General features: G+C 40.8%; 1 protein-coding gene across 1 annotated transcript; it reads left to right on the top strand.

Annotated features, from left to right (window-relative positions):
• The first annotated feature begins 36135 nt into the window (after positions 1–36135).
• Positions 36136–64411, top strand: Bend4 (BEN domain containing 4). The gene is made up of 5 exons (XM_027936122.2): positions 36136–36622; positions 44022–44588; positions 56080–56171; positions 60980–61220; positions 63700–64411. Exons 1-5 carry the CDS (start codon positions 36136–36138, stop codon positions 63915–63917), a joined length of 1605 nt encoding a protein of 534 aa, XP_027791923.1. The 3' UTR covers positions 63918–64411.
• The last annotated feature ends 7678 nt before the right edge of the window (positions 64412–72089 follow it).

The following is a 72089-nucleotide window of genomic DNA, read 5'->3' as shown; positions in this document are numbered from 1 at the left end:
TAGATAGATAGATAGATAGATAGATAATAGAGAATTTTGCAAACATTTCATAACTGGGGTATCTATAAAACCTCCACTTAAGCTGTTAGATCAAAAGCTTCAAAGAGGAGTTGAGGCTGGAATCATTATCACATGGATGGTATTTAAGAATATGGGATTGAAGAATATAACTAGGAGAGTATGAAGAAAAATCAGGGCAGATGACCCATCCATGAGAAAATCCAATACTCAGAGGTAAAATACAGGAGAGGGATCTAGGGAGCTCAGTGTAAAATTGAGAGGGCAGTGTCCCCAGAAGCCCAAAGAAGAAAGTGCTTTAAAGAGGAGGAGGTTGACTTTGCTGACTGCGGCTACCCAGCTAAATAAAACAGGACAGAAGAGGGTCCATTATGTTAGGCTATCCATGAAAATGACAGCAGTGTTTTGGGTGGAGTTGAAGAGACAAAAGCCACACAGCAATTTTCCGGAGGTTTGACAATGATAAGAAGCAGAGACGTGACACAATTACAAAGAATGGTTGGGTTAAGGGAGAAATTCGAGGATGCTCATGGGGTCCCATGGAAAGAGGAGACAGTAACGTGGAGAAGGCACAGAGGTACCACATGGATGGAGGTGACAGAAGAGTGAGCCTGTGAATGAAGACACAGGAAGGTGTGTAGATATGGCGATGGGGAGATAAAGGTGCTTCTATATGATGGCTTCTGTTTTCTCCAGGAAGATAAATTCTTCAGTCGAAAATTAGTTGGGAGAACTGGAGAAAGGTTTGAGGAATCCAGCAAGTCATAAAATAGTTGTAGGAACAGTGAGAAAGCAAGCTTATCTGAAGTCGGAGATAGAACTGCCATCCACAGTCCACGGTGGCAAAGCCCAGGTTCTCGGGGATTGCTTGGGATCATGCAAGGTGGGATTTTGCCAAGTAGGTGTCACAAAAAACGAAAGAATCAACAGGATGCAGCGATGCCTGCTTCTAATCCCAACCACTTGGGAGACTGAGGCAATAGAATCACGAGTTTGAGGCCAGCCGGGGGAATTTAGTGAGACCCTTTAAAAAGGGCTGGGATGTGGTTCAGTGCAGAGCACTTGCCTAGCATGTGTAAGGCCTTGGTTCAATCACCAGTGCGGCAAAGGAAAAAAAAAAGATGAAAAACTCAAAGGAATTCTAGATATCTAAGATACTGATTATAATGATGTGTCATGCACTGAGTTAGGAGTTGGATAATGAGGGAAGGAGAAGGCAAGAGGGGGCTGTAAGATACAATAAAAAAGGAGGAGATCAGTGGCAGAGATCTCCATTATGTCAAACGAATATGACAGCAGTAATTTAAGCAAGAGAAGCCCAAGTATCAAAGGTCTCAACAGAAGAGTGGAAGGAACAGAGCAGTGATTTTGGAACATGTTGCAACATGTGGTGACAACGAGTGTGGTGCCTGCAACAGGATAGCCATGGTCAAAGTCACCACGCTGGGTGCTGGATGGGTCCACTCCTAGACACTGAAGTCACCAAGTATGATGACATGTGCTGGGGTGACTAGGGAGACTGTTGGCCAAGGCAAATGTCTCCATGCACTGAGTGGGGACAGTGGCACTGTAGCTCCTTAGCACCTGGTCCAGCACCCACTCCTCTTCACTAGACCATCTCCCCCTGAGCTACTCCAGCTCCGCCTTCACCTGCGTTTTTTTCTGCTGAGAGCTCCTTTTGATTTCCTCAAGTTGTACACTCAAAAGCTGGCCTGAGGAGATGGGGAGAGGGTGGGATCAAGAGAAGCATAACTTGAGTATGTCATCCCTGACTCAGAGTTCAGGGTGGAGGCCAGAAGAGCTAACTTATTGATGGGGAATGGTCTTGACCATTTGTTTCCCACGGAGGCTCCTAATGAGGGTTTTGGCAACTCCATGCAAGATGTAAACTGCCCAGGTAAGGCTTTAAGATTTACCAGTAGAGTGCCCCGCCTGGAAGAAAGAAAGGAAAACTAGGTGAATAAGGAAGAGAAGAAGATACATGCGCTAAATCATCACCTACTGTGTGCCATACTTTTGGGCAGTTCACCATGGAAGGCTGCATACTACACAAAGGAATCACATTCAAAGTGCATACACCACAGATTTCTATATTTATTTGGGCCATCGTCTGCAGATGGCACTTGAGTGTTTTGCTCTGATTATCAGTGTATTAGGATAATTTTCTAACACGCGGAAGTGAAGTTGTTTGGGATAAGTGTGGGTGTTTGTAATTCACGTCAAGATGTCACACAGGCTAGCAGTGGCCTCCATAGTCATGGTGCCCAGAAGCTTTCCTTTATATTGTCTCATCAGTATACAACCCTACAAAATAAGAATTTTAAGATGAAGAAGAAAAGTTTAGAGAAGTTTATTAACTTGATAAGAGTCAAACTACACACTGGCATGAAGCTGAGCTGAAGTTTGTATCCAGATCAGCCAATTCCCAAATCCACACGTTTCCCACCTACCTCTCTGCCTCTCACTGTCCATCCTAATTTAAAAGATGCCACTAACACCGAGTGAGCTCTTATTCTGCCTCATACATACTTCTAAATGCTCTTACACATGATAGATCTTATTAATTCTAAGAAACAGGCCCACAGAGTTTGAGTCCCATACCAAGGCCATGCAACGTAGCATGGTCTATTTATTACCCTCTTCCTCACCCCACCCTTCACCATTGAATGTTCCTGCTTTTCATACCCACTCTACCTGGGCAACCCATAAGCACAAAATATCCTTTCTCCTGTTTATTGTATTGTTGATATCCCTTTAGAACCATCACCATCATCAAAAATCATTTCCAAAATAAATAAGGTAGCAATTATGTGATAATGCACTGACTCTCCAAACAATAAATAGATGAAGATCAAGTTAAGAGTTAACCAACAGCTTCATTTCATTGAATACATTTTGAGCTCTTTTTCTCCATGCATATGGTTTTTATTTGGTTGACTATGAATTTCACCCTGAAGATTAATTTGGCCCTCCACATACAGCCTAAGAATTAATATTCAGCCAAGATATGAACCTTTTTTCATTTTCATTTTAGTGGAAATCAATTTGTTAAACTACTGTTGAGTGCAATTTGTTACTGATTCACTCCTACTTTTCTGCTCAAGTCGAGGTATTTGGAAATATCTGTATAAACACTTTCTGTCAATACCACCAAGATTTATATTACCAAGTTACGGTAACTGTTATCTCCGAGAACACTATGGATTATGCCTCGCAATGTTAGACCTTATTGAACTTATGTAACAAAGAAGTGATCAATTAAAAAAAAATAATAACCTCGCAATGAGTTTTGTCTCTTGCAGGGAGTATATAGAAAGGACTTCAAGATGGAAAATAAACAACCCCCAAAAATGGATGTGGCCCTCTTGGTGTTACCTAGTCTGGTCTGTAGGCATTTCCATTTTGTCTTTAAATCAACTTGCCCTCGGTGTTCGTGAGGCGGGAGGCAGCATTAACACCACCATGTAGCCAGAGCCTGAGAATTGGGACTTACTCAGAAGTTGCCTGTTATTTTCTCTCTCTTTCTCTCCTTCTCTCTCCCTGCACCCTTCTCTATGTCTCTCAGTTTGTAAGTAATGCTATGTAAAAGTATCTTAAACAAAAGGAACTCACTGCCCCACAGTTCTGGAGGCCATAAATTAGAAATCAGGGTGTCAATGAAGCCCTGCTCTCTCTGAATATGCTAGGAAAAAATGTCTGTTCAGACCCGCTTCCTTGGTGGTTTTCTGGTAATCTGATGTCACTTGGCTTGTAGATACATCATCCCAAACTTTGTCTTAACATTCATCCATAGGGCGTTCTCCCTGTTTGCAGGTCCATGTTCAAATTTCCCTTTATTAATAGAACACAAGTTCCATTAGTCCTTTTTCTGTTACTATAACAAAACACATGAGAGAGGTTTGTTTAGCCTGCATTTCTGGAGGTTCAAAGATCTAATCAGATCAGCTCTGGTGAGGATCTCTTGGCTGCATCACCTCATGAATGATGGCAATGGCAGAAGCACATATGCAGGAGAGATCACATTGCAAAACTAGAAGCCAGAAAGGACTCAAGGGTCAGGCTCACTCTGAAAACATCTCACTTTCAAGAGAGCTCAGGGGTCCCCTGAGAGCTATGTTAATCCCTTCCAATGCAGCTCTCACACTAGGCCCCATCTCTTATATTTTCCATTATCTTCCACATTGCCACACTAGACACCAAGCTTATAACATTTTGGAGGTCACATCCAAACTATGTTGGATTTGGGGACCTGTCCTATTCCAGAATGACCTCATCTTAGTTAATTACATCTGCAAAGGCTCTATTTTCAAATAAGGTCACATTCCGAGGCACTGCGGGTTAAGACTTCAATATATGAATCTGGGTGACATAATTCAATCCTAACACTCTCATAATCCAACCTACAAATACGTTCTCCCCTCTCCCTTCTTATAAATAAAATAATAACACCCACTTTCACCTTCCTTTTTTTGTATTTTTTTTATTTGTTCGACTTTGATTTGTTCTTCTCTTTCACAGCTTCTCAAAGAGTCATTTACTTCCTATCCTTGTATTCCTCAATTCACTCTAATTTAGGCTGACACCATCAAGATCACCAATAACCACCTATCTTTTAAATCATCCTACTTTTTTTCTCCTAATTTTGCTAAACTTCTCCAAAGCTGTTGAAACTGGGAATCACGTCCTCCTTTAGAAACTGCATCCTTCTCAATATCAACAGCACTACCTAGAAATCTTCCTCTTCCCTTTGAAAGCATTCCGGGAATTCTGTCCCTTGCCACCTCTCTGCATTCACCCATGCTCATGTCATCAACCGGCTCCTGCCCACTGATGTCTCAAGTCTAGCACAAGTCTCCCCTCTGAGCTCTAGTATATGACCAAGGGCTTTACTTCCCACCTTCTGTGTGCCCCAAGTCACCTAAAATGCAAGATTTCTAAACAGAAATCTTTCTCCTTCTGTGACTTTCACACTGGAGAATGGTCCACCACCAACCCAGTTGCTCTAGTCAGAAATCTGGTTGTCACCCTGCCTCTTGTTTACTCCTTGCCCCCCCCCCCACACACACACACACAATCAGTCACATGGGCTGCTAACAATATGAGGCCGTGGAAGGGTTTCAGGACAGGGCTTGGAGAGGACTCTGAAGTAACCTGAAATGTGAGTGGTTGTCATAAGGACAAACAATAAATTATAGGTGCTCAAGGCCACTGGAGGAAGTAGACTGCATTGTTCCATCCTGCCATTTAGAATCATAGCCTCCTGTGACACTTCTCTATCCCTGGGCCTGTATCCCTGAGCCTCCCACCTGGGCCCAGAGCCAGCTCGTCCATTAGACGTGTTGGCAAAGTGCTTAAGGACAGAGTCCTTTGGGGAGTTTAAAAAAAAAAAAAAAGTTCTAATATTTTCCTTACAATTTGAAGAAAAAACAATATAAGCCAGCCTGGATTATATAGATTTACATAAGAAACCAATAGTAAAATACTAGTAAATACTAGTAAAAAAAAAAATTTTTTTTATTTTATTCCTTTTTTTTTTTTGAGGAAGAAGCTAACAATTCTTTATTTTTTTATTTGTTCTCTTTAGATATACATGACAGTAGATTGTATTTTGACATATTATACATACATGAAGTAGAATTCACTCTAATTAGGACCCCATCCTTGTGGTTGTACATGATGCTGAATTTCATGTATAAGGACAGGAAAGTTAAGTCCGATTCATTCCACTTCCAATTCCCATTCCCCCTTCCTTCCCTTCATTCCCTTTTGTCTAATCCAATGAACTTCTACCCCCCTCCTTACTGTGTGTTAGCATCCACATATTGGCCTTTGGGTTTGGGGGATTGGCTTATTTTACTTAGCATGGTAGTCTCCAGTTCCATCTGTTGAAAAGCACCAAGCAGTCCTTGGAGAGAACTTTATTTTATGCTGGTGGGCCCTAAGGAAAACAAACTTCAAATTCTGAGCCCTGATCCACAGTTTCTCACAACATTTTTAGGTTATTTGGGGTCATCTTAGATCCATCCCATCACTGGGCTTTTTTCCTCCTTAAAAAAAAAAAAAAAAAAATCCTAATCTACATGGCTGAAGGTTTTGTGCAGGATCTCTAACATAAAGCATGCTTACAGAAACAGATAAGAAGAAATGGCTCTTTTCACTGGCATCAGTTAAATCTCTAGCCTTGAAAGTCTGGCACAGGGATGCTTACATATCATCATCAGACTCCTAGAGCAGTTATTTATAATCCAGAAGGTAGGGACCCATGGTTAACAGGCTTCCTAAAGAAATGCTGAGAATAGGGAGGGGAACTGACTCTTTCCTCAGGCATTGGTTTCTTACCATAACATTTTTATAATTTCAATTCACAGCCAGGTCTGGTTTTGCCATCACATGACCACTTATTGGCATATACCATAATTTCATTCTTTATGACTGAGTAATAGTTCATGGTGTATATATACCACATTTTCTTTATCCATTCATCTGTTGAAGAGTTCCATTTCTTTGCTATTGTGAATTGAGCTGCTATAAACACTGGTGTGGCTGCATCACTGAAGTATGCTGATCTTAAGGCCTTTTGAGGCCTTTTGGTATGTGCTGAGGAATGGGACAACTGGGTCAAATGGTGGTTCCATTCCAAGTTTTTGAGGAATCTCCATACTGCTTTCCAGAGTGGTTGCACCAATTTGCAGTCCCACCAGAAATGTATGAGTGTGCCTTTTCTCCACATCCTGGCCAACATTTATTGTTACTTGTATTCTTTATAATTGCCATTTTGACTGGAGTGAAATGGAATCTCAGTATAGTGTTAATTTGCATTTCTCTAATTGCTAGAGATGTTGGACATTTTTTCATATATTTGTTGACCATTTCTTCTTCTGTGAAGTTTTGACTGTTCAGTGCTTTCGCCCATTTATTGATTAGGTTTTTTTTTTTTTTTTTTTGCTATTGTTTTTTGAGTTAGAAGCCACAATTCTTAAGGCACAACGCAGCCTGCCTAAACCTATCTTCTCTCAAAGACTACCCTGTCAACGGCCCTTCTGTTAGCACAAAGATTATCTATACAAATTAATTCATACTGCAGCACCAAAGACTGATAATTTAACTGGGTAACCGTCCAAGGAAGATTTGCTTCAAACCTGTCTAAACCCCCCCCCCCAAAAAAAGCCCTGTTTAATTAATTTTATTACATCTTCCCCTTTATTTTAGAGTATGAAAAAATACATAAACATTATAGAAACTTCAAAGAACTCACAAAAGTTACAAGATAGAAATTAAAATCAACTATAGTGTGGTGTAGTGTGGTGGCACGCACCACAGAGATTCAAGAGGCTGAGCCTGGATCCAGAGATTCAAGAGGCTGAGCCTGGAGGATTGCAAGTTTGAGATCAGCCTCAGCAACTTAGTAAGATCTTGACTCAAAATAATATAAAAAGGTCTGAGGATGTAGCTCAGTGGTAGAGTGCATCTGGGTTCAATCCCTGTAAGATCAGGCGAGGCGGACAGCGACCAAAGCAGACAGATTTTAAAAGGCCACCTAAAGAACGAGGCTTATTTGAGATATCACCTCCAGGCAGAACTCGATCAGTCTGACAGAGTGCACAGGAGAAACCGCGTGGAAGCTCAACTGGACTGGGATTTTATGGGGCTTAGGCAGGAAGTGAAGGGTTTAGGACAGGAAAAGGTGTTTTTTAAAGTCCCTTGTCCCACTGGAGTTGGTTGGAGGAGCTGGCTGAACTCCAGGATTGGTCTGGGTGTTCTGATGATTGACAGGTGTTAGTCAGGAGATCTCACTGATTGATAGGTGTTTCTGTGGGTGCCTCTTTCCGGCAAGGGCTGCTTTGTTCTAAGTCACCGCCACCGACCTGACAATCCCCAGTACTGGAAGAAATAAAATCACTTGTAATGCCAGAGATAAATAGTATTAATAATTTGAGAGTATGTACACACACACATTCACATGTTCTTTTTAAAATCACTTTATAGATGTATAATTGATACATATTTTCTTAATGAACTTGATCTTTGTTTACTTATAATATTATGAGTAAATTCCTATAGCACTAAGTATCTGTGATTATTAATGCCACAACTAATATTTTATATGAAGATTTTTGTCCATGTTTCCAATTATTTCCTTGGGATAAACACTTTACGTGAAACTGGAACTGAACACAGTTCACTTCTTGGTGAGTGCGAAGCCTATAGGCACAACCAGGAGATAAAAAAAGAGCCAGGACAAGTTTCTTAATTGCAGCAGTTAGAAGCACACTGGGGATCATTCTCCAAGCAGCGTCTCCCCAAGCAAACAAAAGCAAGCGGCTTTTAGCAGGGGAAAGCCATGCATACTCATGCAGGAAACAGTCCTGCTCACAGGTAGAGGCAGGGACCTTGGAGAGCATGCTCAGCTCAACACCATGCTTCTTCATATATCACAGGTTCCCAAAATGGTGGACCAGAAAGTCTCAGGGCGGAGAAGTTAGTATGATAATGAGCAAAATTCACTTCCTGTCATCCAAAAGGGCTGGGTCAGAATGACTCAGGGATTTTGGCTGGCTCCTTAACAGTTCCTCTGGGGGACTTACCTGAAACAAAAAAGCAACTTTGTAGGCATAATGACAGTCATTTAAAGGGGCAGCAGCTGCTTCTTGAAAGCATAGCTGACATTCCTGAAAGTCCTTGCCAAGCAGCTAACAATACTACTGGGTCAAAAGTTAAAAACATAACTAGTTTTGGATACACATTGCCAAGTTTTTCACCAGAAATGTTGAATAACCTTCTCCTCCATGATATCTACTTCCCTGTATCCTCCAGGACTAGACATTTTACTTTGTCTGAGAGTCTATTGTGCAAAATACAAAATTCATTTCAATAGCATATATATTTCATTACTCACGACATTAAAGGTGTTTTTAAAATAATTACTAAACAGTTATGTGTCTTCAGTGAACTTTCTGTTCATGGACTTAAATGATGATATTAGGGGGATGATTTATTCTATCTATAAGGCCTCTCTAAATAACAGCGATGTTAACTACATAATGGCACATTTTTAATCCAAGCTTATAAACTTTTCAATTGGGTATTATATTTTTTATCATATGGAAGTTCTTATAAAGTTCAGTAAAGTCAAACATCCCTTCTTATTCTGCTTTAGAATTATGCCTTAAAAGCCTTTTACCATCCTAAAATATTTACTTTGATTCTAACATTTTATGGAGGTATTTTTTAACATTAAAATCTTAATCCACATAGAAATGATTTTGAAAAAAATAAAAGCAGTAAAGAAATATTCTTGAGATTCATTTTCCTAAAGAATTAGAAAATTATACAAAAACTATTTTTTGAAGAATCCATCCAGTCACTCATTAATTGATCGTTTTCCTTTTCAAAATTGAAAGTGAGTCTGCTTCTTGACCTTCTAGTCTGACTCATCATCTGCTGCCTGATTCCTGGCCAAGCACTATTTTAATTTTTGTAACCTTACAATATGTTTTAAAATCTGCTGGGCTCAGACTCTACTTTTTTTTTTTTTCCACTGATTTTTCAAAATTTTGTTGCATACCCTATTGCCTCTATTCTCAGATGAAGGAAAAGCAGCAGACAGAGAAAGAGACAGACAGACAGACAGAGATAGAGACAAAGAGAGAAGGCAGGGAGAGGACATGGAAGACAAACTAATTCCAAGATTATTTTAGTCCTTCCTCAAACTGATTTTTTTTGCTGCTGAAGAACTTCAGATTGCATTAACTGACTGTACTGTGGCCTCGGTACACAGATGTAAATTATGTCAGTTCTGTCCCCGTTAGTGTCAACATCTAACTTTTAATCAGTTACAAATGATTTATACTTTAAGGTCCAAAGCTTTCATGTTTTCAGAAATATAAGATAAAATTATTAGAGCAGTGATCATCCCCAGGACCAATATTTCTAGATTTCTCCATTTCTTGAGAAGGAAAAAGACTGTGAACAAATATATCTTAATATTAGTTTATGGCTAAGTTCCAAAATTTTACTATGTCATTTAAAAAAAAAAAATTCCAAAGAACACAAAAATGCTGGTAAATTGAATTTCATAATCTTGAACATTTGACTAGCTTCTTTGTGGTCACCCAATGATGGGCTAGAGTAGATGTATTTCCACAGAAGAGGCAGGGCATGGGACATTTCCCTCGGTACCTAGATCTAGACTTCTACTTAGATCCTTCTGGATAAACCACCTTTCCCATCCTGAGAGACGCCTTTCCACAGCAGCCAAAGAGCAGGCCTTGAAGCCCAGGATCACAGCCTAGGTTCCACTCCACCACTTCTTTGTTTGATGATTCTGGGTTTCCTTGCTCATACAATGGATAAAGCAATGCCAAATTTGGGGTTGTTGTGGTGATTAAAAGGGTGAATTGGGGCTGGGATGTAAGTCCATGGTAGAGCACTTGCATAGCATATGTGAGGCTCTGGGTTCAATCCCCAGCACTGCAAAAACAGAAACCAAAAAAGGTGAATGCATGCAAAACATTCAACATAGAACTGGGCGGTGAGTGGGGTTCCTGTAAATGAACACATACTTTTACTAAGGTTTTGGGAAAAAAAATTTTTTTTATTTTAAAGGAGTTATGGCTTTTTAAAGAAATCATATTTAAAACAAGGAACCTAGCACATTGTTGTCACTCAAGAAATGTCAGGTAATAACAAGGCAGTGCTTCTTCAGGATAAGGAGATTCTAAATTCCTGAAAATTTCATAGATTGTCAAATTTCCAAAATTCAAACATTATTTTTTTCCCCATTCACCAATGTAATACAAAGAGAAAGGAGCAAAAATGACAAGTTCCATTTAAAATGTACTGTGTTTTTAAACCTCCACTCTGCATTGTAATCATTCCTCCTCTTGATTATGAAACATGTTCCTAAAGATGGGTGTGAATGATACATCCCTTTTGAACAGACTTTTATTCCCATACAACTCAAAAGTGTTACAAATTCTCTATGTAAGTCTCAGCTTTCATTTTGTCCTTTTCCTTTGTAGTTAATACAAAGGAACAATACAACTAGCTTAAATGCAGATGGTCCAAGTGAAGTTAAGACTCACCAAAGATAATGGTTTCTACCTTTGTCTCAGTGGAGTAAAATTTATGAGATATTAATTCCCTATCACTTTAATTTTCTTACTTTACACTCATTTTGATAAATATCACAAGCAATATGAAGCATTGACTTTTAGAAAAAATTTAAAGCAATGGAAAAATTTTTAAAAACTATCCAGAATCCTGATATGTAAAAATAGGTCAAAGTATAGCTTCCTAGATTGAAGGGAGATGGGAAACCTGGACCTCTGCTAGCAACAACCACCCACAGCCCAAGAACCACGATCTCTGCCACTCCTGAGATTTGTTGAATCAAACATAAATCAGATCCCCTCACACCATGCTTAGATCTTCCAACAGTTTCCCATCATACAATGAGATTAAAGCCCAAATCCATCGTACATGGTGGCACAGACCTATAATCCCAGTGACTTGGGAGACTGAGACAGGAGGGTCCAAGTTCAAGGCCAGACTCAGCAACTTAGGGAGACCCTGTCTCAAACAAAAATATAAAAACCCAAGACCATATCTTGTCCAATTTACTCCAGCCTCTGACTACCTATAGTCCTTTATGTCATAACAGAGTTTCCTTCCCACCCTCTGCCATCCCATTCCACTATCCGGACAACCCACTTCACTGCTGCTACTATCCTTCCTATTCCTTGACCAAGACAAATTACCCTTGCTCCTTGGTTCCTCTGCATTTACTTTGCCCTCTACCTAAAATGTTCTTCCCCCACAAACCCCATGTGTTCCCCCTTATTTCCTTCAGGCTTACTACAAAGTCATCTCCTCAAAGATTCTTCCTGGCTGCCCTATACAGACAGTACACTCCCATCCCCATCATTCTTGAGCCTCTATCAACTAAAGAATAAATGCTCCTTAGCATTTACTGTTAATAACACCTTCCCCTACCCCTCTGTGTGTGTGTGTGTGTGTGTGTACACATACTTATTTATTGCCTGTGTCTCCCAATTCAACATGAACTTATTAGGATAGTGTTGTAGAGGCAAGACACCAAAGATAGAAGGAAACAGTTTTATTTGCTGCAGCCAGGTTCAGAGGGCACAGCTTTTGCTGTAATCAATTAATCCCCTGAACCCCGAGTTCAGTTAGTTTCAAAGTTTTATACCCAGCATGTAAGGGGAGGGACTCAGAAGTTTACAGTCTGCAGAAGTTCACATAAAAGCAGCTTTTTCTTTTACTGTTCTGGGCAAGTTAACCATTCAAGGACAACACCTGAGAAGGAGAGAGCTTCTTCTCCCCTTTCTTTCCTCCCCCTGCCAGCTGTTATCACAGAGCCCAATTGGTAACTTCTCTTAGAAATGTAGACATCTCTGTGAAACCCCCACTCAAGACCAGAGGCCTTGTTTACACATTTCTACAAACTACTATACTGGATACATGTTTGTGAAAAACTAGTAAGGGGGTGTCCAGCACCTGGAGTGGTGATTTCTTCCTGGCCAGTGGCCAAGGAAGACAGGGCAACACAAAAATAGGAACTTTATCACATTGAACTCTTTTGCAGAGACTCTTTTGCTGACAGTCCTAAAATCAGCCATGGTGAAGATTTCTGGAGAAGCCCAGTTAAGCCTTTTCTGTGGAGAAAGGGGGTGCCACTTCAATAGGACGTTTGTTCCGTTTATAACCTGACATGTAGTAAGTGCTCAATAAATATGTGCTGGTATATGGATGATTCAATAGGCAATTTTAAACCTCTTAGATGAGGCTGGGGGTATAGCTCAGCGGGAGAGAGCATACTTAGGTTGTGCAAGGCCCTGAGTTCAAACCCCAGCACCAAAATAAAACAAACTCAATTTAAAAACAACAAAATTCAAATAATAAAAATTGTAATAAAAATTCAAATACTTGTGTTAGTCAATACTCTTCTATAGACAAGCCTGGGAACATTGTCAAAACTGGCATTAGAAGAAGGACACTGAGTTTGTCACATTAGATAATGCCTCAAAGCGCAAGTTGTTTCAACATCCAAATTTTGTGATTCAGAAGATGCAGGGAAAGCAAGGATGGGCTTGTGAATGGTGGGAAAGAATCTCATGAATGCGAATTATTTTTGTCACAAGTTTCATGGGACACCAAAAATGGACATGAGAATGACAGACACAGGCTAGTGCTGGGTGTGTCCTCCAGCATCCATCAGTACGTGGTCCATGAAGTGTAAAAAACCCACCAGGTCCAAAGATCCACACTCACAGGGTCCCTGGCTTCTTGCTTCTACCCACACTGTACCAGGAGGGTCACCATGCTGTGGTTTGAATGGGTGTTTCCTCCCCAAATTCCCATCTTGAATTCTGATCACCATAGTGACAGTAACTGGAGGTGGGGCTCTTGGGAAGTTACTGGCTCAGGAGGGTGAAGTCCTCATTAGTCTGCTAATGGGATTCATGTCTCATGAAAGAGATTTCAGAGAGCTATCTAGCTCCTTCCATCATATAAGGACATCACAAGAAGGCATCATTGTGATCCAGAAAGTGGGCCCTCACCAGACACAGACCTGCTAGTGCCTTGATCCTGAATTTATCAACCTGTGAAAAATAAAAGTCACTGTTTATAAGCCACCTAGTTTATGGCATTTGTTATAGCCGCCCAAATGAACTATGGCATGCCAGCTCTTCACGCCCACATACAGGATTGATCATACCTGTCCTCAAGCTGTGGCCCCCAGGCCTGACACACAGGGTATTTACCCTGAAAGTCCTGCAGTGCCATTCTTATGCAATATCTTTTTCCTTCACCTGTGCCAGGGATTTCTCCTACATGTATGTCTCCTTAGGGACTTTCCATGTGATCAAGCACAGAGAGCTGAGGCCCACTTTGAAAACATACCTAGAAATCATGAGATGCTGTTGCTTAAGCAAGTGATTAAATGAAACAAACTCTACCTCAAAAATCACTTCTCCTAGAGTCCTGGCATTCTCAACAATAGTCACTTAATACAAGTTTTACCAGAGTTGGAGGCAGGTCCAGAGAAATATGCCCTGAGTCTCTGGAAATAAGATGGATTATTCAGGATGTTATTTGGACATTAACTAAGCTCATGTTTAAATTGAAGCTATCATGCTGGAGTATACTGTTCTGCTACCAATAAATTAAGGTTTGACATGAGAACCCATGGTCTTAAGATATTTTGAGTTGTTTCCTCTTTCTTTTCTTTACTCCTGGGTGGCTCCTATTCATCTTGAGGTCTCAGCTTCTCTGTCAGTCCTTCAGGGAGTCTGTCTCTGCTCCTCTCTCACAGCCGAGGAACCTGTCTCACTGCTCTGCTCCCAGGCTCAGAGAGCCTGGACTTCGCCTTCAATGTTCTCAACTCATCCATACTCACCTGAATTTACCTGTTTAATATCTGACTCCCCTACTAAACTACAGGTGAGCTCTAAGTGGGCAGGAGCCATGCTCTATTGCTCACTAGTTTTCCCATCATCTGACAGGAAGTGCTCAACCTGGTGAATAAAGAAATGAATAAAATACAACCTGAACCATGCGTTGACACTACCATGGAGCCTGGTAAAAGCTCAGCTTTATTAGGGTGTCGGCTTCCCTTACACAAGAGAAAAGCAGTGGTTCCCAGAGCAGGATGTGGATCATTTTCTCAAGGCTGTCATTCCCAGTCTTCCTCACGGGATAATTCAGATCCTTGCAGGAGCACCTACTGAGTCAGGAAGCCCATGGAATCTTGGCCTTGAGTTTTAGGAAAATCAACCTTAAGGCTTTTGAAATATTGATAGGAATGGTGAGGGAGACGTAGAAGGGTTTAGGCAGCCAGGGCAAGATGGCAAGTGAGGAGGTTGGGGGCAGGGCATGGAGAGGGTCTTCTGGTGAGGTCAACATCCTGCTTCTCCCAAATACGCATGGACGTTGATTGATTGGCAGGGACCCAATCAGCCAGACACTTCCATACTTATGCCCCTAAGCAGGGGACCCAATAGAAAAACTAAAACAGATGCGTGGACAGAGGGGGCACCAATCAATAATAGTGAGGAGAGCATGGACAGGGGAGAAGAAAAGGAAAAAAGAAAATTCCAAAGACCATAAAAAGAAAAAAAACACTGTAGTCCCAGCTCCAGAGCCCCTTCTCTTCAGAGAAGTCGATCTCTATATCTCCGTCGATTTTGCAATAAACCTGCTGCTTGCTTGCTATCTCTGTGTCCTGTTCTCCAATTCTTTGCTGAACGGAGACAACGCACCTAGCACCCCTCAATGGTAACAATAGTAGAAATCAGGTCAACTGTTTTTCAAAGCTTCGAACAGATGATAAACAAACAAGAGGAAAAATCCATAGAGTGTTTTTCAATACCCGGAGGACCAAAGAGAGCAATACTCTTGGCACTGGGTCATTCCTCGACTTATCACTTCTTCCTGGGCACCCAGAGAACTGGTGGCCTTGGGAGCGTAAGGAGACAACTGTTTTGGCATATAAACTATGGCAAGCTTCCCTTGGAAGGACACAGTGATGATGGTGTGAACCTCTAAGTAGTATTTTTGGCACAGGCTGTTAGCTAAGATGAGCCGAGGCAGGAGACAAAATTGTAGACAGTAAATGGCATCTACTCCTGGCATCCAAGTTGTGGGGTTCACCTTTGAGCACTCAAAGATAAATATTTGCGAGGTGTTTTCAGGGCAAGAGACGCTGTAGGCCAAATGAGGACACGAACATTAAATCTTAGTTTCTAACATTGTGACTTCATCTGTGTCTGTAAGGTAATGTGTTTGGTAAACTTTGGGTAATACCATCACACATTAGGTGCAAGAAGAAGGAAAAGAGAGGAAAGTTTAGAACACTGTGGATATGGAGTAAGAGGATTCTGACAGTTAGGGAGGAAAAAAGCTCCCCTTAGAGACAGAAACAGCATTAGAAATGCCATCATGGATTGCAAGTAGCACAGAGGAGCAAGAACTGATAGGTAAATGCCAAGGCAGCCAGCAACCACAGCCTGACAATGATGCCTGAAATGTTACAAGCTTGGAAGTTTTCCTAATCCTTGTTTAATCTCCGGGGAAATTTTTCCCCATTAAAAAATGAGTATTTAATTCCATAATGGAAACCAAGAGGCAAATAGATTTTATTTTATAGCCAACTTACAAAAAGAGATCTGTTTCATTAGTGAGGGGACATCTGTATTTATAAAGGGAAGAGGTGCTTGGTGATGACCATTTAGTCTCTGAGAAAATGGCCTCTGATTCATTTATTTGACAAATGTTCACTGAGCCAGGCACTGTCCTAGGAGCCTGGGATGCTGTAGGGAGTGAGTAATGCTCCGCCTCCAGGAGCTCACATTCTAGTGGGAGAGAGATGACACACGGAGAAGACAAACAAAAAGGTTTTTGGTAGGCGAGGAAGGCTATAGAGTGAGGAGGGAGGAGGTCAGCAGGTGTGGGGGCGGGGCAGGAAGGACTCACTGAGCAGGTGACACTTAGATTTCTCATGCTTCACTGAGAATTTGACCAAGGATTTAAAGGAGTTGAAGGAGCCAGTCACGTGGCTCTGAAGGGAAGAGAGTTCCAGGCAGAGGGAACGGCAAGCGCAAAGACCCTGACATGGGGCTGCTCCTCTAGTGCCAAGCAAGACTAGTGTGGGTGGAGTAGGGCAAAACAGAGGGTAAGATGGGAGTGCACAGAGCAAAAGGACAGGTAACAAAGGCATATGCTGACATTGTGCAGGCTGTGGCTGAGTGAGAGGGGAAACTGCTGTGGGATTAGAGCAGAGACATGACCCAAGTCACCTTGAACATGCTCTGGTGGCACTGTTACAGGTGTTGGGTATATTTAACCTGAAGCTACAGGGGGAGTGGAAAAAAGAAAGATTAAGACTTAAACCTCCCAAGTGTTCCCACTCCTCCACCAACTCACCTTCAACATTCCCACGGAGATTTTCAAAACTAGGCTGAGAGGTCATTTTGCAAAAATGCATAGAAAAGCATTTCTGTCATTTTGTATATACTATGGAGATGCTCGAGATAGTGCAGGATAGAACAAAGAGGTGTCTGTCCAAAATAAGTAAAACATGACTTTGAGTCTTCAGCTTCTGGAACATATTCAGAATTCAGTTTTGGTCCAGTCAGCAGTTTGAGCACATAGTGGCCAAGAGGGACATGAACAGAGAGGAAAGAAATAAACAAAAGGACTAGGCCTGACTGGAATCCTAAAATTCAGTCTTCCTGTAAGAACCAGAGAACACTCCCCCAGTCTGAAGTGTCGCTCTTTGCTAAGACATAGTGATCACTTTGATGCTTGATGGTGACCATTGTTCCTAGAGATTCGGGGACAGACATCATCTCATATATTGTATTCCATTTGTACCAGAAGTCATCAAAATGCCCAGGAGGAACTTCACAAAGCTGCAAACAGAGAACATCAAGGGACTCTGTCACAGAGGAAAAAAAGAAGTCTCAAGGAGAGAGTTTCCATCGATAGCGATAGCGATAGACCCTTAGGAGTGAAGAAGAGAGAGACAAAAGCAAGGGGCTGAGTCCCGGGCTGGGACACTGTTCCTTTGTTCCTGGTTGGTAATCTTGATTAAACAAGAGAATATGTGTATAATGCTCCACAAGAAGGCAAATTCCCTTCTTTCACCCCTCAGCCATCCATTATCATCTTTTAGGAAGGCAGGAAGAAAGCAAGCAGGCTTCAGACAAGCTGTAGGATAGAATTCCATTTTTGTTAAACATCCCCACACATGCGCACATGCTACCACAGAGCATCAAGAAGAACCTAAGTCCAAGTGCTGACAGTCACCATCAGTGGATGGTGTGGACAGCGGTACTGTAGGTAATGTTTTTGCTGTTGTTATCTGTACTTTCTTCCTTTTCCATAGTAAACATGGATTACTCAAATTTCCTTAAAGACTGGGAAATCTGTATTATATTGTTAAAAGGTTTCCAAGACAAATGGCTCACACAGAAAGGAAAGTTCTTGAGGGCTGGGTTGTGGCTCAGTGGTAGAGTGCTCGCCTAGCATGCGTGAGGCCCTGGGTTTGATCCCCAGAACCTCATAAAAATAAATAAATAAATAAAGGTATTGTGTCCAACTACAACTAAAAATAAATATCTTTTTTAAAAACGGAAAGCCTCTGAGAAACTAATATTTTAACATCTAAACTACATATTCCTGGCCATGCCTGAGAACAGTTCTTGGGTTTTGGAATATATGGCCAGCACATCACCCAACCCTAATCAGACTGGTTTAAGCACATAAGGGATTGGAGTATGTCTTCCACATCTTTTTAAAGAAAGTGTGGCATAGGTTTGGCACAGTGGTACATACCTATAACCCCAGCAATTTGGGAAGCTGAGGCAGGACCATCACAAGTTTGAGGCCAGCCTCAGCAATTTAGCAAGACACTGTCTTAAAATAAAAAATGTAAAGGGCTGGGGTGTAGATAAGTAGTATAGTGCCCTTGGGTTCAATCCCCAATACCAAAAACCAAACCAAAATAAAAAAATAAGAACAACAAAATGTGCTATACCTTCCCTGCTGTTTTGCTGTAAGCTTGCCAATAAAACCATGCAAACCAAGTGACTGAATTCTTTAACTGGATTTGCTAGGGCAAGAGCTCACTGCTGCCGATGTATATATAGCAAGACACAGAAAAGGTTAGGGACAGGATTGCGATTGCTTTTCATTTTCTCTTTTCAATATCTGGGAGTTTTTATTGCATGTACCCTCTTTTACCTCCATTATTGTATAATGAATGTTTTGGAGATGATTACTCATAGGTTGGCAGACCATAGTCACATTTGAACTTGACCAAGAGGAAAAGGCATTGCCCAGAAATGCTACCCCTGGAGCAAGATGCAGTAACTGAATGTGACACTGGGTTGTTTCTCTCATAGGGAGTGTGTGTGTTTTGGTTGAATAAGGGACAATTGAGAAAAATGAATACATTTGTGCATTTGTATGTCAGGTGGCCAAGGGATGGACTGATGACAACTATCACATTCTTTTTCTTCTGAGAATACACTGGCTACAGAGGTAAGCATTGAACACAAACCAACCTAACAATATCCATCCTTTGGCAAAAGAGAAGTTGGTCAAAAACAAACAAACAGGAAAAAAAAAAAACAGCACAGGGCTGGGGTTATGGCTCAGAGGTAGAGCGCTCACTTAGCATGCGTGAGGCACTGGATTCAGTTCCTCAGCACCAAATAAAAATAAAATAAAGATATTTTGTCCATTTATAACTTAAAAAATGAATTTAAAAAAAATTTTTAAAGTAGAGCAAAGTACAGTAGTAAATCAGTGTCCTTCCATGAGATCTATGTACAAGCCCTGAATAAAAGAACTCTTTTTTTGCTCACATGCCAAGCTGAGGTTGAGGGTGACCAAATGTCCTGACATAGGGACAATCTACAGTAGGGGAGGAGGATAAGGAGTGGGTGGGGAGGGAAGGAGACTTGTCAGCACCAAGCCTTTGGATCCAGTGGCTAGAGCGTTAATTGCTATAGTGATTCTGTTATCCCTCTGTCTTTTCCAGCTATGTGAGTCAATATATTCCAAATATTTGATTAAGGATTATTCTAGATGTGTCTATGATGGTATTTCTGGATACGATTGGCATCCATAAGACCGAGTAAGGTAGATTGTTCTACCCAACATGGGTGGGCCTCATTTAATCCACTAGGATCCAGAGCAGAACAGATCAAAAAGGAAGAGAAAGAAAAAAATGAGCTCTCTCTCTGTTTCAAGCAGACCATCAGTTGTTTCCTGTACTTGAACTGGCACTTACACCAGCAGTCCTTCTGGTCAGGCCCTCAGACTTGGACTGGAACTTACACGATTGGGTCTCCTGGTCCTCAGGTCTGTGCACTCAATTTGGAACTACACCACCAGCCCCCTCCTGGTTCTGTCTCCAGCTTGCAGACAGCAGATTGTAAGATTTCTGCATTCCCATATCATGTGAGCTGATTCTATACTGTAACCCACATCTATCCATCTACCCACCTACTTACCTACCTTCTTACCTATTCGTGTTCTGGAGAACTCTTGCCTAGTTGGGTTGATTGAGGAAACTTACATCTGAGGATTCAGCTGCAGTCACCATTATCAAAGAGGCAACGATTCCAAATTCAGGTTCTTTTGTCATAAAAGAAGCAAGCCTAACTAGTTTATTTTTCATTCAACTCCATGATGATCTTCCTGTGCTTCATTTGCCTTCAACTGGTGTTGAAAGGCCTCAGGATTATACTGAGGCCTCAAATAAGGAATGTAAACCTCTTGTCTTTGGGGCCCCCACTTACACATCATTTCACAGAGCAACAATTGCTGAGATAGACTCATGCTTCCCCTGTGGAATTCCCTGGCAACTGAACATAAATAAAGAAATCAGCCCAGGGAAGGGGGCTCTGGGCATCCACTGGGGTGGGGAGGAACGGAGCGCAAGGCTTGGAGAACAGCATTTCCTGCGCTACCTCAAAGTCCCTGGCACCTGACAGAAGTGCAACCGTGACAAATATGCAGAGTGTAGTCTCTCACCATAGGAATTACCCAAGAAGCTAAAAACAGAAACATGCACTGCATAATCTCTAACCTCGGGGGACAACAAAAACAGAGGATTGCTGTGTCAATCTCATTTCCTCGTTAGGCGCATTATCATAAGTGGGGCCTTTCGTTCTGAACGCCACACTTCACTAACATTTACCCGGCTTCAGCTTCTGAAATATTGGATTCCATAGTAATTTTATTTTTTGCTTTTGATCTTTACTGTTTTGCTCATTTTATCCATAAACATGAGCTACCGAATCAACTTAAAATTAAATAGCTAAGGTTCAAACCTGAGGCCATCCAGATTGGACTAAGACAGTAGCCCAAGGAGGACCTTGCTGTTGACATAAGTAATAATAATAAGTGTTAAATGTCACTCTTTGGGGGGTACCTCCATGTAAGATTACTTGATGGTGATCTATGTCTTGATTTATATTGCTCGCCTGGTTTAAGAAGGGAGGGGATTGATACAACATCTGGATTTTCCTCCTTATGGATGGTAAAGAGTTCTTCTAATGTGGATTCTGTAAATATTCCTCTGTGTCAAAACACTGGCTTACAGAATGGTTCTGTGAAGGGGAATTGTTAGAGCCACTCCGCAAAGCAGTACTTCGTATCACTTGACTAATTTTAAAAGTAGCTCGTTCAACCAATTTTGGCAACTGAACTATTTTCTGAAATCCAGAATAGCAAAAACTTGAGAGCAAGACGAGGACAAAACAGGAGACTTCAGAACAAGTCACAGTGCTGTGTAGGGTGTCATCCGTTTACTGGAACATCATCAGGGAAGGAAGAGAGGCAGGGTGGACCCTGAATAGCTTCACCCACACCTCCTGTCACCTACCATGCCAAGCCTCAGGCCAGGGGACAGCTGGTAGATGTGGATTGCTTAACCTTAATGTCCGCACAGCAGAGAACTGAGATCTGTGATTATGTTTCCACAATTGAGGAGAATGGGAGCCAGAGGTGTGCCTGACCTGTCCAGAGTTATTCAACATGCCGAGAATCTAACACATAACAGCAGAATGAGAATTTGGGTCCAGGAATGCTGGTTCCGAGGTCTGTGACTTTGTGTGTGGTTTCACACAGAGGCCAGCAAAAAAATCTAAGATCCCTCTTACAGACAGATGTTCATATTTATTAAGATACGTGCAGAGGACTTAATTTGACTCTAATGATGAAGAAAATGAGGGAAGCCAATCTTTACCAGGTAAACCAGGCACTGTTCTGTGCTGTATGTTAATTCCTTCAGTCCTCAGAACAGTGCTGTCACGAGGACTAATTATTGTCCCCATTTTATAGATGGGGAAACCAACTCACTGATGAGGACATACATCTCGTAAGTGAAAGGATCATCATAAAAACCCAAGTGACTGGCTCCAGAGCCCCATGCTCCTAACTTCTTTGTGGTGCTGCTTCTCAGACACATGCATATGCACTGGTTAACCCAGCCCACAATCTTGTAATTCTACACTATATCACCTACAATTAATTTAAAAAAAAACAATCATGTTACCCTCCTACTGGCAAAAATGAGACACTTGGGACATGCAGTAGCTGACAAGTTTCTAAGAAAAAGAGGATCTCTTTCAACTCGACTCCATTAGAAAACAAATCTATATTTGAAACCAGATCTGTGTTCTTGGTAATCTAGAATACCTACAGTAGTTTCAAGACTGAAAACACACACGTCCCCCACAGGTTTAAAGGATGGGCTCCCAAGGCAGGGTTCATCACCAAGGGGCCTATCCTTCTCTTAGGAATTCATGGATGACCTTCCTGGAGTCAAGTCTGGAGACCCACTTGAACATTTAAAAAAATAAGTGAAAACTAGGTTTTTCTCATTAAAAGTAAAGTAATCTTAGAAAAGCTATTGTCATGCATATTAGAGAAAAGACATGGCCTGCTTCACAGAGAGCAGTGCTCAGAGAGCAGTCAGGTCTATTTGTGCAGGTGGATCCGTCTGTGAACAAACAGGTCCGGATCAATCCTCCTAAATTTCACCGTCTAGAACAGAGAGATAGCAAAGCATAAAAATCATCTGAGTCTCACTTCTGACATTCATGATTGTCTGCCTTTGTCCTTTCATTTTCCCCTTACAATTTCACAGAAGGTTTTGGACTTGATTTAGGGAATATTTTTTATCCCACAGAAATGGCTTTTATTAAATGTTGAAAGAGGAGCTATTAGTTCACTTGGTCTCAAAGATGCAGGAGCGAGCAGACGCTTTTGTCTACCCAGCATCCCTTGCTTAGGGAGCCACTTCTCCTAAATATGTAGTTCTGGGGTACCCTGTGGTCCAGGCCATCCATAAAAGGACCCTCTTGCCTAGGCAATAATGACTGGTTCAAGGATGGCCTGTGACAGCTCTTTCTAAGATGGATTTTAATCTGGAAAGATAAGTGGCTACTGGAAGCCATCATACCTACAAATAAAAAGATGAAATTCAGATGGAAATAGAAATATTCTGGAATCAGTGAGATTCCAATCATTTCCAATCCTGAGGACTAATTTCTACAGTTTTTTTTTCCTTCCTGTGAGATAGCTTAACATACTTCAGAGTTGGCCAATAAATTTCCTTTTTGCTTAATCTGGTTTGCATTAGATTCTGCCTCTCACAACCAAAAGAGTCATAATAGGAAAGACTAAAAGTTTGAATCACTGCCTTGGCCTCTAAACAGAAGGCACCTGCCTAAGCTAAGTGTATTTCTTCCTCTTAAAGAAGACTTGAGTTTCTTTTATACCCAATAAATGTGTCATCTTGCAAGCCTCAGTTCTTTTTTGCATTAAATTCATTTCTTCCTTTTTTGGCTTTGCACTTGGCCCAGACTTCAGGAAAACATGACTGCTCTCTAAGTGTAGTAACTGTCTTTGGGGAGACCGAGAAATACCCTATTATGCTAAAAAAAAAAAAAAAAAGACAAAATGCTCAGGCATCTCTATAATGTTCTGGTCATCTAAGTGGTCATCTTGACACCAGGATGTGTTTGTACTAGGGACACTGCTGTCATTTCAAGCAGAGATTCTCGAGATAGCTGCATATTAAAATCACCTGAAGAGATTTTTAAAATACCCATGTCAAGGTCTCATCTGAGAGATTCTGTTTTAATTGGTCTTGAGAAGGGCTCAAGTATAAGATTTTTCAAAATTCTCCCTGTCAAGGTTAAGACAAACCAGGTTAAGATAAAAAGACATGATAAAAAAAAACATGCTCATACGTGTCTTTAGAAATTCTTCCGAGTGACTCAACTAGAATAGCTTATACTCTGTCCATGTTTTTGGTGGTGAGGCTGGAAGAAGCATGGAGGTGTCAGCCCTAAGTTGCTGCCCTTCACCATTTGCTGGGTTGTTCATAAAGCATACTGAATGCTTCTAGAGGCCTGACAGGAATGAACAAAGGTCTCTGTTCTTAATAGTCACTTGTACAACTGTCTGTGTTCTGTGGCCTCCAGAAAACCCATAGTTTGTGCCCAATATGCATCTATTGTGCATTTTAAATTTTTTTGTCTATATATATTAAGTCAAACAAGTTCTGGAAGACCTGCTAAAGAGATCAAACGCTTGACTTTTTTTTTTTTTTTTTTTTTTTTTTTGGTGGTGGTGGTGGTGTTGGTACTGGGATTGAATCCAGGGACACTGTACCACTGAGCCATATCCCCAATCCTTTTTTAAAATTCTTTTTTATTTTGAGGCACAGTGTCACTAAGTTGCTTAGGGCCTCATTAAGTTGCTGAGGTTGGCTTCAAACTCGGGATCCTCCTGCTTCAGCCTCTCCAGTCACTGGAATTATAGCATGTGCCACTGTGCTCAGCAACTTGACCTTTTTAAAACAATTCTTTCCGGCTAACAAATGATCATACAAGCTATATAGTATATGATGCATGTATTAGTTTTCTAGGGCTGCAATAAGAAAGTACTAACAACTGGAGGGCTTCACAGAAATTTGGAGACAGAAACAGGCACACAGGGAGAATGACATGTGAAGGTGAAGGCACAGACTAAGATAATACTTCTAAAACCAAGGAACATCAGAGATTGGCAGCAAACCAAACAGCAGAAGGTAGGGAATAAGCATGGAACCGATTCTTTTTCACTGTCCTCAGAAGGAATCAACACCTTTTGGTTAGATCTTGGATTTTTTTTTTTTTTTTTTTTTTTTTGAGATGGCACATGTTGCTACGTTACTCAGGCAGGCCTTCCTGTTTGCAGAGATCTTCCTGTTTCAGCCTCCCAAATAACCAGGACTACAGGCGTACACCACCACACCCAGCTTGGATCTTGAACTTTTAACCCCCAGAACCCCAAGACAATAAATCTCTGCTTAAGCCACTCCATTTGTGGCATTTCATTACAGAAGCCTTAGGAAACTAACATAGTCCTTCACAGAAAACAAGGGTCTAAGACTTTATAATCAGTTACCTTTGATACCATACTGGTGGAGGAAAATCTGAGAAGTTTGAAACAGTAAGTTAAAGGGTCATTGTTGATCTTTGTGCAATTCCTGAAGTTTATTACCAGCTACTTTTTAGAGACAAAACTTTTTCCTGTCCCAGAAGACAGATCCAAAAAGCTCAACAGTCTGCATACCACAAAAGTCAAATTATCACAACTCTTGCAGCAAAAAACGTATTGTTGTGAATTAAAAAAAAAAATGGTGCTTACAATAGCTTTGTTAGTGCTAGATACAGTGGCACACACTTATAATCCCACCTATTTGGAAGTCTAAGGCAGAAGGATCAAAAGTTCGAGGCCAGCCTCAGCAACTTAGCAAGACCCTGTCTCAAAATAAAATTTTACAAAGGGCCGCAAAAGTAGCTCAGTGATACAATGCTTGCCTAGCATGTGTGAGGCCCTTGGTTCAATCCCTGGTATCACAAAAGCAAACAAAAAAACCAGAAGTTTCATTAGCATACCATGAAGTACTCTAGACAGCTAGAATACCAGCCAAATCTAGTTGCTTTCTACTCAGGGACTAATGGCATGGATTCATTTATAAAAATTCCAGTAAAGCATATAATGTGTGCTATAAAACCTCACATTGCCAATTTAAAAAAATTTTTTTTATTATTATTTTTAAATATTTTTAATTTTTTTTTAGTTTTCGGTGGACACAACATCTTTGTTTGTATGTGGTGCTGAGGATCGAACCCGGGCCACACGCACGCCAGGCGAGCACGCTACCGCTTGAGCCACATCCCCAGCCCTAAAATTTTATTTTTTAAAAAATTTTTAAACAACCTTATTTATATGTATTTATTTTTTAGTTGTAGCTGGACACAATACTTTTATTTATTTGTATGTGGTGCTGAGGATTGAACCCAGGGCCTCACATGTGCTAGGTGAGTGCTCTACCACTGAGCCACAACCCCAGCCCCATATTGCCAATTTTTAAGACTATTCCCCTGGCTTATTTCAGACACATCTCCATGGAAATTAGTCATCCTGTGGAATTATAGAAAAAAACTGGTTTAAACACTAATATTAAGAACTGATCATTCCCTATCATGCTACAATATTTACAGACAGAAAGTTAAGAAAAGGCAGAATAGACATCAATCTCACTGGTAGAAACTGCAAACTTTTTAAAGACTAAATTACCAAGAGTCTGACTACTTGTTAACTGAATCTTCTCAATTTTCTCTTATTGACTGTTTTCTTTTTTTCTTTCTGGCTTTAATATCCAATTTTATTCTCTTAGACATCTCAAGGTTATACTTCGGTCCACAGTGCTTTCAGCAGTTTGGGAAGAATATATTCCTTTAGGAATTGGAGGAAAGTAAAGAATAAGGGATAAAAGATTAACTTTATAAAACCCAACAAAGTATATTTGCTACTTGAGTTAAACAGAAAAAAAAATTGAGTTAAATTCTTTCATGATTTGCTTTGTGACTGTAGGGAAATTTCTTCAATTCTTTGTTCTTCGGTTCTCTTCACTTTAAGGGAAAGAGCCCCAACATCAAAATATTGGAAGCGTCAGTGGACAAATAAACTAATTCATTATCAAGACCCCAATTAGAAACTGATGGTTAATCCTGGTACATCTGCTGGAGCCAATGGGAAAGAGATACTTTCTTTCCACATAGATAACAACTGCTGGTGAGCACAACAAAAGAACAGATTGGAAGAGAATGAACCAACACACAGAAAATAGAAAGTGAGAATGAGGAGGTAGATAACTGATAATATGATATGAACATCCACGCCTGCTTAGCACCAGATACACCTGTAGTCTTCATGATGATATGAGGCATAAGCACCTTTTATGCTTAAATCCTTTGAGTTGGTGTCTGTCATTTACTTCTAAAAAGAGTCTTAATGAGGCTAGGCACAGTGGCACCCGCCTGTAATCCCAGCAACATGGGAGGATGAGGCAGAAGGATTGCAAGTTTGAGACTAGCTGAGAAACTCAACAATCCTGTCTCCAAATAACAAACAAAAACAGTTGGGAATGTAGCTCAGTGGTAAAGCAGGCCTGGGTTCAATCTCCAGTATGGGGGAGGGGAAGCCCTATTGAATCTAGGATTCTATTAGTGAAAATAATAATAATAATAATAATATCAAAGATGAGTGTCCCTTTCTATTCTTTAAAAGATGTATCCACTCTGAAAATGTTCTAGAAACCTTTATGAGAAAGAAAGAAAACTATTATAGATTTCACTTCCAAAGAGAGGATGGGAGGGGGTTAGGTTTTCCTCTTAGCCCCAAGGGTCCACAGTTGTGTTAGCATATTTGCAGCCATCTTCCTTCCCCCACCCCCACTTTATGAACACTGTTCTTATTCCCAAGAAATAGAAACTAGCCTGAGATAAAAACCAACTGGTCTGGAGACTGCCTGTCTCTTCCTGTTCTCTCATTGAGAGATAAGAGACAACTTACTGGCCCCTGAGATGCGGATGTACTGGTTTCCCAGTTCTCTCCTTGAGAAGATAAAGGGAGATCAGGGGATGTTCAGTCAGTCAAGACTAAACCTGCCCTTGGCGCCTGATCATGATTCTAGCCTATAAAAGGTAACATTCAAGGTAGAGTTGCTGCTGCTGTCCCTCTCTTTGTGTAGAGAAGCCTTGTCAGGCTCCTGACATTAAACCCACTTCTTACCCCAGGTGTGTATGTGTGATCAGTTCTGCACCACTTTTCTCTCAAGTTGGAGGAAGCAAATAATTAAATTTGGGTTCAAAACAAAGACAGACTTTTCAGTATTCAGGGTTATATGATGGAACAGAGTATATTCCACCGAAGTTCACTTCCTTCTATCATGATTCCTGCTACACTGGTCTCAGCTCCCATCAGGATTGCTGCCAGAGCCCCCTAAAGTCACACTGAATCAATGTTCATTGATCCTCTACAATATGCTAGGTACTATTCTAGATGCTGTGAGCTCAGTAGAGGACAAACAGACAAAACTCCCTGACCTTGGGGAGATCACACTCTTATCAGGGGAAGCAATTCATAAACAAATAAAGGGCAGAACCTGACAGCCCCAGGATAGTGCTAGGTGGGAAAGGAGATAGGGAATGTGGGTGTAGGAGGAGGGACAGGGTTACACCTGTACACGGGGTGATCAGCAAAGGCCTAACTAAGAAAAGGATACTGGAGCAGACCAGGAGATGAGGGAAAGAGATTTGCAGGTATCTGGGGACAATATTTCAAACAGAAGGACTACTGACAGCAAAGTATTTTGGGCCTGTTCTAGGAGAACATGGAGGCTAGCTTCAGCCTTACTGGTCTCACTGGTGTAAAAGCTGGAGGGAGTGGGTAGAAAGATGGAGTTCTGAGAGGCAAGGGGTGGCTGCAGAGCATGAGGGTCAAGTTACAACTGTGACTCTGTATTTTGCTCTAAGGGGGAAGAAGACAATGAAAGGTGAAGTGGAAACATGATTATATTTTAAAAGGTTCTTTTGGCAGCTGTTTTTAAAATAAATTGTCTCCTAGTTGTCAATCTGATCTGATCCTCTAGAGCTCATTGTCCACAAGGCAAAGAATCTTTTGAAACACATGGAATGACCCAGCAATACATTCTTAGATATTTAATCCCAGAAAAATAAACCTTACCACACACACACACAAAATCCTGCACATGATTTATTATTCAGAGTAGCTATATTTATAATAGCCCCAAACTGGAAACAACCAGAATGTCCTTCCTACAAATTTAGTTGTCAACCTGTGGTATATCCACACTACTAAGTAGTAGAAATGAACAAACTATTGATACTTGACAAACAAGGATGGCTCTCAAGGGCACTAAACTAAGAGAAAAATCTCAAAAGATCACTTATTGCATGATTCCACTTACTTTACTAGTCACATAAGACATACCCAGAGGAAGAAGTGGACGAAGGGGCCAGGTGGAGATGGACACACCTCTAATCCCAGTGACCTGGGAGCTGATGCAGGATCATCACAAATTCAAGGCCAGACAGGGTAATTTAGTGAGACTCCATGTCAAAATTAATAACAAAAAGGGCTGGGATATAGCTCAGTGGTAGCATACTCTTGGGTTCAATCCCCAGCATGTAAGAAAAAAAAAAAAAAATGGGTGGAGGTTACCTGGGACCTCTCAGTGCTATCTTTGCAAACTCTTGCGAATCTATTTCAAAATAAAGAGTTCTTTTTAGAAAAGCACTGCAGAAAAGAAATGGTGTTTCAACGAAACTCTGCACAGTCTACATGTCACCTGCTTCTACTCTTTCATTCTTTGAACTATTTTGATAACTTTCAATGTTTAAAAAACTGATAGACATGCAAATTGTTGTGTCTGGTAGAGGGTTCCTTGCCCCCTGTGCCCCCTCCTCCTGGAAAACCCATTAACACATTCAAGTCAACATTCCATTACACCAAAGAGTGATTTCCTTTGAACACTACCAGGGCACTGAGTAAGCTAAGTAAAATCTTCAACATGTGCTCATTTTTATGTTTGACTGGGAGTCATGATTTTACCTTTCTGAAAATTATCTTTTAAGAACGTGAATCTGGTTATGTTACTCCCCAGCTTAACCACCTCCATGGTTAGGATGAATTCCAAACATTTCCTGGTTTGATACAGAGGGTGGGCCCAGCCTGCCCCTCAGGCCTCCCTCCCCTGCTCCCACCTTATGGCTCTTGTTTACTGGTGGTCCCTTGGCCTGGACTGCTCTTCTCACAGATGATTTTTTCTCACCCATGAACTCTCAGTTCAACTGACCCACCTCAGACAGGTCTTCTCAGCCACTCTATTAAAAGGATCATCCCCACCCTAATTTTTAGATAATATTTGTATCTATCCAAAATAATAATGTTAAGTTCGTTATTAGCCTATTTGTTTATTATCTGCTCCCACCTCACCCCCAATCCTGTAATAGTAGGACCTTGGAATCTGGTTCACCATTGTAAAATCCCTCATTGCTTAGAAAGGCACCTAGCTCATAGAAGACACTCAATTAATGTTGAGTGTCTGGATATAAACTGGGGGGGGGGGAATGATGCTTCTGGAGCAAGTGAGATCCCTATCACTGGACGTACTCAAGTATGACTTGTATAACCATTGGACAGGGTCATTGAAAAGCTATGGTTATAGGCTTGGTTACAAGATTTAAAAACTGGTAAATTCCTTTCTAGTCCTGTGTTTATGATTCTATGGCCACCATACCTTTTTGCTATGCAATAGGAAAAGCAAAGGAGTATTCCTTAGTCATTTTCCGCTGATAGTATGCATACTCCTGTTCCTCCTGCAATATCATCTCAGCATTAAAATGTTGAAGCTAATCAGACATTTAATTTCAAAGTGGAAGGTCATTATCTTGTCACAAAATTTTATTCCAATTACTTTTTTTCTATTATATGAAATGAATTAAAAGTAGCACAAAACATTGGGAGATCAAACAGTCAATCAGAAGCTCATTAAATATCATTGAAATTGGTGCAATAAAAAGCATTTCCCATGGCTGAGTTATTATTTAAAGGCTATATTCTGGATGGCTTAAGGAGTTGACATGCTGCCAATCAAAAAATCACCCTGTCCATAAATAGCCCCTTGGCTTTTAAAAGTTCACAATCTTTTTTTTTTTTTGAGATAAGAGTAAAATATCTAAAAAGACTTAAAGCATGAGTATAATTACCATCCTATCAGCCCCTGTGAGACCCCCCCAAAAGAAGGTATTGGCAAAGTCACCAACTGATAATTTAGACTACAATTTAGAGCAAGATTGTTTACAGAGTGCTACCAGTAATTTTATAAATGCTTTAATACATTACATTCGCACCAAAGTGTTGTAAAATAACAACTCTGCTTTAAAGTAAATCAGAAAATAGTTTATTCTGAGCCAGATATGAGTGATGATGGCCAAAGAACACAGATTTAAGTTACCCTGAATGACATGTTCCATCCTGGAAGAGGTTACGTGAACTTTCGTCGCCACGGTACAAAAATGTGTTTACCAAACACATTTATGGGGGTGTCAGGCAGGCAGACTACAGCAAAGCAGGGAAAGCTCTTCTATAGTTTTTGGATGTTATAACTTATCTTAGGGTTGGTGGAGAGCAGGGTTCTACTAAGCTTAGGGACACTTTCATAGAGTTTTACCTGGTAACACAGGTCAGACACAAGAGTTCAAGCAAATGGACATTAAGAAGACTAAGACAGCCCAAGATAATTTTGGCTCTTGACCTGCAACATTCCATCTCTCCACAATCATGATGTTCTACTAAGCCAAGATCAAATGGTCTGCAGGATCTTTAATATAGATGTGGCTTCTTCAGAGAACTTCAGCCCCACACATTTATATACTCAGTTATGTCCAATCTCAGGCAGGAAGGAGTGGTCAGTTACAATTTCAAATTGTGTACAACTCTACATTTGGAATAAATGCCATTTTATTTTCTAAAGAGTGATTACTCTCTGCTTCGTTTCTCTATGGACTCAGACAGGTAACTGTCCACAGAAGGATCTGAAAGCTTTCCAGTTCTGGGGGTCTCTGAGGAGGCCTGTTCCCATGGCTCCATTAGGCATTGCCCTAGTAGGGGCTCTCTGACAAGTCTCTGTCTGGGCCCTCAGGCTGCCTAATACATCTTTTGAAATCCAGGGAGAAGCCATGATGGCCACATGGCTGTGTTCTCTGCATATCTGCAGAGCCAGCACAATATGGATGCCCCTGAAGCCTACTGCTGTGTCCTCCAGGGCTGAAGCTGCACATGAGCTGCACCTGGACCCACCAGAGCCATGTCTGGGGTGGCTGAGGTGTGCTTCATCTGGATGTGGAAACAGTGGCCCAACATGGATGGCTCTGGACAGCTGAGGTCATACAGACACCCCTCTGGAAAACTTGCCCTCAAAGTCCCAGCTAGCCTCCAAGATCTCTGAAATGCCTTCAGGGTCACTGTCCCAGTGTCTTGATCAATAGAACCTGGCTGCCTTCAGATTCATATTAATCTCTTTAGCAAAGGGTCATTTGGCCACAACCTTAGTATTTTCTCCTGTACATGCCTTTTCATTCTATACAGGGACAGACTGCACATTTCCAAAAGTTTCTGCTCTGCTTCTTTTTTAATTACAAATTCTGTCTTTAAATTATTTCTCTCCTTTCGGTTTACTGCAAGCACCACAAGAAGCCATGCAGCACCTTGAATGCTTTGCTGTTTAGATAATTCTTCTGTCAGATATCCTAGCTCACTGCTTTTCAACTATGCATTCCATAACCCCTGAGGACACAATTCCACTGAATTCTCTGCACCAGCATAACAAGAATAGCCTTTACACCAGTTGCTAACACCGTGCTCCTTGCTTTCCTCTGAGACCTCATCAGAATGACCTTTACCATCCATATTTCTACCAGCATTTTCATCAAAACTACTTAAAGTTATCTCTACGAAATTCTACGGGTTAGGGATGTGGCTCAACCGGTAGCACGCTCGCCGGGCATGTGCGGGGCGCTGGGTTCAATCCTCAACACCACATAAAAATAAAGATATTGTGTCCACCTAAAACATTAAAAATAAGTATTTAAAAAAAAAAAAAGAAGTTGTGGGCTGGGGATATGGCTCAAGTAGTAGCGCGCTTGCCTGGCATGCGTGAGGCACTGGGTTCAATCCTCAGCACCGCATAAAAATTAAATAAAGATACTGTGTCCACCTAAAGCTAAAAAATAAATATTTTTTTTTAAAAAAGAGATTAAAAAAAAAAAGAAGTTCTATACTTTCCCTATAAGTCTTTTCTTCTGAGCTCACTGGAATCATCCTTAATACTCCATTCACTGCAACCTTGGCTTTTTCTAGCCTTTTCTTCCAAATTCTACCAGCCTATGCCAATTACCCAGTTCCAAAGCAATTTCCACACTTTCAGGTAATTGTTATAGTAACAGTCCCACTTCTCATTATTTATTTTTTTGTCTTAGTCTGTTTGGTGCTGCTATAAAAGAATACCACAGATTGGACAATTTATAAAGAAATGATATTTATTTCATACAGTTCTAGAGGCTAAGAAGTCCAAGATTGATGGGCCACATCTGGTTAGCACCTTCTTATTGCATTAAAACATGGCGGAAGGCATCGCCTGGCCAGCAAAAATGAGAGATCAAACTCACAGCCTCAAGTTCTTTTATAATTGACCTTAACTCATTCATAAGAGTGGAGCCCTCACCACCTACCTATATGTCTCCCCCACTTTTCAACACTGTCACATTAAGGATTAAGCTTCCAACACATGCTTTTGGGGAGGCACCCAAACCAGAACAACCACTTATTTGAGCATTTAGTTTTATATAATTGACCACTTTTTTCCCCCTAGTACTAGGAGTTGAACCCAAGGGCACTCTACCACTAAGCTGCATTCCCAGACCCTTTAATATTTTTTTAATATTTATTTTTTTGTTCTAGGTGGACCCAATACCTTTACTTTATTTTTATGTGGTGCTGAGGATGGAACCCAGTGCCTCGCGGGTGCTAGGCAAGCGCTCTCCCACTGAGCCACAACCCTACTCCCTCCCCTTTACTATTTATTTTGAGACAGGGAGGGTCTTTCTAAGTTGCTGAAGCTGGCCTTGAACTAGCGATCCTCCTTCTTTAGCCTCCTGAGTCACTGGGATTATAAACCTAATGAAATGACCACTTTCTGATGTCAAGGATGGCTGGTTCCTTTAGTTGGTAAAATATAACAGTATTCCCAACTGTCTTATCTAAGTGGTGAGGAAGGCATTAAATAAAAATACCTAAGAAGAAGAGAAAGACCCCAGGTATAGAAAATCATTTCTTCAGTAGAAATACTGAAGAATTTCTCCCCTCCACACCTCCCCACCTCAATTTCTTTTAAAAAGTCAGGACTTACCAGCAAATTATCTGGGAGTAAAGAGGGAGGGAGACATTTCAATGTAAAATTCAGAACTGCTGTATAGAAAGGCAAGTATGGGGAGGCTTGTTATCATTTATTTCCTCCAGTATATCATTCAATTTCAGCTGTCTCATGTCTCAGAAACAGCTCCCCATTTCTCACTTATGTACCTAAGAAACATCTCTCTGGCATCTCATTCTCTCTCTCGGTCTTTCAACAGCATTTCATTATTTCTTAACTGTCCCTCTTATGCTCATCTCCCTTTTTCCTAGTGATCCACGTGTCCTCATTTAGCAGTTTTCAGAAGCTAGGGAGAAACGTTGCAAATAATGTTAAATATGATTAATATCTTGAATTCCTTGAAATATGACATGCATGAGTTACAATGAAACCTCTTTTATTTCCCCATGAAATGCTTTTGCATAATGAGAAAGAAAATGTCCTCTATGCCCTAATCAGCCCTGACAGTTCCTGGACTCCCAAATACTTTTATTTATGGCATTATTTATTTCATCTCTAATAAATGGGGGGGGGGCAGCACCATCTGAGGAGCCTGCAGCAGAGAAGGAAACACTCTAGGGTGGAGGAATAAAAAAAACTGAACTGGCAAAGAGGAGAGAGGCTTCAAAAGGAAGGCAGTTCTGGAAAATAGGAAGCCAAAATAGTTAGGGGTCCCCGCCCTAACTACTGGACCCCAGAAGAAGAAAATGGGTCACTTCCCCAAGATTATAAAGACAGCTCTGAAAAGGAAACTAACTTCAGAGTGGAGAGATGGGGGTCATACATTAAGGTGCATGAGGAACTCTGCCCAGGATAATGAAGACTAAAGGCTGGAAACCATACTTGGGGTGGGGGTTCTGATGCTGTCCATGAAAAAAACAATGAACTGAGATAGGAAAGTAGTCTGCTCCAAAGAGTGCCTTGGAGAAACCAAGTCCATTCTCAATATTTAAGACATCTGTTGTCCATGGGGATTCCTCTTCAAATTATCGAGATCTCCTGTCATTCTAACAACTACTGAAATTGGGTGATCTCCAGAACCCTGGCTCTATGGCACCAGTTGCTGTGACCAGTCAACTAACTGGACAATTCTGGGAGTGAGATTCCTCAGGCCACCTTGGTCCTGTAAATATAAATATAAATAAAAATATATGTATACACACATATATGTACATACAACGTTGTTAAAAATACTCATGGTCCCAAAAGGAATTGTCAGCCACTCTCCCCCCCTTTTAACTGCACAATTTACTTGCTGTAATAGTTAAGGGCTGGAATTAAAATGACTTGTATACATCCCTGCAACTAAGTCATACACTCCTCAGTTGAGTTTCTGACTGGGGTGTTCCTTTCAACCTCAGTATTCTCATCTGTAGAATGGGAGTAAATTGTGGCGTTAGGTACTCTTCTTGGGCTCCACAGGGTACAAATGAAATAATGTGAAAGCACCTCGCCCTGTGGACTTCTATGATCAACTGAAGTTCAGAGGCCAACAGCCTGGTGCAAGCAGGACCCTGTGGCCGCACAAACCGCGACCTGAGCCAAGACTATCAAGATGTTCTTTTCGGAAGGTTGGGGGAGGAATTTCAGTTCGTAGGAACTCGATGTACTCTACACACGCACTCTGGCGACCCCGCCCTAACTACTAGGTACCACCCCCTCAGTGCAACTCCGAGAGTTGGAGGTCACGCAGGGGGGCGCCAGGAGCTCATTACGGAAGCGAGACCCGGGCCGGCAGCAGCAGACGCCACGGGTCCACATCTGGAGCTCCAAAGTCTCACCCTGGCCAGGACCCGGGTCCCCACCTTTTTCACCTGCGACCGGGACACTCCCCAGGTCTTCGCTCCCCCCTTCCCTTCCCCCTCCCCCCTTTCCCCGGTCTTAGGCGCCGACCGCGCGGGCAGACCCGCGGCGGCGGCGGCGCCAGGCCCCGCCCCCGCCCCCATTATCATTAGCAGATATTACCCTAAACACTTGCTCTTTACCTCCTTTCTCCCTCCAGGCATTGGCGAGGCGGCCTGTCAATCAGCGCTCGGGCGGCAGCCCCCCGCGCGGGGGCTCGGAGATGCCAGCCTCAGCGACAGGCGGCGGCGGCGGCGGCGGCGGCGGCCACGGCACAGACACACACCCTCCCACACGCGCGCACAGGGGCAGAGCCGGCTGGCTGGCGGCGGAGGCACCCTCGGAGCCCGGCGCCGGGCAGGGAGGGGACGTGCGACGGGAGACCGGCCCTGAGGCGCGGAATGGAGGAGGAGATGCAGCCGGCGGAGGAGGGGCCCAGCGTCCCCAAAATCTACAAGCAGCGCAGCCCCTACAGCGTCCTCAAGACGTTCCCCAGCAAGAGACCGGCGCTGGCCAAGCGCTACGACAGACCCACCCTGGTGGAGCTGCCGCACGTGCGGCCGCCCCCGCCGCCCCCGCCGCCCTTCGCGCCGCACGCCGCCGTCTCCATCAGCAGCAGCGAGCCGCCGCCGCAGCAGCAGTTCCAGGCGCAGAGTTCCTACCCCCCCGGGCCCGGCCGGGCCGCCGCCGCCGCCGCCTCGTCGTCGTCGCCGTCCTGCACGCCCGCCGCGTCCCAGGGCCACCTGAGGACTCCGGCCCCGCCCGCGGCCCCCGCCGCCTCGTCGTCGTCGTCCTTCGCCGCCGTCGTCAGGTACGGCCCCGGCCCGGCAGCGGCCGCGGGCAGCAGCAGCGCGGGTAGCGACGGCGCCAGCCTGGAGCTCAGCGCAGGTACCAACTCTTGGGCGCAACTTTCCTTCCCGCCACGGTCGTGGGAGGGGAGGCACCCGGGCAGGAGAAGCTGGGGACCGCCGACACTGTCCCGCGCGCCCCAGTGTGTGTGACTGGGGAGGCCGGGGAGCGTCCGAACGCTCCCTGGAGGCCTCCCTTGCGCCCCACTCTTGGGCAGCAACTTCTGGAAGATTCTCCGGCGCCGCCGCGTCCCGGGTTTACGACGGCGCGCGCACTTAACAGGTGGCTTGGCGGCTCCGTTGCTCGGTCGGGGACGGGGGTGGGAGCCAGATGTCGTAGGGTAACAGGAGCAACTGCTTGGGGACAGCCTGGGGCTGCTCGGGTGGCTCCGCTGAGGCTCCCTTTCTTTACCCTCCGCTTCTTCACTTTATTCTTCCACTTCTTCCCTTTTCACTTCCTCCCGCCTCCATTTGTTTTTTCTAATTTTTTTTTTTCCCTCGCCTTTTCTCCCTCTCTTTGGTGCAGTCTGCCCCTGTCGCGGTCCCCTTCGGCTATTTCTCGTGCTCGGTGTTTCTTTTTTTCTTCTTCTTTTTTTTTCCCCTGTGCGCTTGTGCTTCTGCGCGCGCTGTCTCTGCGAGCCCTTCCCTGTCCACCCCATCGTCCCAGCCGTGGCTGTGAGACACCTGATTCCTCCGCTCCAGCCTCGCGGTGGTCCTGGAGTTCGACCTTCCAGTGGATTCAGGTGTTTGGGCGCCCGGGGGGTGTTCTCGCTCTTCTCCCCAGCTCCGGGCACGCCGGTCCAAGCTGCTCACGTCGTTGTTCCCTACCTTGTCGCTTGTTATCCCCCCTCCCCCACCATGGGACTGTCAGCACTGATTTCCTCTGGAGCATCTCCGCTCCAGCCCTGCAGAAATTCCTCTGCACCCCTCCCAGAGCCGGAGTCTACAGGCTCCCCCCACACCCAGAGCTAGCTCGTGCTGCCCCGTTGTTGGGAGGGACGCGCTGTTGGGAGGCCACGGCCTGGGGCCTGCACCCAAGGGTGCTCTGTGCTCCCTGAAGACGCAGCCACGTTTATGGACTCCTGAGAACTTAAAAGTTCCTGCTCAGGCCTTTTATGGCACTTTAGAACCCCTCCTCCCATTCTACATTTCAGTAAATTTGTCTTTTTTTTTATTTCCTAATGAAAATAGGAGAGTATTGTCTCTAAATGAGTTATAGATGCCTGTGCTAAGTGTTCTGCTGTTTGTCAATATTTTGACACATGAAGGATTGGTTTTGAGAAAGAAAATCTAATTATAGGTTACCGTGAAGACTAGTTCTGTCACAACCCTCACTGATGTGGAGATGTTTGACGGCGTTGAGTGGGGTTCTTATGTGGGCTTCCTTGTTTGTGAGGTTTTTTTGTTTTTGTTTTTAGTTGCTGTTGGCCCAGTATTTTATTGTGGTATTATAATTCATGTTAGGCTGCTTGTGGGCGTCCTTTTTCCCCATTTCTTTTGTGTTTTCTCCCTTATTAGGTTAATGTTCTTTTTTTTTGAGTTTGGAGTCTTACTCTTAAATTCTACCTCTTGTTGGTGTCCTCATTTATACTCCAGCTCAGCATTCTTTTTACTTTATGTTTTCCAGCAATTTGGGTCCTTTACCCATTTTCTATATTTTGCATACTCCTTTGCATAACCTTGGTTTCACCATGTCCACTGAGGTTTCCCTCTCTTTTATCTGCCTGGTTCAGTCTTTTATCTTCCCTTGCTTTCTCCTTTCAGGCTTTGCTATCTTCCAATCTTTTAATTCCCTTAATACACTATAAATCTACACCTTCTCATTCCCATTTTCATCCATTGTGTAAATTTGTTTTTTCCTGCCATGGTTCCTGTATTGTTTCTTCTTCTTCTTCTTCTTCTTTTTTTTTTCCATTCAGCAGTCACTTGTGGTCCTTTCAATGAAACCTCCCTGCTCTGGAAGTTTTTCTTGCTTTCTTTTCTTCATGTGAGGGTTTCTGGGGGGGGGGGGGGTTGTTTGTTTGTTTGTGTTTTTTTTGTAGTTCCCACCTTCTCATCTTTAAGTGTTTGCTTTCAGTGTTTCTTCTAGTGTCCATTTAGTTTATTGTGTCTGTCCCCAGGTAGAAATCAACATCACTGAATCTAAAGGTGTGAGAGGTTATTTATATATATATATATATAAATAACTTCCCATACTACCTTTTATTCTCAAGGCTATTAAAAAAAAAGAAAAGAAAGGAAGAAAAACAAGAACAAGTTTTTAAACAGAGAGGTAAGGTTGATACCATGGAGGACTAGATGCATAGTGCTTGTTGGAAGGATAGGAAGTGAATGGTAGATTTTTTTCTGTGCAGTATGGAGATGGTCTGAGTGGAAAAGGAAAAGGAAAAAAAAAAGCCATTGGACTAGACACCATGGATTATGGTCATAGTATTAATCATTGATGGACAAAGCCATCTCTCAACAGCACAGTGATGCAAGTGACCATCAGAGGGACAGCCAGCAGAAGAGCTGATTGGTTCTTTGAGGAACTAATGGTTCCACTTTGAACCAATGAGCTCATATGCACGCCACAGCCATTTAAATACATGGGGTGGGGGTGGTGCTTTGCCTGTTGCACCCTCACTAAAGTGTATTTGCAGTGTCTTAGGCCACCTAGCAAACTGAAAATGGTCAAAACATCCACGGGATAAAGCAAGTCTAGTAGAAAAGAGGCACAAGGGACCATCCAGGGCAAATGCAGTGAAAAGATGAAAGGGTTGAAGTGAATCTTATTTCCCATTAAGAGCCACAAGTCATTAAAAAGAAAAATATGTGATTAAAAATAGAATTTTTCAATATTGTTATAAAATCATGTGAAGAGTATAATTTTCCTTAAAAGGGGCAATACACTATGGTTTTAAAAGCACATTTTTCCTCTGTGGGAGGCTTAGAGTTAAAATCCACGTAGATCTTGATATGCAGCCTAAATTTGGCATCAGGAAATGGGAAATTGCATCTTTAAGCAGAGTACAATCAAAAATGAATTACAATAAATCCTATATAATTGCATAGGTCATTCTCTTTAATGAGATTTTATTAACCTGACTGTCAAGCTTTTGAGTCAGGCAGATATTTTATCTTCTTCAACTGATAAAAGTGTCAGCTATAAACCACCATATAAATATTCATAAATCTACACATCTGTGGCAGCCTATCAGCATCATTCTTTTGGACATTAAAAGCATTCTAATTACTTTCTGTCTAGCAGAGCTGAAATGCTGCCTGTTATAGTATGTGCTTGGCAGGCATGATTGCTTTTGTTTGCCATCACAAATAGCAGCATCCTATTTTATATACCGATGGTCCAGAAAATATTCAGGGATTGACTGAGCAGGATGAATATTAGGAAGCACCATCTGGTTTTGATAGCACCGGGTATATTAACTCATCTGTTAATTTTTGACACATCATTGATTTATTTATTTAGAAAAATGCATCCTGTTTTGCTGTGTTGATGTTTGCCATTATGAAAAAAAATTGGATGGCATTTTTTTTAAAAGACATCATTCATTGATTTAAGACAAGGATGATGCTTCCAAAGCTTTCGTTTCTGCTATTTTCTATGCCATGATGTCCTCTCTTAAAAAGAAGTTAAATTAACGTTTTTATGGAAATCAACTATTAGAAATCCTTTTGGTAGATATGTGGATACATGGTAGTAGGTCACAAAAAAATTCTGCTTCTGCATTTTAATATTAATATGTTTCACCCTTCGCTGGGCTAAAATCAAAAGGTTACCACTAATCTTGAGTACTGTGATCTCCTTCATAGAAACAGAATTCTCTTGGGAACCTGCCGTGATGGGCACATTCCATTCAAGGCTTTCCTTACAAAGAAGGACATTAGTAAAGTAGGGAGTCTGTGTTTGATTGCCTACTTCCCATCCCTCCTCTTAGTCATTTATCAGATTTAGGATGGATTAAACCACTTAAATGCAGAAGAATTTCAAGAAATGAATTTTTTAATTAAAAAAATAATAAGGGGTTTAGATTTTGGAATCAGACTAGGCACAATTTGCAACATGATATTATCTCCCAACAGGCTGCAAAATAAATTAGAAGTGGTCATTTTACAGTGCTTTGTGATTGTGATTTATTAACATTTCATGCTGCTTTATTTAGGGAAGTTTGGGATAAAGTAGACAATTTTAAAGCCTCCTTCTAAACTGTTGAATTTGTACTTCACTGCTATCCCTGTGTGTGGAGCATTCTGCGACCAGGGGGGAAAAAGTTAAAACACATGTTAACACTTAACTCAATTAAGAATCATGGATCAGTAGCCATTCAATTGTGTTCAAATGAAAACAAAACTTTTCTCCATTTCTTAGTGATAATGTGCTATGCCTAGTACTTGGATTTCTAATTATATTCTGTCTAGAAAGCTAAAATATTGCTGACTGCAATATGTATTAAGTGGAAAGAGTTGCTATTTTCCCTCACCAAGTGTAATGCAATATATTTCATCATGGCTTTCATGTATCAATGTTAAAATAGAAAATAGTATTCAAATATTTCAAGGTACTAAAGAGGGAAAAATTCAACTTTAAGGGTGTATGATTGCTATTTTTGTATATTTCAATTCTAAGAACAAATTCAGAATGAAGCATTTTAAGAACTGCAGGCAAGAACTATTTTATGATTGTAGCTATTCTCTGATATTCTGAGTGCACTTTAATAGATTATCTTCATAATGTAGTATATTACATAATGATTTTTTCTCAGCATGTTATGAGTTTATCCTTCAATTAAGAAAACAAATCACGCTTGTCCCTAAGTCAGATTTTTTTCCCCTTAAAATCTATGCTGTAATGTGATTCATCGATATGATTAAAACTACTGAGTGTTCTCTAGGACACTGAACAAATATAATCGAGCAGCTCTTTCTAGGCAGTTCTATTTTAGCCTTTCCTTGCGTATTTGTCCCTTTCATCAAGGTTATGTTAAAGGTGTATAGGCTGTAAATCAATTGGGACTATGCTGATTAAAATGCAAACAGTAAATACAACTTCAAGTCTAGAATGGGATTATAGGATTAAAATGAATGAAAACTGCTCTTGTGCTAGAATTGAACATTCCCAATCAATATCATCCTTTGATTTTACTAATAAAAGAATAAAAATTAGGAAGTGAAAAAATGAGAAAAAAACATCTTAAACCTCCCCACTTGTGTGGTTCAGCTGTTTATTTTCATGTTTTTTTTTTTGTTGTTGTTGTTGTTTAGGTCATTGTAATGAAATGGCATCAAAGTATTTGTGTGACTCAGGACCAAAGTTTAAAGCAGGCCTTATATCATGTATTGAAAAATTAAAAATCTTGAATCGGATGTTAAGTAAAATACATTCTCTTCACCTGTCTTGACAAATACACCTTTATAATGACCAGGTTTGACTTTGGGATTTTTAGCCAACCATGACCACCTCTTCTGACTCCCAGCTTCATCTTGCACTCAGAAGTACATCATATACACACGTAGGTGCCCCAGTCCATGCTTCCAAGCTCTAGCTGCTATCCCTCTGTAGGTAGATGGCTGAGGGCACAGGCTCCCCAAGCAGTTAGAGTAGGGAATTCTTAATCTTGTACCTTACAACAGGGAGAAGACTGGTTGGAGGAGGAGGGTCAGGGCAGAGATTCATAGTACTGTTCCTAAGAGTAAGGAAGTGTTGTCCCAAGAAGTAAACAGCCCTGTGGGCTGCCAAAGGTGATCTTGCCACCCCCACCTCAGCCAAGTAAATCTGAAAATGCTATAAACTGAGGTCCTCTACATGTTTACAAGAGTCCTACCATGTATTTTATCAGTATTTCTTGAGACACTGAGTTGATCCTCCCATCCCAGTACAGCCTGTAATTGCTTCCTGAACAGAAAAGATCTGGGCTCTGGTTTCTGACTTGATATTTTTCTAAAGGATTCTGGAATGGTAGCATTGTGTAGATGTGGGGTACATGAGGAATGCTTCCTGTGTGCCAGTCAACCGTGTTGTGGGATTTTTATACACATTCTTATTACATAGTTAGAACCAGGTTACTTGGACTCCTCTGTCTCCCCAATACCATGGTTACTTCACAAAAGAATGCTAAGGAAAAAAACCCGGGAGGAGGCACTGCACAGGGGTCTCTTGAAATGCAATTTCATTGGTCACATATCCTGGGTTTTCTAGAGGTTTTCTTACTGCAACTCTTCTGTCTTGTTGCCTGTAGAAGCACACAAGTATCTCAATATTTTTAATTTTGAAGGTCCCCTATCCTGGGAAAGAAAAAGGAATAGTCACCATTCTCAGAAGCAGCAAGTGGCTGTTTTACAAACAAGTATTACTGGCAGCTAAATTCTCTAGTGCTTTCCTTGTTGCCATTTTTCTGGGTAAGGAGAAGCTGAAGCATCCTCATACCACTGTATAAACTCTGGAAAGTGTCCCTGTCTGTGTTTATAATCACTTGTCTAGGTAGTAATGGGAAGAGAACCTTTCCAGTGACATTTTCCTATAGGGTGAATACTCAAGAACTTTAGGCTGATGTTAAATAACACTATCATGATTTGGGGAGTTTTTTGTGTGTTTTGCAGGGAGTCGATTGGTTTCAGTTTACTTTTTGCTTTTCACTGCTTGACAGTTAATATGCTTTAGAATTCATGTATGTGGGCTACCTAGCACCCACGCCTTATGCCATTTGGGGAGATGTGACAATCAAATGAAAATGGCTCTGAGAAGAGGCACTCCTGATTTTCAGATATATGGATCTTGGTCAGCCTAAACATTGGCCTTGACAAGAAATCCAAATTAGCAGGTAAATTTAGAGAAGGAATACTAAATAGAGAAGTTGAATGACACATGCGGTATTGTTTTGTGCTCATTCTTTGCCTATAGACCCACTCTTTGTTTTATCTTAGATTTCTAGTGAGCTCTTCAAAAAGACTTATCTTTCTTCTCCAGTTTGCATCTGGGAGCTACATACTCTCGGCAGGGATTGTATCAGCTGATTAATAGCAAGGGCATAAGGGCACTCCAGAAATAGAAGTAATGATTGCTCTAAGCCCTCCTATCAATGAGGAATTGAGTCTGCAGTGGCCAGCTCCATTCATTAGAGTAAGGATATTAATGAAGCTGAAGGTGTGAGTGCAGACCTGTGCAGGCCAGTTAATGTCAGAGAGAGAGAAATCTCTGTACGGTGCCCAGAATCATAGGCCAGCCATTGCTTAGAGTAAGAGACTGGAGGTGACTCATTAGGAACCTGCCAATCATAGAACAACAGGAATTTATCCTGTTAACAGTGGATTCACTGTGTCATCTGGTTTATGGCAGAGTAAAAATACTTATTTTAATGTGTTTAAGTATTAAAATTGAGGACTTTTGTTTATTTGTCGTCTTAAGCTGTTGGTCACTGACATGTCTTTTTATTTCATTTCAGAGAGTCGTATGATTTTGGATGCCTTTGCCCAGCAGTGCAGTCGAGTTCTTAGCCTCTTAAATTGTGGAGGAAAACTTCTGGACTCAAACCATTCTCAATCTATGATTTCTTGCGTAAAGCAGGAAGGCTCTAGTTATAATGAAAGACAGGAACAGTGTCACATTGGGAAAGGGGTCCACAGTCAGACTTCAGACAATGTAGACATAGAGATGCAATATATGCAAAGGAAACAACAAACTTCTGCTTTTTTAAGAGTTTTCACTGACTCCCTCCAAAATTACCTGCTCTCGGGGAGCTTTCCAACTCCAAACACCTCAACGATTAGTGAGTATGGCCACCTGGCCGATGTGGATCCTCTCTCCACCTCTCCCGTGCATACACTAGGTGGCTGGACCTCCCCAGCAACCTCTGAGTCCCATGGTCACCCATCATCTTCTACACTCCCGGAGGAGGAAGAGGAGGAGGAAGAAGAAGGCTACTGTCCCCGATGCCAAGAGCTAGAGCAGGAGGTTATTTCACTGCAACAAGAAAATGAAGAGCTCAGAAGGAAATTAGAAAGCATCCCAGGTATGCTTCCATATTACTTGCAGGACAACTGCAAATCTTACTCCTTTCCGTTATTTCCACTCTCTGTATGCATAATGTGTATGTGTGTAATTTTTTTAATTTAAAATTTTTTTTTGGCCAGCAACAGAAGAATTGGGAAAATAGGCATGATAAGGAGGTCTTTAGCCTACCCAGTGCCAAAGAAGTTTGGGGATGAGTCACTAGACTATTTTGTCTTTGTTTCAGCTACAGTGTTCTTGGGTATAGACTTAAAGACCATATTCCTCATGAAAGGCATCTTTATCAGTCTGAAAATAATTCCTGGATTGATTCCTTGACATTGAAGTAGGTCAAGTGCTGTGAGCCTGAGTTCCTTTCAAAAAAGTGGTCCTGTTGCTGTGGTTTTAAAGGCTTTGCCATTGCTAGAAATTACAGTGAAAATATCCGTTCAGAGGTGGACTGGAGTAGTACTGAACAAATCTCTTCTGTTCCATTAATTTCCCTTGCTTTTCTTATTAAGTTTCAGCAGGCATAGTCTCTTTTAGAATACAGACTGCCCCTTAAAGTTAATAAGAAACAGTAAACTAATAGGTCAAAGATAGAGCAGTAATTAAGCTGGCCCTAAACTATTTGTGTCCTGGTTAAACACTAGGCATCTACTGTCTTTTTTTTAAAAAAAGACTAAATTTTCAGAGTAGTAGAATCGTCTATATGCAGAGGCCTTTTCCAAGTTGCTAAGTTGTTTTCAATGTTTGGAAAAGCACTGATTTTACATTGATCTTTGAATTCTACTGTGTGTCTGGGACTTAGAAAAGACATTAAGATCATCAGTAGCACAGTCTCTTCAAACTTTTAATCATGCAGCCCATGGATGGTAAATTTTGGAGTATGTACTTAACCAATCTACGCAGTCTGGCTAATTACATACATGAACTACTATACTATTATGTTATGGTCAAATAAAGCATACGTAATAAATTTTTAAAATTTGAAGGCTGACACATGCATGTAAACATAAGTTATGTTTTTCACTTAACTCGGTATTTTTGTATCACCTATTTGGTATGTGATCCTGAAATAAAGACATTAATAAAGTTCACACTTGTTTATTAGAACATCTAGAAGGCAAAAACAGAAATGAATGTTTAGAACTGCTAAATTAGAAATTCATCTTTCCACTCTTTTCATTTAAAAGAATTTCCCAAATAGAGCTGAGATTTTGTTCAGAACATTTTGGAGTTAGATTAAGTGAAGCAGTCTTGGGGAGGAGAAGCTCTAGTGAAGTTAATTCATTTTCTTTTTGCATTTGAGCTGTGGATTAGATGCAGAGAGGTGCCATTTTCCCAAGCCAGGAGGGTACTGGCTGCAGGAGATCGCTGGGTAGAACCAGAAGCAGAGCACTGCTCATTTCCCCAAATCAGGGAGATAGGGTTGCAGCTAACACACTGGGGATTCTACAACTCTAAGCCCTGGGAATTGTGGTCCACTCACTAAGGGTTTACCTCAGAGGATGTTTTCACATCTACTCCCACTCCTCTTTCACTCGAGGAGAAAAATAGCATCCTGGGGATCATCCTGCTATAGAAACTGACCAGCCATTCAGAACCACAAGCAATGGAGCCCAGCTTCTGAAGAACTCTTCTGTCTATTGGCTCTGCATTTTTAGGGGGGAAAAAAATCTTTTATTTTTAGGGACCCATTTGAAGAAAAGTGCAGTAAGAGGCTGGTTTTGCACATGCTAAGAGTGTTTTGTCAAGCAGTAACACCCCTGTATAACTTGGAGGGGTTTTCCCTAGGCAGTGTCTCTGCTTCTCAGTGGACATAGTAGGCCCCTATTGTCCTAGAGGCCAGTACGTTTCCATGGATGGACTTGTAACTTTCCTCAAGAATCTACCTACAGGGCAATCAACTTTTATATAGCCAGACTGGATGGATGTATATAAAAGAAGGCAGCACTCAGTGATTAGCAGAGGGAATCGGTTGGGAGTGAAGTGAGAGCACATGCTGCAGGTAGAGTCCAGGGAGCTTCCTTGATCTCATCTCTGCTTCTCCAGAGGAGTGCTGTTGAGCAACTACAATAGCCCTCCAAAAGAAAGAGTTCCCTGTCTCCCCACCTCTCACCTCCCGAAATAATAAAGCCTTCATACCTGGAGCAGTTCTTGAAGTAAATTAAGAGAAATGAGCTTATCATCTAAGAAATTATTTCACTTAAGTAGCTATAAAATGGGAAAAGGAAGGTCTTGAGACCTTACCAAAAACAGGCTGGCGAGAGGTGTATTTTTGGCACTACCCAAGAGGCCAGTGTTAAGTATTATTTGTGAATTTTCAGTATAGTCTTACTGATGATCAGTTCCATGAAAACCAGAGGCTTCTAGGAGGTGCTGTCTTAGTTTTCAGAGTTAGTTTCACTCTGTTACTCCAAGGAAAAGGCAGTGGTGCTTTTCCCTTATATTAATTAATTAGATCACCATGATAGAAATTACAAAGTCAGTTAAAACGTGAAATTTTTTGAAAATAGGTTGAAAGAAAAACGTCAGTAATCCCAACTACCCAGAAGGATGAGGCAGGAAAGTTTGAGGCCAGACTGGGCAACTTAGTAAATCCCTGACCGAAAGTCAAGTAGAAAGAGCTGGGTTGTAGCTAGAGGTAGAGTTGTGCCTAGAATGTGCAAGGCTCTGGGTTAATTTCCTAGTACTGCAAAAAAAGAAGCTTTAAAAGGAAAAAGTATTTGGATCAGAATATGAAGTGCTAAGAGATTTTTTTAGAAGAAAATGATGGGTGTAATTTTTCAATGGATAGAGTTTCAGGTTAGGGTAGCCTAAAGATGTTACGAGTTCATATAAAGGAGAATGGCTATAAAATACTATATTTCATCAATCTAAGACACCACTGAGTATAAGACACCAGTGTTTATGTTCTACTAAGAAAGAAGGAAAACACTGCAAATCATAATTGTACATTATAATAATTTAAGATAAATTTATTTATTTATAAAATTTATTGTATATATTTAAGCTATATCACATGAGGTTATGGAATTTATGTAGATAATTAAAACCTTACTATAGTGAAGTTAATATCCACCATCTCACACAGTTAACCATTTTTTTTTGTTTTTATGGCAAAAACAATAAAGATCTTCTCATTTAGCTTGAATCCAAAATACAGTATAATTTTAATTACTTTCACCCTCATATTGTACATTAAATCTCTAGACTTGTTCATCCTATGTATCTGCTACTTTGTAACATTTGATCTATTTCTCCCCCCTCCCCAGATCCCCAGTAACTACTTTCCTCTCTATCAGTACATCTGTGTGGTTTTTTATATTCTATATACGAAATCACAGAACGTTTTTCTCTGCCTGGCTTCTTTCACTTAGCATAATGTCTTCCAGGCTCATCCATATTGTAGAAAACGGCAAGACCTCATTCTCTTTTAGGGCTGAACAGTATTTCATTTTGTATATATGCCACCATTTCTCTACCCATTGTCTGCTGCAGAAATGTGTTGTTCCTCTGTCTTGGCTACTATAAATGATGCTGCAGTGAACACAGAGAGTGCAGATGCTTTTATGATGTGGTAGTTTCATTGACTTTGGATATGCCTAGAAGAGGAATTGTTGGGAAATATGATAGTTCTGTTTAATTTCTTTGGAAACCTCCCTAGTGTTTTCCATAATGTCTGACTAGTCTATAGTCCCACCAAGAGTATATGAGGGTTCCCTTTTCTCCACATCCTTGTTAACATGTTATCTTTGACTTTATGATAATAGTCATTTTGATCAGTTTGAAGTGGCATGTCATAGTAGTTTTGATTTTCATTTCCCTGATGATTAGTGGTGTTGGGCACCTTTTTATTTAGCTGTTGGCCATGTTTATGTATTTGTAGAAATATGTATTCAAGTCTTGTCCATTTTTTAAATCGGGTTATTTGATTTTTCTACTATTAAGTTGTATGGAATCTTCATAAATTTGGGGTACTAAACTTTGATCATATACATGGTTTACAAATATTTTTCCTAGTCTGTAGGCTTGTGTTTCATTTTGTTGGTTGTTTTCTTTGCTGTGCTGAAGCTTTTTAGTTTGAGATCCTGTCTGTTTAATTTTGGTTTTGTGGCTGGGCTTTCAGTGTGATATCCAAAAAGTCAGTGTCAAGGCCAGTGTCCAGGAGCTTTTCCTGTGTGTTCTTTTCTAGGAGTTTTATAGCTTCTAGTCTGATATTTAGGTCTTTTATGTGTTTTTAGTTGATTTTTACATATGGTATAAGATATGGGTCTAATATCACTCTTTGCATGTGACAGTTGTTTTTCCAGCACCCTTTATTAAAGAATGTTGTTGTTTTTTACATAAGAACTTCTTTTTTTTTTTAGTTGTAGATGGACACAATATTTTTATTTTACTTATTTTATTAATGTGGTGCTGAGGATCGAACCCAGTGCCTCACGCATGCAAGGCAAGTGCTCAACCACTGAGCTACAACCACAGTCCTACTTTGTTCAAAAAAAAAAAAAAATGCTTATAATCATTTCAGTTTATTCTCATAACTCCATGAGTCTATAGCAAATATTATCATCGCCATTCTGCAGACAACGTTGTTGAGACCCAGACAGATGAGATCAGTTGCAGACCTAGGATTATTATCCAAGGTTTCTGACTCCATATCTTCCATTGTATGGGCCCTTGTGTTCTATAAAAGTTTGTGAACAGTGAATTAGCATTATTCCTAGGGGAAGTACAAAGTATGTTACAGAGAGCCCCTGCTCACAGTGTTTTCCACTAATCATTACATACCTTGTTTATGGGTGTGTGTGTTCAAAGAGACCTTATTTGCTGTTTGTATTTGGTTGGTTGACATTGAACTCCACTGGCCTGTAGAATCCCACACCACTATAACCCAGGCCTGAGTGCAGCTTGTCCAACACACCTGCCTCCATAAGGCACTAGACACCTGCTTGTGCTTAGGAACACTTGACACCACTTGAGAACTAAGTTAAAGGCCACTTAGGCAGTAAAATCACTAATGAAAACCCAGCACAAAAACAGACCACAGCAAGGACACTTGTCTACAGATGAGAACTGAAACAAGAAGACAGAGACCATCACAGTGGTCAGTCTCAGCTGGACCTGTGCATGTCAGGTGACTTAAACTTCCCTGTGCTTTGCCCATGTCTGTGAGTGACTGCAGAAGCACCAGGGATATTGATGTGGATATTAACAAGTAAGCACATTTGCAGACACAGAGTCCATGATTTGGCAAATAATGTAACCATTCTGAGACTCACATTCTCCCTCCATGAAACAGGTTAACAATACTACAGAGATGTTGAAAAAAACAGATTAAATAAGTAGCAAGTGAGTGCCTGCTAGGTATTCCAGTGAACACTCGATAAATTTCAGCTCTAAGAAAAAAGAGAGAAGGCGTCTGTTCCTTGCTTGGCAATACAGAGAACTTAAGTACTCTTCCTAAATTAATGAACAGTGTTCTTAACTTGTAAAATGTCACCCTTCAGTTCATTACCCAGGTTAGGAGCCCCAGATCCACCATGACTCATCTCTCTCTCCCACTTTTTGTCATTCCCCAAGCCTCTGAATTCCACTGTCACATACTCACCAGTTTGAACCCTCCTGCCTCTTCCCACTGCCTTTATCTGAGCAAATCTCATAATTCAGAGGGCTGTAAGGGTCACTCAACTTCTCTCCCAGACTCCAGTCACTCCCCTCAAATTGCCCCAGGTCATCAATTGCCAAAAAGCCCCTAGTCTGTGGAGTAAAATCCAGCCCCATCATTGTGGCACACAAGGCCCTTGACTACCTTGCTGTCTTCCTGTCCTGAATTGAAAACTCCACCCTCACCTCAGTGCCCACTATCCACCAGTGTTCTGATCCCACTGGACAGTTTGTGATTCTCTGAGAAGTCAGACAGTTGTATGCCTCTGGTCTTCCTTTTACTCCTGCTATCCCTTCCAACCCAGGAACATATTGCCGTCTTCCCCCTTGAGAAACTCCTGCACATCCTTCAATACAGGTGACACTTCTTCTCCATAACAGACCTTTCCCCAGATCCCAAGCACAACTAACCAATTTCCATAGTACATCATGCATTTTTCTGTTAAAACCATTTTCAAGGAAAGTGTTTACTCTATATGTCTGTTGCCTAATGAGATAGGAAGAGAGGTCCTTTAAGGCCCTGAAGACAGAACAAAGTCAGAATTGTCTTTGTGTCCCCAATTCCTGGCCCACTGTCAGGCATGTTGTGGCAGCTACACAATTAATTGAATTAAGTGGAAATAAGGCATTGTCATTATCAAAAATATAACCATTCATCTGTAGACTAATACCTAGAGCTGATTATTTATTTCTAAATAGTTCCATTTAGGAGCTTAGCTTTATAGAGACTGTGAATAGAACACTTAAAAAATGATTAAGCACACAGGTGGCCATGGTTGTCAAAGGACAGTAAGAAATTTCAATCTCCCTATAAAATTGTGTGTGGTACATTTTAAAAAGTTTTTAAATCTCTAAAAACAATTGTCTGGCAAGGTAGACTAAATAATGCTTGAGGAATAATAAACTGATCAAGATTTTAATGTAGTCACCTGCAATGAGAATTAGAACTAGAGCCCTGCACACCCTTAATATGGGCAAAACCGCCCGGGCACAGTGGTGTACACCTGTAATCCTAGTGGCTCAGGATGCTCAGGCAGGAGGAATACGTGTTCAGAAGCCAGCCTCAGCAACTTAGCAAGGTACTAAGCAACTCAGTGACCCTGTCTCTAAATAAAATGCAAAAAAGGGCTCTTCCACTTCTCATCATTCCCCAAGTTGGGTTAAATGCCCCAAGTTCAAATTCCAGTACCAAAAAAAACAACAAAAGGCAAAACCAGAATTAGAGTGGTTTCCCTTAGAAGAACCTTACTGCACAGCTGCTTAGATAGCCCAGCAGCCAAGACGGCATGGTCAACAGCTAAGTGGCTTCTGTGAAGAATTCACTAGACTCCTACTCTTAAAATCATCATAGCTTATAGTAGGCAGTACTTCCTGGGTACTGCTTTGCATGTATTATTTCAACTAATTGGCAGTAGCTATTCCAGTTTTACAAATGAGATGACAGACTTAGATCAAGCAACTGTCCCAGGATCACGTAGTTTGTAAGTGTCAGCATTAGTACATTTAAAAAACAGGACCCAACAGTTACTTGAGGAGTAATTCTCAAGACTTTTTGCCAGGTATCTATCATATTATCTTAGGATGTCTTAAAAACCTCCATTCTTTATGGGATTTAACTCCCCTTTCCTAACCATGATAAGCATCCACATAGACTAGGGAGTCTTCCTTTTTGTTGTTGATGCAAAGGAGCTTCCTATTTTCTCTGATACGCATTTTAAAGTGTTGTTGCATGGAGGGGAAAAACTTAAAAACATTCATGTCAGGAGAGGTGCATTTTGGGTTCCTTTACAACATTTTTTCCTTTTAATACGTATTTTTGGTTTGGGTTTCTCATTTACTTTCTAGTAGGTTGCAGAATGAAAAAGTGAATGGGTGAAATCTGCCCAATGGATCTGAAGTCGTGTTTGCATGAAAGGCAGTTAGAAGTGACTGTCTCTGGGGGCATAATCTGCTCCTTGAGGACCCTGTTGATGATCTTTTCAAGCTGTAAGCCCTGACCTGGCTCTCTTCCATTGGAGACCAGGGGTATTACGTGGTGGTCTGAACTGCAAGGAACCATGCATGACACCCTGTATCCTTATTCCCTGTGAGCCCCGAATATACACTTAGAAATTCCACTGCAGTCCACAAACTGTAGGTGAATAAGACAAAGGGACAAGAGAACAGGAGATTTTCCACAACTCCCTTTCAGTGTCCTGTGCCTCTTCTAGGCAGGCAGCATGGTGAAGCTGTGGGTCAGGGTATGTTTTACCTCTAATAAACAGAATTCATTTATGTTTCAAATGCAGTTTATACTCACTCACCTCTGTTTTCCAAATTGATTGATTTTGAGGTATCCCCCTCAATCCCACAGAAAACATTGCACTTGATTCTATGGCCTTCCTGTTAAAATCTAGGCAATTATCCAGAGTCCTCAGCCAAGAATAATACTCCCCTTTCTTAATGGGAGTGCACTCTGGCCCTGGACTGGAGGGGCCGAGGTGCATCTGCCTTGCAGGATCACTGATGGGGAGGACATCAGGGGAAAGCCTGGAAGAAGGGAATCAGTCAGCATGCCCAAAGCAGTGGCTGTTTCAGTTGGTTAAACAGTCCACTAGTAGGAGTTTTGTCCTGTCTTCCTGCCCTAAATCAGGCCCCCTATAGCTAGCCAGCAGATGCACATACAATTCCATTTTCTTCTAGCATGGATAAATCAGCTGGCCTTGGTGATGGCTAGCTTAGCACTGCTGCCTAAATGCTGGGTGTGTGAAAAGCAGGGAGAGTTGGCCTCTTAGCTCTACCAGGGCTTTGTATTCCCCATGGAAGGTAATAGATGCAAGGGAGGAGACATGACAGTCATAGAGGTGTTTTCCAGACTTCTAAATTAATTCTTTACGATACAGGTTGAGTATCTCTTATTTGAAATGCTTAGGATTACAACTTCCCACATTCTGGAGTTCTGCTAATTTTGGGATATTTGCATATACATAATAAGATATCCTTAGACCAAAGTCTAAGCACAACGTCAATTAATGTTTCATATACACTTCATACAGGTAGCATGAAGGTAATTTTATACAAACTTTTCAGTGTGCCTGCATTTTTACTGCAGCCCATCACACAAAATCAGGTGTGAAATTTTCTCCTTGTAATGTCATGTTGGCCCTCAAAAAGTTTCAGATTTGGGGGCATTTTTGGATTTTCAAATTAGATATGCTCAACCTGTACTGGTACTGGTTTTTATAAGGATGACAAAGGAGAAAGGAGTAACAACTACCATAATCCCACAACTAAAATATAAATCATTGCTAATTATTTTTTTAAATAATTTTTTTTTTAGTTGTAGGTGGACACACAACACCTTTATTTTATTTATTTATATGTGGTATTGAGGATCGAACCCGGTACTTCACATACGCTAGGTGAGCACTCTACCACTGAGCCACAACCCCAGCCCCTCATTGTAAATTATTATTATTATTAGCACTTTGGCTTATTTCTTTCCTATCTCTCATATAATTATTTTTAACATGGTTGAAGTCATACTGAATATTCCATTTTATATGCCTCCTCGTAAGCATTTTTTGTGCTTCATTTAAAAGTTTTTTCATAATTTTAATGACTCTAAAATATGAGTAAGGAATCAAAGGAAGTTCATTCAAATCCTAATTACATTTACAAAATTTTAGTAAAACTTCCGAGCTGAATCCAAGGTCATTCCTTGCACCTGTCACTTGGTGAGGCAGTCATATGTACTGTTGCATTTTATCCTTATCATAAACTGTGAAGAAAAAAGTGCTGCTTTGGATCCTCATATGCAGCCCCGTCTAGAAGAGACTCAAACATCATAAAAATTAAAAATAAATAAACAAAGGCCACACAATGAGTAAAAACCCCAGAACTAAAATACAGCCCTGTCTCCTGCCTCTGTTAGTTTCTCAATTCTGCTTTATTTTTTTTCCCAGTAATTAATGTCCAAAGCCAAAAGAGGTATCCTTCTCACTATGGCATCTGTAAAGTGGATTGGGCTTTCACAGGCTGAAATCGGGAGTTGACAGGTTTTATTAAACTGTGGTGTAGTAATAGGCCTACTTCAAACTGACACCACTGTGGCTACTTTGGTTGACCTCTGTGGCTGTGCAGCAAATGCTACTTCAATTTGAAGAATATATTCAGAGGGCTATTCGTGATGGCCATAACACAGGTCTGTAAGGATGGTTATTAAAGAAAATAATTTGGAGGCAAGAAGAAAGATTTCTTAACCTACTTCTACTTCTTGTCATTTAAATTCTTCAAAAGGCTGTTGATATAATTTTTAGTTTGTTATGTGATGTCACCTGAAAACCCAAAGCCATTAGCAAGGGATAAAAATGATAACTTCTGTCTGCTATCTGAAGAAAAAAAAAGTGAGAAAAAGAAAGTGAAGAAAGCTCTGTGGTGATACTTTAAAACTGGGGCTTAGGTTAAATATTTATTATTTTCTTTAATGTGACAAAAACATCTTAGGAAAACACAGCTAAGAAAGATAGTGGCAACAATTCATATAAATTAGATTCTTAACTAAGCTACCAAGACCTTTGAAAGCAATTAGTCAAAATTCCTGAAAGAGTGCTAATATAAATCTTAAGATGTAGGCATTATTTATGTAATGGAACAAAAAAGTCATGTTCTATTGGGTTAATATCTATTCAGTTTTACTGTAATTATTAAACGAATATATAAGACAAAGTCTCAAAAAAAAAAAATTGTGTAATAGTCAATGAAACACATACCAAGTCTGAATTGGACCAAATCAATGGACCTTCTTAAAACCAGAGAAAGGGATGCATTCAGTAAGAACTGTGTGTCAGGTGTTGGGAATCAAATCTTGATTGAATAGGATTCCTGTTTGTTAATAAACTAGATTGATTCTGTCATTAAAAATGAACTTCTTCAGCTGGGCACAGTGGTGCATTCCTGTAATTCCAGCAGCTCAGGAGGATCACAAGTTCAAAACCAGCCTCAGCAACTTTGCAAGGCCCTGTCTCCAAAAAAAGAAAGAACGAACATACCTGTTTATTACTATAGTGAAGTACCCAAAGCTGAGTAACTTAGAAGTTTATTAGCTCAGTTTGGGACGCTACAGGCTGAAACACCAAGGTGCTGGTTCTGGCAAGGGTCCTGGCTGCATCATTCTGTGCAGATAGCATCATGGTGGGAGGAGGTGTGAGAAGGAGATCATATGGTGGGGCAGGAAGCTAGGGCATGAGGAGGGCTGGGGCAGACTTGATCTTTTATAACTACCCTTCTCTCAGGAACTAACTCAGGGACCCACTGTTCCTTCCCAGGGCATTGCCTGTTGACTCAGGAGCCTTGCACTGTGCTCCACCTCTTAAGTAGTCCCACCATCTCCCAGCATTGACACTGCAGAGACCAAGCTTCAGCTCATGAACCTTAGAGGGAAAAACTGCATTTAAACCATAGCAATGAATATTATATCATTATCAGCCAGAGAAATATTAGCTTTCAGTGCTTTAATTTTAAAAGTGCCATCATGTGCTTATACCAAAAGTAAAGTCAGAGTTCACATCTCTTCTTTGAGTTATTCATGATCGTTATTGTTGACCCAGATTTGCATTGGAGTAAGTTGGACTTGAAAGATCTCAAATTGTGCTGATCCTAAAAATTGTCCCCAAACTGTAGCATCTGTTCTGTATTTACTAACTGAAATAACTGCGGATGTCAAATGAAAGGAGATTCTATTTCCTTTAGAAAACAGATCCTTTTTTTTAGAAGTTCACATCAACTGTGTTTTTAGACCTCAAGAGTTTATTTTCATGTTGAGGGCTAGCTAATGTGTAACTGTTGCCTTTCCTTCCTCCCAGTGCCCTGCCAGACCGTTTTAGATTACCTGAAGACGGTACTGCAGCACCATAACCAACTCCTGATGCCACAGCCAGCTGACCAGCCCACCGAGGTAGGTCTTAGGGGTCCAAAGATAAGTAAGTTCTGTGTGGAATTTCCTTAAGATGAAGCCTTTTGATAACTGGTTTATGCCGGAATAGATTGGCTAGCCAGGTAAAAGTTGATGATCTGTTGTCTGCATGTATGTGTTCTGTGGGGTAGGGGAAGGCATGTATTTTGCTCATAAAGATTCAGCTCTGCACTCTGAAAGGGGAAAGAAAGAAGAAATATCACAGGCAGTTCCACCTTTCCTTTGGCAGAGCAAGGGCCTACAGTGGGAGACACCCACCTTTCGCACCCTCAGGCAGAGCTAGTGTTCCATAATGCCTTTCATGATGGAGCATCTCCCACCTGACATTCTCTGGAGTTCAGGTGGGCTATTTTCCTGACCTAGGGCTCCTGAACATGAGCCACTTTTTCTCCTGACTTCAGTAGAAGAAACAACAGTCTCTCCGTGTGTAGGAGAAACGGTCCGTTTTGAAGGTAATGGTATGTCAGTTTAGACATGATCCATCTTTACAAGGTATTGAAGGCTTGGTGGTGAATATGTTCTTTTCCTTCCAAGGCTTAAGAACACTATCAAACACACTCAAGTCTTGCCTACCCTAAAAAAGCCTCCCTTTACTTCCCCCTTCCTTCCTCAATTGATATTCTTTCTTTCTCCTTCCATTGCAGTATGCTCTCACATCACCCTCTGACAGTGCTTTCCTGCCACGCCATGACACGTCTTGCTCCTTGAGCTTGGAGCCCAGGTCTTATCCCCAGTAGTATCCCCGGTATCTGTCCTAGAAGGTCCTCAGTTCATGTTTGCTGAATGATGACCTCCCTTTTTTAATGAATTAAACACTTGAAGACTGGTCCCTGTTCACTGTCCCTACTCTCCTAATTCCCATCTGCTCTCCACCCTGTAATCTCACTCTACTTTCACTACCCCCTGGAATGTTTTCAGGTGCCTTTGCTGGTTACCCGCCCCAGGGACCTTCTTGTAGCCCTTATCTCTTTTCTTCTTGGCCTTAGCATTGGTACTTTCTCTGGATTCCCCATCCTTTTCTTACTGCACTCTCAAGAGTTTTCCATCCATTGTTCCCCAGAGTTTCATTCTTCATCTTCTCTTGATCTTCTCTGTTCAGTTCTGTTCTTATAACATCCACCGCTTGAAGGTTAAGAAGTTCCAGTGGGTATGGAGAGCCCCAGTCCCCACAGCTCAACCTTATGCCACTGTCTACTGCACCACTTGGGGTGCCCACACACCCCTGAGCCTCATCACCCTCACTCTGAACACACATGCTCATGTTTTCTCTTCAGTAACAGTCCCACCAAGCCAGGTAGGAGTTTCTGACAATGTCTTGGCTGTCCCCTCCTTCCTCCTGGCATACGCTGATTCTACAGCCATGTGAATTGCCTATCTTCTCTCTGAGCTGCACTTAGCACTTTACACCTGGAGTATTAGAATAGATTTTTCATCTCTATCTTGTAAATTACAGATCCAAACTAAATGTTACTTGCTTAAAATCCTTTCATTACTCAGACTAATAATAAAGTCTACATTTCGTACTTGACACTTTTGTCATATAAATGTAAACAGAGATGAAAAGCCACTTCTTTGAGGAAGCTCTCCCCGACTGCCCTTCCTGTTTTATGCTCACGTAGCACATTGTTCACAGGTCTAATGCAGAACTCCAGACCTTACTTAATGTACACCTGTGTCTTCTGTTTGGCTATGAGCCTGCAAAGACTTTAATTTAGGGTTATTTATCTTAGTTTTATCAAAGTGACTCAACAACAGGTCAGCGTTTATAACCTGTTGGTGGCTAATTGAAGAGGCTAGAGAATCAGAATTCCATAAAAATGTAAAAAACAGAGGAAAAAATAACTGCATTTCCGTTGGATAGGACTATTTAACCTTTTATTACCCATCATCATCATTATTACTATCCTATTTTTATTGTCATTTCAAGCACATGAGCATTTTCTCATTTTTATTATTTGTCACATTTTATTTCTATTAACTATGCCACAACAGGATTATAACTCTCATCCATAACCCACAGGGCATTCTGAGTTGTGTTTTGGGCTGTAAATTACGTATTCTCTCTTTTCCTTTTTCTTGATGAAAATTACCTCTAAATGGTATTTCTACATTTTATGAGACAATATTTTATGTAGAGCTTCTGCATTTTGGAAGAGTTCTGAGCTCTTCTATAAGTGGATTTTTAAAAGGATTTGAGAAAGTAGCTTTCTTGGGTTGCCAGCTTCCAAACCACAGCTTCCCATCTTGAAATAGACTGACTTTAGGGGTACAGCATGGCATCATGTCCCCAAATTCAAGAACCCACCCCTTTGCATCCTGGGACCTTGGTAAAATAGCCATAATCCTACCTTGCAGGTGAGCTCCACACACCTGAGGGAAAACATTTTTTAATATAGTGTTAAATAAACAGTCTCCTTTTCCAAAATGGACAAGTATATTTGCAGAGATCTTAAGTACAGGAACATTTTAAATTAATAGACCCTTGTATCTGTTGCTCTCCTTAAAGTTCTTTTAACTTTGCCAATTTATGTTCATCAGCTCTTTTCAAGTGTCTCAGTGCCACAGTGGTTAAAAAAAGGTAGGCACTCTTTCCTGTAGCTGCCCTTACTGTCCACCTTGTGCCAGCCACAGTAGTAAGCATTGTACTACATCAGTCGTGGGACATGTTTATTATACCTACTGTGTGACAGATGCTGTTCTCCACCCTGGGGGTAGGATATTGTGTAAAATGATAAAAATCCTGATTCTCAAGAGCTCTTCATCTGGTAGGACATTGGTGGAAGCCTCACTATATACACCAGCAAGCTTGGAGTAGTATCCCTATTCTGACAGAAAGGAGCTGAGTTTGGAGAAGTTAGTCACCTGCCCAAGGGTGAGCCCAGAGTCCAGCTTTGCAGTTGGACTGACACTGCTGCAGGGGAGGAGAAAGGAGGCCAGCATGCCTAGGGCTTGGGGCAAGCACCTCAGGCTGGTCATCAGTTGCTCAATAAATGGTGACAGTTATTAATAAAGTTTTTCCACAAAGGTGCTTTTGACACCAGGAATGATTCTGGCCAGCCAGCCTGGATTTCACTCATCCCCGATCCTGGCTGCCCTGAGGGCTGAGGGCGTCAACTGGACAGAGCCCTGATAAGCCCTTCCCTCTCAGTGCATGAGACGCAGTGAGATTTTTTTCCCTGTTTGCTCTCTTCTCCCAGCCATATTCTGTTATCTGTGCAAGATACCACCTTTTTACTTAGGAATCATCTTACCTCCATCTCCCATAACCTAGTCACTGGATTGGTTGCCTGGTGCTCTTGATTCTACATCTCATTCCCTCTTCTGTAACTGCACTGCTCCAGATTACTTATATCTCACTTCCCATTTCCCAAGCTGTAGAACGTTAGTTTCTGCCTGTCTTCTGATCAGTCACCTCTTACACACTATGTATGTCCCCCTCATTGTACACAGAACCAAGGATTGGTATATGCTCCCAAATGCTCACTTTATAAACACATTATAATACAGTTTATTGTATTTTACAGATGGAGAAACTTTTGTTCCAACAAGGTTGAGTACTTTGCTCACATTAATTTAAGACAAAAAAAAAAAAAAAACAAGAATCATCTTAAATCCAGCTTGTCTCTAAATCCATAGCACAAACTGCAGCCTCAACTGCTTCCCTTAAGAAGGGAAATCAAGTCACACTATATAGCTTTCTGGAAAAACTGAAGTGATGAGTTTCCATGTGCACAGTTTACTGACAGTTTCCTAGCCAGCTCTGGCTGCCTTTTTCTGTTGGCTTCTCTACCACTTACCTTTCTCAATGCTTAACTAAGCAGAGCACTTTTTGAAATAAAACCTTGTCAGACCCAAACGGTGCCAAATTTATAACCTGTAGTAAATTTGCAGAGTTGTAAAACTGAATGAGTTTTCCCTTCTTTATTTTGTACACCTTAATTACTGGGGAAAGAGTACATTAAAACTGAGATCATGGGTTAATTAATTTGTCCTGGACTGTAGAATTTTATGGACAGCCAGAACTAAAGTAATGGTTGTGTAGGTGCAATTGACTAAACATGGCTTATAAATGTTACAGAAATTCCCATAATTAGTCCCACTGCAGCTATTTAGCCTGGGAATTTTATAGCAGACATAAATTATGAAGGTGAAAAGTAAGAAAAATTTTGAGTTGACATAGTGGCATTTGTAGAAGCTATAATTTGAGGAAACCTGTTTTGCATTATTGTTAATGATTTTTTTTTCTAGTTTCCACAATTCCCCTTTTTTAAAAATCACTTTTTTAAATGTTGTTTCCACTGTAACACAATGGCTATCAGGTGTTAGGTGCTTTAAACACGGGTAATATCTGATTAAAATAGACCACCAGCACCATTTCTAAAAGTACTTAACTGCCAACCAGAGGATGAAGGGACCTGTTTGATCACACTCTTCAAAGTCATTTTTTGCATATTTTAATAGATTGAAAAGGAAAGTTACAGGTTATATTTAAATAGTGTTTCCTGTCATTGGATCTTGACACATTTTAACCTACCTGTTAAAATGCGAGTTATAAATAGCTCCTCTTTCAAAGGTGTTCATTATACCTCATTGGCTCTTGTTATAGAAAATGCAAATGTAATTTGAAAAGTGCCCGTTCTGAGTGTGAGCAATTACTTGTGCTCTTCAGTATCGGTTCATTGTCAGCATAGCCACTTGGTTAAAAAGCAGGTTTGCCTTTGAAATGGAGATCACTTTGGCTTCTGGCTGGCTGGCTCAGTAGGTAATGAGAAAATATTTTGCTTTTCCAGGGAAGCAAGCAGCTGTTGAACAACTATCCCGTCTACATAACGAGCAAACAGTGGGACGAGGCTGTAAATTCTTCAAAGAAAGATGGGAGACGGCTCCTTCGCTACCTCATCAGATTTGTTTTCACAACCGATGAGCTTAAGTACTCATGCGGCCTTGGGAAAAGGAAAAGGTCAGTGCAGTCAGGAGAGACAGGTCCCGAAAGACGCCCTCTGGATCCAGTTAAAGTCACATGCCTCCGAGGTACTGCATCCTTCCGCTCAGTGTCCACCATCCGTGATCCCATTTCACCGCATTGGCTGTGGCTGCCCCGTACAAGTGTTCAGCCTTACTGTATTTTGATTTCTTTCCACTGAGAAGCGTATAGGCTTCATGTGGCCCATCTACCTGGTAGTGAGAAGCTCTGTAAAAAATCGTTTGCTTTAGCCTCGTTGTTCTCACTTAATGGTACATAAGCATTGCATAGCACCTCATGTTTCACGCTTTAAATTCAGATTTCTTTTTGCTGCCAGAGGAGGCCATTTCTGGCAAAATGGGAGCATAGGGAAATGCACAAAAGAAAGGAAGATGTGGAATATATTTTTTTTAATTTGGTAAAATAGAACTTTGTTTCCACTTCTAGCCTGCCACCCCTCCCCTAACTTTCTTCTCAAGAATACTCAACCCAACTCCTTAAGTTTGTTTAGAATTAATTTTCCTTAGTGCCTGCAGGATATCTTACCCAGTAAAACTTTGTTTTGGTTTAAAGTTTCTATATTAAAAATGCTGCTTAGAGCTGGGCTCAGTGACTCTGGAGGCTGAGGCAGGAGGATGGCAAGTTCAAGACCAGTCTGGGCAACTTAGACCTGTCTCAAAGTTTTAAAAATAAGAAGAGCAGAGAATGTAGCTCAATGGTAGAGTACCCCTGGGTTCAATTCCTAGTATCACAAAAAAATAAAAAAAAATACTAAGTATTCAGATAACACTACCATTTCATTTGTATTAACTGGTGATCATTTTGCAGCTGATCTGCACTATTGAAAGCAGGCAGATGTGAGGAGGAGGAATCAGGAGGTATACAGTTGATTTGAAAGATACAAATAAACATGTAGACAAGTAGAAACATAATAGTGCCAACTGAACACTGGCACATCTGAAAAATCCACATTAGAACACTCAAATATTAACCTGTATAGTTCAATAGCAGTTTTATTGACTATAAAGTTTTAATACTGGTTTAATCTGGATAGGGATCAAAAATTTTCCTGATGAAGAAATTATAGTTTTGTTTTTTTTTTTTTAAGTTACCACTGATAAAGTCTTTGTTTATTGGAAAGAATATCCCTATGTTCCCTGCTGAGTGCCACCTTACCGTAAGCACTTGGTTTCTGCAACCATAGGTGGCTAGGCTGAATACATGGTATTTATTAGCAATTAAGATTCTTAGCCCACGCCAGAGATTTCTCATTCAGCATGCATGGCTCCTGGCCATGATCACCCTAGGTGATCTTGTTGATCCTCATGTAAGTGGCCCATGCCTCAGGAAACCATCTGAGAAAAATACCAGTATTAACTGGGTATACTCCAGAGCCTACCTCTCATTGGCCAATCTGAAAATTTTACTTAGACTGACTAGGTGATAGAACTTACTAGGGTTCATTTAGCAAACTAGCCATAGTTTCCCTTATTCCCCAATATCATCAAAAGTGATGGAGTTATTCACCAACAGGCAGTATTGAGCTTGGGGGCTCTACTGGGTGCACTCTTTATATATATTCAACAAAGTTGCCCTTAGGCTTATAAAGGAGCCAAGATGAGGGGTGTTACAACTGTATCCTAGGCTTATAAAGGAGCCAAGATGAGGGGTGTCACAACTGTATCCCTTTCTAGAAACTTGATTCACATCTTATGTTAATAGCAAGTCAGAGAAACAGAGGGATGAAAAGACATCCCAGAGAACCAATGCCATTGCCTGAAGAACACTGCTGGTCCATGGTCACACTGATGCTGGCCAGGCTGCCTAGCCAGAGTCCACAGTCTCTAGTACATTTCTCACATGGGGCATAACCCACAGCTTTTATCCAGCCCTTAAGTGTAAAATCCATGGGCAAGAAATGGTGATCATGCCAAAGGCAGCTGAGCTATCCCTCCTCCAAGCATGCTGATTATATTCTGGTAACATTAAATATTTAGTTGAGATCATATATTATGCTAGTAAATATGTAGATATTTCAATTTGAGAAGGAAGTGTAGCCCATCTTGCAGCATTTTAAGAATGAAGAAACCTTCTCTGAATTAGTACCCTCCCTCTCATTAAGACCCTGCCATTTTATTGTGCTCAGTCTTTAAACTCTTAGCTGGTTAAAGAATACCATGCTAATGATATTTGCTGTGCTTCTTGATTTAACTTTCTCAAAATATCAGTGTGCTCCGTTACTAACCTGCACCAGGCATGGTGCACACAATGTCTTACTGATCAAATTTACCTTTGTTTTCAACAGCAGATGTTCCTTAGCAAGATGACCTCTCCCTTAGGGGATTTTTACTTGTACATATGAGAAGAAAATTGGTTTGGAATAAGTTGGGTGTAATAAGTGACCTCATCATGGCACTGCATTGGATCTCCCATACAGCTTTTCTGATGGAGCTTCTGTTAATGTTTGAGCAGCCTGTCCTGTTGTCATCTGTCAAAACCAGCTATTGTTTTTTCTCTCTCTCTTTACTGTTGTGTATATTCCCGCAGAATTCATTAGGATGCACTGCACCTCCAACCCCGATTGGTGGATGCCCTCCGAGGAGCAGATAAACAAAGTGTTCAGCGACGCTGTGGGTCATGCCCGGCAGGGGCGGGCAGTGGGAACTTTCCTGCACAACGGTGGCTCATTTTATGAAGGAATCGATCACCAGGCTTCACAGGATGAAGTCTTCAATAAAAGTTCACAGGATGGATCTGGGGATTAGTGGACAGAATCTTCCCGCTGTAGCAGCTGGTCCTTTCAAGAGCTCCAATTGTGAATGTCCATTTACCATCACCTGAGAGTCCAAAGCATGTTGTTCAGTCATACTTCACACATTCTCAACCTTAAAACTCCCTTGACCACAGTTCCCAAATAGAAATCCATTTTAGGGTTGTTTGGGAAGTATATGGCACCTACAACAGACTTTAGTAATATAAAAAAGAAAGAAATTGTAGTTGATTTTAAGTGATTACTGGCTAGACAGTGAGGGTAGAAAAATAGGTGAGCTCCTACTCACCTGTCCGACATCTTCAGGTAAGCTCTGCTTCTTGAGCAGAGGTAGCTCCAAGGAATGGTGAGTTAGTGTTTGCCCATGAGAGAAGGCAAGACATGGGAGTTATTGTGAGGGACAAAGAAAAAGTTTTCTCTTATTTTAATTCAAATAAATTGTCCATGTTTTCCAAATACTTGAATTCTGAGTTCTCAGCAAAGATATCACATTCTGTCTGTACGTAACAAAAAGTCTATTAATAAGAAGCCAGAGAACAGAGGCCATTGGTATAGACAGTGGTTAATTGGAAGTTAACTACTTTTTTGTTGTTTTATAAAGAAAACTTCCACTGTGTTGATCAAAAGGGCACTGTGTGATCTCTGGAGTTTACAAATAGTAGTCATTTTTCATTAAGCCAATCAAGAAACATCCAAAGATTCAAAATCATTTTCAAATGTTTGATATCTTGGTTCATAGATGCATAGGTTCCATAGCATTAAGTCAGGCTTTGTCAACACAATGCCAAAGTAGCGGGTTGAACAGTGATAATTCCATCAATTAGTTTGGTGCACTGAGACCAAGCTCATGGTGCAACCTATGGTATTTGCTGCACTGATCAGATGTTCAGGCACTGAGAACACACCTGCCTCAAGGCCATTCTGATAACTATGCAATGGGCTTGTTCATAATTTCTTCAAAATTTGAGAGGTTTTCTGTGCTGTGTTGATCTTTAGGTTTTATCTGTTTCCCATTGTCTTGATGAAAATGTCTCATGCGATCTGTGTGCCGCCTTTGCCCCAGGATTCCCCTGCATTCCAGACTCTGGCTCCGTTAACACTGTTCCACTCCAACTCAACTTCTCTTTAATTTATTGAGCTTCATATGTGAAATTAGTGATGTCTTTGGAACCTTTCCTATCAACAAATGCTACAGAGGTGCTAGAATCATTTCCAGAAGGTTAGTTGTTCAGCTTTGGAGGTGAGGAGAAAATTCCTTTAGCAAACAAGTTCAGATTAGTACATTCTTTGTTGAACAAAGAACTAAATGGGCAGCATTTATCGAAGGCTGTTAATGTCATCTGTGAACACAGGTTTTGAAAATTGGATGAAAATTTTTAATTCATGAGCATGCTATATTTTGTTAAAGTAAAATCGCAAATTCTTTGCATTCAATAATTAGTATCCAGTGTATGTGAAATCCTAAAAACTAATCTTTCTTAAAAAGTTTGTTTATGGAGATGGTCATTTCTCAGATTTGTTGGACGATTTAGGGAGATCCTTTTGGGTGAATTAGCTCAAGGTTGGAAGTAAAATTATGTAAGCAAATTCAGTGTCTCTTATGGCAACTGTGAGACCAATATCTTTGGCTATTCAAGGATGCAAGGATACTTCTTGTGTTTTTAGAGGTCCAGAAAGTCAGTGTCTTATGAGATTTCTTTGATGACATGAAACCTTCTGCAGAAGAAAAACACCACCATAGCCTCATCTGTTTTTCCATCTTTTTTCATCCTGGGCTATAGTCATTACTGCAAGGTACATTGTCATTCTTCTGTAGCAGCAATACTTGACCATAGCTTTTAAGAAAAACTTCTCTTACTATTTATCTGTGAATTTGAGGGTTCTGCACATTTCTTCTCATCTGTGCATAGCCCTGCATTGTGCTGTTCTTTCCTGAGGGTGGTGTGCAATCTCATGCAGCCTGCTTGTCACTTGAGCAGGGAAAGAACCCACAGAGTGGCTGGAGTTTTTTTTCATCACCAAGACAGCTGCTGTGCTAGGCTTGCCACACCACCTTTGTTCCAGAGGCATACCTGCTCTCTTCCCTCCCCTGTACCCTCTTCCAGGTGAATTATCAGCTGTCTTTTAATATGCTACAAATTCTAGACTGTTCAAACACAGATTGGCTATCTTGCACGTAAGGAAGTTAAGGCCCACAGGGATAACTTACTCAGCATCCCATAGCCAGATCTCATGCTTCTCTTGGTGCCAAGACCTGTAATCCCCAGCCTCGAGTCTTGTGTTCCATCGTCCTCAACAGTAAGTCTTGTGCATCCCACTTCTTTAGTTTACCGCCTGACCCAGGTACAACATCAGTTCAGATAATCTGGCCCCTCTCCTTAGCACAGCACGTATCTGTGCTTTCCTTTGAGCTTCACCTGTAGGGTATTGTGTTACCTTTGTATGTTAAAGATTCCTACATGGTCACCTCATTGTTAAATCGGATCTTAGCAAAGGATGTATTTTTTGGTAAGGGTCAGCAGCCTCTAGCAGTTTAACTCACCACTAAAAATGACATCCCATTATTGCTGTTAAGCTTTCCCATGATCTAGAGATTTGGAGATGTGGCTTGTTTTCTTGATAGATTTGCCACGTCTTTGGTAGTCGGACACATTGTTCTTTTGTCGACTTTTCTCCTTGAATCATTTCAGCATTGGTGTAATTGTTAAAACTCTAGGAATGCAGATGTGTTCCATTTCATTGGTGAAAGGTGGTCCCAGGGCTAATCTGACTGCAAAGACCAAATGTGGCAATTTTATCAATGGCTAGGTGGGTCCAGGGTACAAGCTATCAGAAGAGTCCATACCTACCAAAAGTGACAGTGTCTCGGCATTTCTTGTGTTTTCCATATTTCTGTTTCTCAAAGTAAACTGAAGCCCCAGCATGGTTCCAGCCAGGTTAAGGATAACCCTGGAAAGATCTGTCAGTAACTTAGATCAGGAACCTGGGGAGGGGAGTAATATTCTGCAAGCCATTGAACCAAGTCACATTTCTCACACTTTCTGATGGTGCATTGTTCAGAAATCTCATGGTTGCTTCACCCAAGTGTTAAGTGCTTTTGAGAAAAACTGGAAACATTTCAATTTACTTGAAAGTGTTTTCTCCAGTCCTTAAACCTGGGCAGCCCTTCCTTGCTTGGTATTCCTTGTTCCACCACAGCATCAGTAAAAGTGAAGTGGGTGAGTGTATATTTTGGATCATTGTTTACCCCTTCATAAGTAATAAAACACATTTATAGAAGAGTGTCATCAGGACTATCAGGAGATACATATGTATGTTGTTATAATCTTTAATTTACCCAGCTACTCTGTGTGGCATCAAGTGATGGTAACTGATGTTGATAAAATGTTTTAAATCCAGTAACTTTCTTGTAACACCTGATATTTATGCAAAATCTAGACAAGAACCCAAACTTTAGAATCTGCTGATTTGTGATTTCTACATTTCCCTGCTGCTTTTAATGACTTGTGCCTCCCTTCTGTTGCTCTCAAAAAATGGATGGAGCATTATATAAAGATGAAGTATACAATGTTTAGAAACACAAACACACATTGCACTCTCATTTGGATTCTGTCATTCAATATGTGCTCTAGACTTAAACCTAATACCCATTGACTACCTCCTCAGTTTATTAGATTTCAATTTTTTAAAGTTTCATTCTTAGATAACGCATTTAAATGTATAACTTCACTTATTCAGTGCTATGTCATTTCATAGTACAGATCTGTGTTAATTTTTGACAGCTCTTATATACAGATTTGTAGAAATGTAATAGAAAATGATTTTGCACATATGGTGCAAATCTTGCTGGTGTAAGTTTAATGTAGTGACATGTGCCAAAGCTGCTTGGCAAAACATGTCAAATAGAATGCTCAAGTCAGAACTCTAATGTAAATGTGTCTAAACAACAGTATGTATCATTATGTATTTTTGTAAACATAGTGATGGCTTCTTTCAGTCATTTAAGTACTGGATAAAAATAACTGCTTCACTTGAAATAATGGAGGGAAATGTCACCCAGACTATGGCAAAGTTGCTTGCATTGTTAGGCAGTGGCATTGGATTTTTCGTTTTCGTTTTTCTTTTTTTTAACAGAAGTGTGAATTGACATCAGAAAACATCAAGAAACCCCCCCTCTGAAAAAAAACCTCATTAAGTACTTACCTTCTAAACGTAAATGTTAAAACTTTAGCTGACATGTTAACACATTAGAGATGACTATTACCCTTCACCAGTATATCAAATAGTGGGAAACATTGCAAGGGTTGGACTTCTCTCATCTAATGACCACCATGGTCAGTTTGATTGTTGAAAGCATTAAATTACTAAATCCCTGCAGTAACAGTGACTAGATTAAGCTTTTCTCATAATTACCCATAGCTGGTTAATACAAGGCTTTGTTTTTATTGAATCACTAGTCCCCAGATTGCAGTGAAAGTGCATGTGCTAGTAGAACCCATTCAAAATCTGTTCATTCTCAGAATAATTGCACTAGTACAAGTGTCCAGATGTGTCTTGGCCATGTTGGAAAAGCTTCGGGCCCATTCAAAAACACTATGACTACAATAGTTAACTACAGCTAACTAAGAAATGCAACTATTGTGTTCTGGTTTGCCAGTTGTTTTGATAAGCACTGTAATGCATTCTTTCATACAATCACAGCTACCCCCTGAGGCCGTTCATATTATCACAGTGGTGTGTGGATAAGGAAACTGCCCCGAGTGATCCATCAAGATCATTGTAGGTTCAGTAAGTGGGATGACCAGTTCAGTTTTCCCTGGTAGTCAAAGCTCAGTTCTCAAAACTTATCTACACTTCTAGGTGAAAAGTTGATATTTGTTTGTACTTAAATAAGAGCATACAAAACACATATCCTCTGAAAACTACCCAGGTTCCTGCATAAAACTTGACCTAACAATCTGTGAAGAAAAGTTTTAATTTAAAAGAAGTGAGTAGATTAAAACTGCTAGTTCTTTCACATTTGTCTTATAGTCCTAGTATTAAAATATAGGGATATAAAAAGGGGAAAAAATCTAATTTGGTGAAATGACAGTCTTTGGGGGCTCCTAGAAGTGGCACTGGGCATCGGCCAATGTTCCATTGTCTTTACATTTGTTGTATTTGTAGCCTTAGAGTTAAGTCAGGTGTGGAAGAGTGTTTTAATTTACAATGTCATTGTGAAAATGGTTGTGAAGATTTTGTAGGCAAATACAATAAGTTGATCTTTTCCTGTAGTTTCGGCTTTAACATCAATTCGGCTGTGTTTTTAAGTTCAAGCCTGCCAAGGTCATGAGGGGCCTGGTCGAGCTTAGGAACAGGGCATGCCAGAGGTAGGTCACAAAGCTTTCAAGGTCACTGGTCCAGCCTGACCCTGCCCAGTTTAAGCATTGCCTTTATGCCTCTCTCTAGAATTTCATGTAGCAGCCTAACATTGGGGCCAACTTGCCTTTACTCTATTTTCTATGATGAATACTTGTGGAAAAACTGTGACAAATCCATTGATCCTAATATTTTTATTGTTGGAGTCTTGTGGATTCTCTATGAATAATTTCTATTTGATTGTACTGTGTAGAGTTAATACCCATTAGGGAAATGTTAATAAAACTACAAATGCATAGTGTAATATAGAATAGAAAAGAAAAAATTTTGTGAACAATTTATATAGAAGAGTAAGTTGTTTTTTAAGTGTTAGGCACATTTCTTTTAGGAACTTAAAATGTTATAAGAGTTTTTTAAACATTCAATATTTTTAATTATAAGAGACATTTGTTACTAGAGCCAATTATTTCAGGTGTTCTAATTGGAGTATTGATTTTATTACCTCATATACCTCTAGAATGCCACATGTTCTGTTGGGGATAAAATTGCACAATAAATGTCAAGTCTCTGTTAAGTGTTTTAAATTGATTTTTGCATCTTTCTCTCCGATTCATTGTGAAACATTTTGGGGTTTTTTGTTTGTTTGTTTGTTTGTTTGTTTTTGTTTTTTTTTTTTTTTAGTAACTTTTCCCCCAGAAGTTTAGGGTTTTAGGCTTGTCTGTAGGTCGCAAAGAAAATAATATATGCTTAATACTCAAGATACCTCAGTTATATCAGGGAAGCACCCAAAAATCATCTGAAAATTCATTTAATCCAGTGAATGAAATGAGCAGCCAGTAATGATACAGGAGTGATGTGTTAATTTAAGAGGATTTCCATACAGTATTTTGTACGTTAACATTAAACATATGCTTCCTACTCTCAATACCGTTCCATCAGGAAGAAAAAAAACACCCTGCAGCTGCTACTCCTGACCTTTAAGAATGAACAAATATTGATTGTTTACAGTATTTGAATAGTGCTTGGAGTACAAAAGCAGAAGGCTGGGCTAAGAAGGTGATAGGATTGTGGCTTCCCACTTTAGTTACTGCATAAAGTATAAATTTGATTACCAGGGGCTGGGGATGTGGCTCATTTGATTACCAGGGGCTGGGGATGTGGTTCATTTGATTACCAGGGGCTGGGGATGTGGCTCAGTGGTAGAGTGCACACCTAGCATGCATGAGGCACTGGATTTCCATCAGTACCACATAAAAATTTAAAAAAAAAATTTTTCACAACCATTGTGGAAGAGCAAAATTGAATAAATGTTAGTTTACTGAGACAAAACAGTTTTATTTGGGGAAAATAAAGGTTTTATTTTGGCCCTTGAGGAGCAAAATTTTAGCCAGTAGTTTTAGGTAGAAAGCAGTACTCCAAATAATTTTGGTTAGAATTGAAATACCAACTAAAAGGAAATTCAGTTTATTAAAAGAATTACCAAATAACTCGAGCTGCTGAATATATTATAGCAAGGCACACTAGGGTAAGGCTGCTGATCAAAAATACAGTTCTAGCTAGGTTGCAGGATACAAGATCAATATGTAAAAATCAATTGAATATCTCCACACTAAGGATGAACAATCAAATCAAGAAAGAAATTCCAATTATAGCAACAGAACAAAATGCTTAGGAATAAATTCAACAAAGTATGCACCAAATTTGAATACCAAAATAGGTGAAACAATCATTGGAAGAAAGTTTAAAAGTCCTAAATAATGGAAAGATACCCCCATGGTAATAGAGTAAAAATCTCAGTATTGCCAAGGTGACAGTCCTCACCAAGTTGATCTATAGATTCAACACAATTCCTGTTGGAATCTCAGCTGTTTGCAGAAATTGCCAAGCTTCTCCTAAAATTCATAGGGAAACAAGGAACCCAGATAGCCAACAGAAGTAAACGGTCATGTGGTTTTTAATAAGGGTGCCAAGACAATTCATTGGAGGAAAAAAAAAATGGTGTTTTCAACAAATGGTATTGGGACAAGCAGGATATCCACATCCTGAAGAATGAAATTATACCCCCATTTCAACACCAGATACAGAACAACTCAAAATGGGTCATAGGGTTTAATATTCTAAGGAAACATCAGTAAATCATGGTCTCAGTTTTGCAATAATTTCTTCAATATTGAGTTTATACTGTGTAAGCAATAAGAAAAACGATAAATTTGATATCAACAAAACTGGAATGAGAGTAATTGCAAGTCATTTATTTGGTAAGAATCTGATATCCAAAAGTGAGAACTCTTAAAACTCAACAATAAAATAGACCATTCAAAAAATGTGCAAAGAAACTGCTTCATGGAAGGTATGCAAATGGCAATAAGCACATGAAAAGATGTTCAGCATTATTAATCATCGCCTTCGCCAAGATTGCATGTTAGCTTTGTGTTGCTCTGATCAAAATACCTGACAATTTAGGAAGGAGAAAAGATCATTTCAGGCTCATGGTTTTCAGTCCATGATAGGCCAAGTCCATTGCTGTGGCCCCAAGGCAAGGCAAAATATGGCAGAAGGGGTTGGCAAAGGAGCACTGCTCCATTCATGGCTGGCCAGGAATCAAAGGGGAAGGGACCTAGAGGAACATGAACTCTTTCAGGGCATGCCCCCAGTGGCCCGTGTCCTTCAGCTGGGTCCCACCTGCTTATAGTTATTAGCCATTCGCGTGACGATGGACATTAAGTTACGGCTCTCATGATCCACCTCTTGAATATTGCTACATCCACACAGGACCTTTGGGGAGACACCTCATTCAAACCATTACAAA

The sequence above is a fragment of the Marmota flaviventris genome, chromosome 7 (genome assembly GCF_047511675.1).
Source record: "Marmota flaviventris isolate mMarFla1 chromosome 7, mMarFla1.hap1, whole genome shotgun sequence".
Taxonomy (NCBI): Eukaryota; Metazoa; Chordata; class Mammalia; order Rodentia; family Sciuridae; genus Marmota; species Marmota flaviventris.
Note: the sequence above shows the minus strand (reverse complement) of the source record. Positions and strands in the feature narration are given on the sequence as shown.

Excerpts from the sequence above, each read along its gene's own strand:
- Bend4 (XM_027936122.2), top strand. The coding sequence starts at position 36,136 with ATGGAGGAGGAGATGCAGCCGGCGGAGGAGGGGCCCAGCGTCCCCAAA. Across the intron at positions 44,589-56,079 it reads GAAATTAGAAAGCATCCCAG|TGCCCTGCCAGACCGTTTTA; the intron begins GTATGCTTCCAT and ends CCTTCCTCCCAG. Across the intron at positions 61,221-63,699 it reads TAAAGTCACATGCCTCCGAG|AATTCATTAGGATGCACTGC; the intron begins GTACTGCATCCT and ends ATATTCCCGCAG.